At 32.4% G+C, this 72089-nt stretch overlaps 1 long non-coding RNA gene across 1 annotated transcript; it reads right to left on the reverse strand.

The window, feature by feature from the left end:
- Positions 1-10302: 10302 nt before the first annotated feature.
- On the reverse strand, positions 10303-29251 carry LOC131179333 (uncharacterized). Its single transcript, XR_009148359.1, has 2 exons — positions 28089-29251; positions 10303-10531 (listed from the first exon to the last, which is right to left on the reverse strand). It is a non-coding gene; the product is annotated as an uncharacterized LOC131179333 (long non-coding RNA).
- Between the last annotated feature and the right edge of the window lie 42838 nt (positions 29252-72089).

Below are 72089 nucleotides of genomic sequence, written 5' to 3' on the forward strand. Positions count from 1 at the left end.
GAGTATACCAGTGCGTTGTGCACTCCGAGAGCTTCGAGTATTTTTCAATGCCAAAAAATTTTTGAGACCTACGAGCTTGCTAGTGAGATTTCGAGTCTTTAAAGTCACCTTTTAGGTTAAATAAAATTTTTTTCTAACTCCTTATATTGTGGGCTTCATGTAGGGACTTCCGTTTTAGAGAAATTCTACTGGTGCCCGGGACAGTAGTTTTGGCCTAGACGCATAGGTTCTAAGACACATCTAAGAAGTAAGTCGATATTATAGTCGTTCCTACTATTTTCATATGCCCCAGACACGTTCCAAGTGTCAGAATTAGCATAGATAACCCCGAATGCAAATTCACTCCTTTTGCCTTAAGTTGAATTATAGTTCAATAATTAATAAAATATTCATGAGTGTATGAAATATAGTAATTTTAACTATAATATTAAGATAATATTATTAAGGACCTCCAGGGATATTTATGGAATTTTCGCAATTGAATTGGATATATTTAAACAATAGTGAATTTTAGGCCCTTAAGTTGAAATTGAGCAATAACACTAGTTAATTGGTTTTGGCAAGCCCTGAATGGCATTGTATTGTGTTCTATTGTGAGCTTGAGGCCTTTGGATTGTTGAGATATAAATTATGTTTTCTTATAGGGAGGTTAAGTCCTAAGTATAGGGAAAACTCTGTTAAATTTTTGACACAAAACTAGGAAGTCTTTTGTTTCTTTAATTTAATTATTATTAGTTTATTCTTGATAGTTCTTTGGTATATTTGCTTAGGTGATCCAAATCAACCATTTTCTTCTTCTCAGCAAAATCAATAAGCTTTAAGTTGCACTGTGAGTTAGATATTGATTATTTTTATAATTTCAATATTATTTATATTCTTAGCATGCTATATATATATATATATATATATATATATATATATATATATATATATATATATATATATATATATATATTCAAACTTAGTTAAATAAATTGGAAGCATTCTTATTGTTATACATTTAATTGTTGTTAATTGTTTGTGATTGCCGTGTTGAGGATAATTTAGAGTTGTGTATGTGTTATATAGGTATGGTATATGATGGATATGGATTGGACGGGTAGTCGTGACTTGAGCTAGTCTCACTAGAACCCAGTCCTTATAGATATGGAAAGTTAGAGTGAGGCACGGCTTTAATTTGATCTCACTTGGGACCGCATTTAGATTTGAGCAAAAGTCTAACTTGAGTTGAGCTTGCTGGCTGGTCTTAGATTAAGAGAACTAGATAGGGGATCAACTCCCATAGTTATGTGTGAAAATGCTATTCTGGGTGCTGTGTAGCTCCAAATTATCTTCTTGTGTGAGAATTGGATGAATTGCTTAATATAAGTGCTCAGTGTGCATTTTATACTTAGGAACGCATCAGTCTTAGATAGCTATAGAAATTATAACTATAATCAATATCTAAACTCTCCGAGTTGAACACTCACCCCTATTCAATTATTTTTTCCCAGGTGATAGGTGGATATTATTTTGGAGTTAACATGTTTTCTTTCTCACAGGAAACTTGAAATGGTTAATGTATTAATTGTTAATTTTATTATTCAAATCTAGAACTCTGCAGTGACTATAATGGTATTCTTGTATTATAAAATTAATGTACTTGACTTATAGTGCTTATGTGTTATTGCATTCAGGGTGAGCTAACCTCCCCATTTTGATATTGGATGTTGATTTGGTTTGTGATAGTGAGCTGAGCTCCTCAATTGTGGTTTTGTTTGTAATACAGGTTGAGTGAAATTTCTCCTCGTTGGATTGTCCATTTTATGGCCGAATTCTGTCCATTTGTTTTCTTGATATTGGGCTTTCTTTTTTTGTTTTTTTGGTTTTGTTATTGGGTGATAAACTATTTAGGCTTACTATGGGCTTTGAAGGCCTTATGCTGACCCAAGTCCTAGTGTCGATTTGACTCGTGAGATGGGTCGTGACACCATTTATAAAGCATTAAAGTCTAACTAAATAAAATAAAATCTCATATAAATCTCAACCACTTAGTCAAGATTAGATCACTATCTTAAAAATTGAAATGTAACAACCTTAAAAACTATTATCTTTAAAATCTTGTGGGATACTGATGAATAATAATCAACCATATTTGAATTAGGTGTTAACATTCTCTCTCTTAATTCAAACATGGACTCAAAATAGTTTTTTTTTTTTTTTATTGTGATTGGAGCACTTCTCTCCAAAAGACAGGTTGATAGGTTGGAGCACTTCTCTCCAACTAACAATTTTGGTGCACTTCTCACTAATTTTTGATCATTTTGGAGCACTTCTCTCCAATCTCTTCATTATTGATGCATTTCTTTGACCTTTTTAAGCCTTTTTTATCAAAACTTTTATTAGAGCACTTCTCTCCAACAACCTATGATAAATTTGTGTTTAAAGATTTCTCACATGTGCCTATAGGATCATTGAGGCTCTGATACTACTGTTGGAACAAAAATAATTTACAAAAATAAAGAATAGAAAGAAACACTCTGTACAACTCCATTGACACAAAGATTAATTAATTGTGCTATTTATATAGTATTAATGTCTAACTAAATAAAATAAAATCACATATAAATCTCAACTACTTAGTCAAGATTAGATCACTATTTTAAAAATTGAAATGCAACAACCTACAAAACTATTATCACTAAAATCTTGTAGGATACTGATGAATACTAAATCAACCATGTTTGAATTAGGTTCTAACAAATAGCTATTTTGAATCTGGTATTTGCGGTTCACATAATGTTAGTGGTTCTCATTGTTATGGTTACATACACTATTATGGCTAGGACTATTGTGATCAGAAGAATGGAGTCGTACAAGGCTTTGCCTACTACCGCTTCTAATTCTAATCGTATTCAGATGAAGGCCTTAACTAGCACTCAAGTTTTATATTTTGGACTTTACTGGTGGTGCATTTTACCCTTAAGCTTCCTCTCTTTTGTGCTTAAATTTTAGGGTTTATTTTTCTCTGTTCGATTTAATTTCATCTCAAATTAATGATTTGTTTGTAGCCTATTTAAATAATAAAACTCATCTACATTAATCTATAACTGATGTGCTCATGATGTAGAACATAGGAAAGAATCAAAAGCAAAGAAAAAAAAAATCAAGGACCAATCATTGAAGAAAAGAGAACTAATTTTCAAAGTTTATTGATCTCATAAAATTGTCATCACAAAAACTGCTAACAATGAAAAACGTAGGCCTTATTTATAAGATTAGGAATCCCAATTTCATTAGGATTTTAGAACCTTAATTCAATCATAATTAGGAATTGAAGAATCTTAATTTAATTAGGAATCTAATCTATTTAAGATATACAATCATCAAAAAACTAAAATTCTTATTTTTTATATTTTTTTCCTAAAATAAGTACTCTCAAAATCTTTAGGAGTATATTCTGCATCATTCCCCCTTGGTTAAATAGAACACCACTCCGTAGAGTTGACTTGCAAATGACCATCCAAGAGAGATCGATCTAGGCTCTAGAATTCCTTGTGTGATCCAAATAGCAATGGAATCAAGATGGCCTTACCACTTGACAAGAAATCTGCGAAATCCACATTGTGAGGAAGAAACGAGCTCATCACCGAGCACAGTGTTAATGATATCTCTAGGCTGAGGAAGTGCTAGTAACTTTGGCACAAGCTGATCTATATAAACTAGAAGATAAAATAGGAGGCTCAAAAGTGCCTCAATAAGTGACAAGTCCTTCACATTGAAAATAAGACCAATATTCATATCTTTAGGTAAGTCAAGTAAATATGCATTAGATCCAAGTTTTTGCAAAATGGAGAAAGGGCCAATAGCTCGAGCATGAAGTTTTTCTAGAGAATTTTTAAGAAATCTTTCAAGACGAATACGAATAATGACATAATCACCAATATTGAATTCTTTATTCCTACGATGCACATTAGCAGCAAGTTTGTAATTTTCATTATTTAAAGCAATCTTTCTCCTAATCTCAGCATGCAAATCATGAATATATTGAGCAAAAGATTAAGTAGGTTAGGAAACATGAATATCAGGTGGAAGAGGAACAAGGTCAATTAGGGTACGGGAAGAATAGCCATGAACAATCTCAAAAGGGCTTTTACCTGTGGAACAATTTACTGAATTATTATAGGTAAACTCTATAATAGAAAGAACCATATCCCAATTACCTTGCTTCTTTCCTACAAGACACCTAAGAAAATCACCCAAGCTATGATTTATAACTTTAGTTTGACCATCTCTTTGAGGGTGAAAAGCCAAAGAAAATTTCAATGTAGTGCTAAACAACTTCCAAAGTTTCTTCCAAAAGTAATTAACAAACTTAACATCCCTATCAGACGCTATAGAAGAAGGTAAACCATGCAATTTGACAACTTCTATAAAGAACAATGCAGTTACATATGAAGCATCATATGTCTTGTTACATGGAATGAAATGAGCCATTTTTGAAAACCTATCCGCTACTACTAAAATAGAATCATGCCCTCGAGCTATTTTAGGTAACCCAAGAACAAAATCCATACTTACATATTTCCAAGGGGTATGTGGAATAGGAAGAGGAGTGTACAAACTAGTGTTATGTTTCTTAGCCTTAGCTAACTATTAAGTGCGGGCACTGTGAGACAATCCTAACAACATCTCTCTTCAATGAAGGCCAATAGAACCTATCCTCAACAAGTGCAATGGTCTTATCTTTTCCAAGATATCCTGCTAGCCCACCTACATGTAATTCCCATACTAAGAATTCTCTAAGTGAAGTGCAAGGAATGCATAATTTGGTGGCCTTAAATAAATAACCATCACAAATAACAAAATCACAACGATTACCTATATTCACCTCTTGAAAAATAAGACCAAAATCAGGACAAGTATTATAATCATCTTTCATTCTTTCAAATCCAATGACATGCGCACTCATTTCATGAAGAACAAATGCTATATGGAACAAATGCTATATGATTAAGTGATCAGCTGCTTATTCTCAACACTAGAACGATGTTTAAGAATAAAGGAATACTCATTAAGAAACTCAACCCACCTAGCATGTCTAGAATTCAATTTCTTTTGTGAGTTCATGTAACACCTCTCACCCGTCTACAGTGTAGCCGAGCAAGGTATGCCACATTTGGTGCCGGAGCACCCTATCTTATCTTGTCATGTACATTAATAATTTAATGTCCTTTGTTTTTATTATCCCACATATAAATTTTTTTTTATCACATTTCATTCTTATGAAGACTCAGACAGAGTCTCCTCTGTTTTATTAGTGCATGGTAGGTTTCACTATTTACCTATTAAAATTTTTATATCATAAGTTCAATCCATATCAATTTACCTCTTGTCATATCCATCTCATTAGTTTCCATGTATCACATCATATCATCAATTCATATCATATGTCATATAGTTAATTCATGTAAAACACATTTACTTTTATTAATAGAATCCATATACAATAATTTACAATTTGTATTATAGTCTCAAAATAAATTACATCTTTAACTTATGTACAGAAATCAAAAATGCAAAATCTAAATACACATGAGCCCTACAAAAAATACTCTGCTGAGGTGACTCCCACACTAGTGCAGATCTGCTCAGAATCTCTGTCTAGACTCTACTGATCAATCTCTCCAATACCTACGCAAGGAAACAATCCATCGCGCTAAGCATATTACTTAGTGGTGCATAATTTAAAATAAAAATAATTGAATAATCAAGGATAATTATTTTATGTATAATTTCATATAGAGATTCATATTTTATGGACTTTGAGTCAATTACATGTTTACTGAGCTTTAGAAGCAATTAAACATGTCGAGATCCTTTCTAATAATTTATCCATTTTAAGTCTTCTTAATTACATATCGGTGGTCTCTTCATATAATTATTTAATTTTTAAAGCTTATTACTTATGAGTCATTTCATAACTTTAGCTGCTCCATAGGAGCATATTAATTTACTAAGATCTCTTCATATAATCAATTGATTTTTACACCTATTACTCATATCTGTGATCTTTTTGGTATTTAATTAAATTTAAGACTCATTACTCATATTTGTGCCCAAGTTGCCTATGACAGACTATAAAGACTGGATATATAGGAGTATACAAGTTAGACATTTGTATGCCTATCATGTATACATCTGTCATGTCAGGCACAAGGCCAGCGGGCAGGCATAAAGCCAGAAATCATATCAGGCACAATGGCCAACGGGCAGGTATAAAGCCAGTAGAACAATCATATCAGACATATATTGTCTATCAATGATTATTCCTGTGGGTAGTACTGAAATCTATAGTCCCTAATTGGTATATCAATCGATCCAAGCTATATACATAAGTTTAGGTATACTTTGGGCAAATTAGTATAATTAAGCACTTATAGTTTTATTATTTTATACTATGTACTATTAAGGGTTCATAACATATTGTTATTTCACTTTATTTACTATTTATGCTTTATACCATTTTCATGTCATTATAATGGGAACATAGGTCCCAAGTACATATTCATATAACTTATGAATTTATCACTCTCATTATTTTATGTCACGTACTATACATATTTATAGTATTGTTATTTCATATATGATGGAAACATAGGTTCCAAGCGTATTTTCATATAACAAACCATTTAGGTAATTTACATTTTATGTATCAAATGATTCATGTCACCTTGTAGTGGGAAAGTGGATCCCACATACCTATTTCATGCAATTCAGTGTTTAGTAACACATTAGGGTCATTAGGGTTAAAACCCTACCATAAGATAAGTTGTCTTATGAACGTTTCTTTAGGTTCGGTTTTAATGTCTTAACTTTACCTATCAATTTGATAACTTTGTGGCCACTGTTTGGCCATGCTTCCTTCATGGAAGTTTTTCTTCTATGTCTTTTCTTATTTTTCCTTTTTGAATCATGTCATTTGGATTTCTGAAACTCAAGTTATGGTCAAATAACCATAACTGGTTCATTTCCTAATTCTGGATCCTTAGTTAGGCAAATTTTGGGGTTATAATTTACCAATTAAACTGGACATATTGTAGTCACTTTTAGGCTTAGTATTCTCCACATAATTTGTTGCCCCATGTCATATGGTCACTCAAAATTTTGGATTGCAATTTTTCAAGTCTTGTAGAATTACTTATAGCCAAATCACTGGCCTGGACTCAAGTACCCTGTGCCAACAGGATCCTAGTTTAGGTAAGTAGTTTTTACTCAACTTTTGGGATTCTTACATTTATAATTTGAGGAAAGTGTCTAAAACAAAGTTGTAGATCTATTTCTTAGGTTTCCATAACAATATGGCTCATCCCAATTGGAGTTTCCAAGTGAGAGATATAACTAAAAGACTATTCTGGAGTCAAATGGTCACTTAGGCAATTTCCATAATTTGCATACTAACTTGATCTTGTCAATTGACCTAGTTCTCTTGATTTGTTGGTTTTGATCAAAATACCAATATTGTAGATTGATGTCTTGTGAACATTTTGCCACTAGTTTCATTGCATTTGGATTTCTGTAGAACAAGTGATGGCCTTTTTACCAAAACTGGTCAAGTAGCCTTTATCTAGCAATTCTGGGCAGTTTTGGTATTGGACAGTTTTGGTAACCCAAATTGGGCAAGCAATTTGGCTCTGTTAGAGGCATTTCTAGGCTCTGTGATCTTTATGAAAGTTGAAGTCCTATGTCTAAGCTTTCCAATGGTATAAATTTCAGGTCATTTGGATCTGTCTGGAGTAAGTTATGACCAAATGAATGTACACTGTTCATTTGGTCATTTTCTGGGTTTACTATTTAGTAATCCGGATTAGGGCAGAATTTAGGTCACTTTTCGGACAGAATTTAGGCATGGTTTCTTCATGAAAAATGGTGCATTTTAGGTCTAGTTTTACCTCCAATTAGCCTCATATCAATTGGAGCCACACAATTTTGGTTATGGCTCAAAACACACTGAATTTTAATAATTCTCAACCTGCACAAAAGAACACTCCCAAATTTTTATTTCTCCAACTCCCAAACTTCAAATTGGCATTCAGGGCAGTTCTAATATCATCAATTCATTTCAACACAATCAATTTCCAACAATTACATTAAGTCTCTAATATTTAGTTCAAAACCCTAATTCACATTGTCAAGGTCAATCACAATATACACATGAATTCAAATTTCTATCACATGTAACTTCATCAATCAACATATAGCCCTCATCTACTTATTCATCAATAGCATTAATCAACATTTACATGCATGAAATTATCAATCTCCTAAGTTCCTCAAGCCTACCGAATTGAGACATTTACACAAAGTCCTCAATAATGTTTTCAAACCCTAATTCAAATTGTCAACCTCAAACATACACATGCAATTAAATTCCGGTACATGTAATTAGCTTAATCAACATCACTAATCATCATTTACATGTAAGAATTAATCAAATTCCCATACTTCTCAAGGCTGCCGAAACTTAACACTTCTCCTAACTTACCATTTCTTTTGATTTCAAGCATAATTCACTTCATCTTAACTTCAATTCAATTTTTAATGAAGAAAGGAAAAGGGTATAAGCACTAACCTTGTTTCAAGAATCTCTCAACCTTGTAAAACTTCAAAATTTCTCTTTCTTGTTGCTGCCTATATACTTCCCAAGGTGTGAGGACTAATTTTTGTGAAGTGAACTTGTGATTTTAAGTGGAAAATGAGAGGGATATTAAGCTTGCATGAAAGAACTTCCATGGAAGAAGAAATGGAGATGGAATTCAGCTAAGGTTGAGAGGAAGAAGAAGAAATGAAGTTAGTGGTTGAACTTTTGTCTTCTAATGCCTTATATATTCCCACTAGCAATTTGTTTAATTCATTATAATAATTTAAAGTTTTCATATTTACAATAATTCCCTTTAATTTCCTTTAATTACATTACACATATAGTTTCATAATTTCATGGGATTTTTAAAATTATAATGCCACTTATTTTAATGGATATTTAGGTCAAAAGTCAACTCTAGGTGCCAAATGACCAAAATACCATTCTTTAGGTTATAGTCACACTTTTTCGGTAATACTGATTAAATCCCTGATCCGACGGTTCCTTTAATTTCATTTTCATCTATACCAATTAACTAAATTTTCTTTAACATTTTTAATGTCATTTGTACCTCAGTAAATCTTTAATTAAGTTTCAAAAATTATTTTCTAGGGTTTATCGCAGGTCTGGGGTCGTCAACTGTCTACGCAGTGACTTCCCAGTACGGTCACCCATCGCTAGAATCGCAGCTCATTTAACCTAGTTATATTTCATCTCTTTTATTTTTCCTTAATTTTTCTTGTATTTTCTTATCATTTATTCCATCATTTTATGTCTCCTCACTATCATTTAAGTATAGTTCCAAGCATTCTGACTGTCGGAACAGTAGAACGTACGGACTACCTATGGTGAGGGAATTACAATTCTTCCCCTCTAAGTAAAATTTCATCCTCGAAATTTATCCAGTGTAAATAATCGAGGAACCGCTATCTCCTTGGTTTTCCGCTTTTTTGTGTTATAATACTTCACTCTCTCTTTAGTCTGTCTTACTAGACTTAGCTCTAAAATCTTATCCTCATCTCGATTTACTATCAGAATACGTAGCTCTACACAATAGTTCTAAGTCGGTACTGTAATCTGCAGCTTACAGCACAAACATCGAGAACATTACATAGTTACCACGGTATATCCTAATAGATCAGATTTTTCCTATACTTATCCTTTTTGAATATATGACTTTCTGTGGACCAAGATCCATATCTTAACCTAAAATAATTAGAGAAAACAGATCTGTATTAGTGTCACCTCGACTCCTATATAAAGGCTCATGCATGTTATACACACTATATTTTTCTGTCTATCTAGGTCTAGAACCACCTAAACCTTTGCTTTGATACCAATAAATGTAACACCCCTTACCCGTCTACAGTGTAGCTGAGCAAAGTATGCCACATTCGGTGCTGGAGCACCCTATCTTATCTTGTCATGTACATTATTAATTTAATGTCTATTTATTTTTATTATCCCACGTATAAATTTTTTTTTTATTATATTTCATTCTTATGAAGACTCAGACAGAGTCTCATCTGTTTTATTATTGCATGGCGAGTTCTTCTATTTATCTGTTAAAATTTTCATATCATAAGTTCAATCCATATCAATTTATCGCTTGTCATATCCATCTCATTAGTTTCCATGTATCACATCATATCATCAGTTCATATCATATGTCATATAATCAATTCATGTAAAACACATTTACTTTTATTAATAGAATTCATATACAATAATTTACAATTTATATTACAGTCTCAAAATGAATTACATCTTTGACTTATGTACAGAAATAAAAAATACAAAATCTAAATACACATGGATCCTACAAAAAATACTCTGCTGAGGTGACTCCCACATTAGTGCAGATCTGCTCAGAATCTCTGTCTGGACTCTACTGGTCAATCTCTCCAATACCTATATGAGGAAACTGTTATTAGTATGCCCTAGAGCATATCATTTAGTATGTTTCTTGTACATGATTTTATTAATAAAAGGCATTTTCACTTTTCCGTTTACATAAGATATTTATGTGTAATAGAAAAGGTCTATTGATATTTTGTTAGAAATTCTATTCTTAAGTTGTTAAGAATATGAGTGATAGTATTTCTAGTACAAAGTATCGTAAATAGGTTCACAATCGAGGATACTTCATAATAAGGACATGACTTATCCAGAAAGATTGTATTCATATTTGTTCACAAGTTATTTATATGAGATATAAATAAGATGGAATGGTGAGTCTCATGCCATATGACAAACATGATAAGCACTTATAAATGATAAGTAGGCCGAACCAGTGACACTTATGACAAGCACATGGAGTTTACTCTTGTCAATGTTTTGTCATAAATCATATCAGTGCATATAATCTTTAGACCTGAGATAGCACAGTTATCTTGTATATAGATGGTTTGAGTTTGATACTGCTTTCATACTTGTACTATGTATGGGTATATGGGCATGTGTTGGCTCCTACTAGTTATATATGAAGGTAAGTGTTGATCAAGATGGAATTTGTTCCTCTAAGTAAATAGATATAAAATCCTATGTTCATTTAATTGTTCTTGATGTTTCAAGTTCCTGACCAGGACAGATAGATTTATTTAGAAAAGCATTTCTGATGAGAAAATCTTTTTAATCAAGAACTGGAATTAAAAGAGAACATAATATTCATAGCAAATGGAGTTTGACATAAACCATGACTCCAGCTTGAGTTGGGATTTTGTAACAGAGAGATTCCAGTGCATGGTAACATATGATTATAGGTTCATTTAAGGTAAACCTTATTACTGATTGGGTGGCCATGGCATGCTATGCTAGGTGTTAACCATGGTCTATGAGGTGTATAAAATGATTTAGAGAAATCATTTATGGTAAGAAAGAGTTCTGATGATATTAAGAGTTGATATCATGTCTCATTACCAATTAGTGATGAGCCTAGTAAGTCACACACATACACAAGTTATCACCTAATTAAATATGATTTAATTAATTAATTAAAGAGTTTAATCGATTAATTAAATAGATTTGGTTTGCAATTAGATTGCAAAGTCCCTAGGATGACTTGAAACCAAATCTAGATTATTGGATGTATAGTATAAGTTAAATTTATATTTAAAGTGCTTAAATATGAATTTAATTAATGAGAAATTAATTAATTGATTTATATTTGATATAAATTGATTAGAAGAAGAGAAATAATTATTTTGGGTTGAGAACTCAAAATTAAGACACAGGGGCATTTTGGTCATTTCACAAGGTGACATGTGACACCATGTGATAGTGACACATGGCATTACACATAAACTTGCCAAATCTCTTTTAATCATGTAAGGTGATTAAAATTAAGATTAAATATATGTTTGACACTTGGCACAATGTGATTGGGTCAATTAAACCTAGAAACAATCAAAGGGTGACATGTGGCAAGGGTTTAATGTATTGACCCAGCTATATAAGTGTTGTTATGATAAGAAAATAACACAACCAACTGCTGCTCTCATTGGTGCCGCCACCCAAGGCTCTCCCCTCTCTTCTTCTTCATCTTTTATCAATTCAAAGGGATTAGCCATCAATCTCTTGAATTAAAAATACTAGAAATCATTTCTAGTGTCCTGTTTACATTTTTAATCTCTTAAAAGGCAGAACTTGATTTTCTAAATAATAGAAAAAGCTTTAGAAGCTATTCAATGGCTGCCATAGGTGAACTTGGTGTGGACAAGTTAGAGGGACAACATCTAGTGTCCTGAAGATGAATCTCAAAGGCGCAAATATATTTCAGTGCATCAAGAGGTTAGTGTGTTTGTTCTTGATTTAATCTAGGGTTCTAAAATTAATCTAATTAATTTTAAAATCTTAAATGGAAAATACAGATCCAAAAACATATTAAAAGAGTTTTAATATGTTGTTTATCATTGAAATCAAATAGATAAAAATAAATCTTGCATGATACATGTGACCCTAGGTGAAAATTTTTGAATTCAATGGTATAAACTTGTGTTTTTCAAGCTTCCGCTCCTTCAATTGGTATCAGAGCCACTATATTTGCCATTTAGATTGTTGATTATATGATTTAATTGTGTGTTTTGATCATGAGATGATTTATCCATTGCTGGTTGCAATGGATGTGTGGCGGCATGCAAGAGATCACCATCAATGGTGCGTATGGTTTGGCTTCATGGGTGGTGCAAAGATTTGACTTTTTAATTTGCAATTATTGTATGATCTAAAAACTCATCTTATGTCTAATTAAATTGTTTAATTAGAATTTTAATCACACAATTAAATTTTGATTCAAATCAGAATTTTAAAAATTATTTGAATGTTATTCAAATTTGAATTTTAAAAGTTGTTTGAATGTGATTCAAATCTGAATTTTTAAAGTTGTTTGAATCATATTTAAATCTGATTTTTTAAAGTTGTTTGAATAATATTCAGATCTGAATTTTTAAAAATTGTTTGAATGTGATTCAAATCTGATTTTTTAAAAATTGTTTGAATGTGATTCAAATCTGAATTTTTAAGGTTGTTTGAATGTTATTCAAATTTGAATTTTTAAATTTGTTTGAATGATATTCAAATCTAAATTTTTAAATTTATTTGAATCATATTCAAATCTGGATTTTTAAGTTGAATATGAGATATTCAATTTAATTTAAGTATGTATGTTTTATTTAATTGTTAAATAATGATATGCCTGATGGATGATCATGGACTATAAAAGACTAATGTAATTGGATTTATTTTTTTTTTATGTTTCTTTGGGATTATAAATTAATTAATTTATTTTAATTTATTTTGGGCATGTATTATTAAGTTTGTAATAATTTTTGGGTTGTAATTTCATTTATTTACTTCTTGTAAATTCGCCTTGGTATGCTAAGGATTACTATGTAATATTAGATTGCAAGAAGTTCAAGGAGGTCAAGAGCATTGGTGGGACCAGTGGGGGAATTCAAGATCAAGTGTTGATTATGTACTCTTTCGGCAACTCTTGTAAAATGAATAAATGAAATGCACCTAGGAATGCCCTGATTCAATTCTTAGTGGCTCAGAATTGAATCCCTTAGAAAGTCCATGATCATACCATATTTACTACTTATCCATGAATGCATGAGATGTATGGAAATGTATGCAATTATATGATATATGCATGCTAAATGGGTAATGTGCAAAGTGAGACCTTAATAGTAATTAGGATGACTATAAAATCTTCCAAACAAATTATTAAGTTGGAAATGCTATAATTAAAGTAATTATAACATGGACCCTCCAATGGGGCAATTATTTTAAGAAATTTTAAATAGTTATATAAGATGCAATTAATTTAAGAGATTTTCTTAAGAATAATTGTTAAGAATGAGATGTTATAAATATGTAAATAGTTTGGTGGCCAATATTGGATGTACCTGAGGACATTAAAATTATTTGCATAATTACTGGCTCAATGGGATCAACTTAACTAATGCAAGATAAGTCAATAATTGATGTACCTGAGATTTTGAGCATTAGGGGTTAGGTAAAGGATTGAACCTCACATGAGATGTGATGGGCAGAGAGTTGCTCACTTATAGTTTATTGTAATTCCAATAACGGATGTACCTGAGGATGATCAATAGAATTATAAGAATTCAATCACTCACTAGAAATCCATCCAACTAGGATTTCCGTTTTCTACTTTGGAAGTGTAGGATTCGCTAAGTTAGTGAGAGGACCAATTTGATTAAAAGACCATAATCATTTTGGTTAATTACTTGATATATTTACTAATTAATCTGGTTATTTTTTGCAGTTAATTTTCTGATAATAATGAGCACAGAACAACCACCACCATCCAATATCATTGCAACCATACTTGATCGTAATAGGTTGACAGGACCTAATCTCTCTGATTGGCTAAGAAATTTAAAACTTGTCCTGAACCTTGAACATATAGGATATGTTCTAGATTCAAATGTTACTGGTCCCTTACCTCCAGAGGCCACTCAAGAGAAACATGAAACTTTGGACAAGTGGAAGGAGCATAATATGAGAGCTAAGTGTTACATGCTTGCTTCCATGAGTAATAAGTTACAGAAGCAGCATGAAAAGATGCAGAGTGCAAGTGAGATCCTCCTTCACCTACAAGAGTTGTATGGTGAGCACAGTAGGAATGCTAGGTATGAGATATCTAGGCAGCTGTTCCGCATGAGGATTTCTGAGGGACAAAATGTTAGGGATCATGTCCACAAGATGATTCGGCTGATTGAGCAGTTGGAACATCTTGACTTCAACATGGATTTCCAACTACAGACGAATTTGATCCTTCAGTCCCTTCCTGAGTCTTTTGGGAATTTTGTGACAAATTTCCATATGACTAAACAGGAATACACCTTAGCTGATTTACTTAACATGCTGGTTATTGCCTAAAAGAATATGTCGGGCAATAAAGGAAAAAAGGTAGCTTTGATTGCATCTTCTTCTGGAAAGTCCAACAAGAAGAAGGTCAATAAGAAAAAGAAATCTTAGATTATTGGTCCTTCTAAGAAAATAGCTAAACAGAAAGGGAAGACTAAAGCTAATGGAGGCAAAGGAAGGCAAATAGAGTTAGAATTGGAGAATTCTGACCAACTAACAGATCAGATGGATATAGATCCATCTAGTCAACCTACACCCGTTGATGAAACATCTACAGCTGTTCCTAGTAGAACAACCAGGGTATCTCACCCACTAATGAGATATGGTTTCCTTCATGAAGAAGAACAAGAGTTGTCTACTCATGAAGAAGTAGATCATGGAGATGATCCACTTACCTATGAAGAAGCTATATTAGATATAGACTCTTCAAAATGGATTGATGCTATGAAATCTGAAATTGATTCCATGTATAAGAATCAAGTTTGGGATCTTGTTGACCCACCTGAAGGTATTGTACCTATAGGGAAGAAATGGGTTTTCAAGAAGAAAATTGGTTCGGATGGAAAGGTAGAGTCCTATAAGGCAAGACTAGTAGCGAAAGGGTTTCACCAAAGGCAAGGAATCGACTATGAGTAGACTTTCTCGCCTGTTGCCATGCTTAAATCAATTAGGATTCTATTAGCAATAGCTGCATACTATGATTATGAGATTTGGCAGATGGATGTCAAAACAGCTTTTCTCAATGGATACATTGAAGAAAACATTTTCATGGAACAATCTAGGGGTTTTGAATCCCAATATGGTTCCAAGGTATGCAAGCTAAAGCGATCCATTTATGGGTTGAAACAAGCTTCGAGAAGTTGGAACATCCGTTTTGATGAAGCCATTAAATCCTTTGGATTTATAAAAAATGAGGATGAGCCATGTGTATATAAGAAAGTTAGTGACAGTGCTATCACTTTCCTTGTCTTATATGTGGATGACATACTGTTGATGGGTAATGACACAGGTATGTTGACAACTGTAAAAGTATGGTTGTCAAATACATTCTCCATGAAAGACTTAGGGGAGGCAACCTATATTCTTGGGATTCGCATTTATAGAGATAGAGCGAAAAGAATAATTGGTTTATCCCAAAGTCTATACTTGGAAAAGGTGTTAAAGAGGTTTAACATGCTTGATTCCAAGAGAGGATTGTTACCAGTGAGACATGGTATCCATCTTTCTAAAGAGATGTCTCCAAAGACACCTGAAGAAAGAGATAAGATGGCCAGGATTCCATACGCTTCGGCTATTGGAAGTTTAATGTATGCAATGTTGTGTACTAGGCCGGATATCGCATATGCTGTTAGTTTGACTAGCAGGCATCAATCCAATCCAAATTTGGAACACTGGATAGCTGTCAAGAATATCCTTAAGTACTTGAGAAGAACTAAGGATTTATTCTTGATCTATGGAGGTGGAGACTTGCAATTGGATGGTTATAGTGATTCTGATTTCCAATCAGATATCGATGATAGAAAGTCTACCTCTGGATATGTGTTCATTTGTAATGGAGGTGCAGTCAGTTGGAAGAGTTCCAAACAGAGCACGACTGCAGATTCCACTACCAAGGCCGAGTACATTGCTGCATCAAATGCTACAAAAGAAGCTGTTTGGATATAAGGAACCCCGGTCTCACTAGAAATCCAAACACATAGAAAGGCGCTACCATATTATCAGAAAAATAGTTGGGCAAGGCGATGTAGCCATGCAGAAAATAGCATCAGCTGAAAATCCAGCTGATTCATTCACTAAGCCTTTGTCACAAGCTCAGTTAGACTAACATCTTAAGAAGATGAGTCTAAGATATTGTAATGAATGGCTCTAGTGCTAGTGGGAGATTGTTAGTAGTATGCCCTAGAGTATATCATTTAATATGTATCTTGTTCATGATTTTATTAATAAAAGGCATTTTCACTTTTCCGTTTACATAAGATATTTATGTGTAATAGAAAAGGTCCATTGATATTTTGTTAGAAATTCTATTCTTAAGCTGTTAAGAATACGAGTGACAGTATTTCTGGTACAAAGTATCATAAATAGGTTCACAATCGATGATACTTCATAATAAGGATATGACTTATCCAGAAAGATTGTATTCATGTTTGTTCCCAAGTTATTTATATGAGATATAAATAAGATAGAATGGTGAGTCTCATACCATATGACAAACATGATGAGCACTTATAAATGATAAGTAGGCCGAACCAGTAACACTTATGACAAGCACATGGAGTTTACTCTTGTCAATGTTTTGTCATAAATCATATCAGTGCATATAATCTTTAGACCTGAGATAGCACAGTTATCTTGTATATAGGTGGTTTGAGTTTGATACTGCTTTCATACTTGTACTATGTATGGGTATATGGGCATGTGTTGGCTCCTACTAGTTATATATGAAGGTAAGTGTTGATCAAGATGGAATCTATTCCTCTAAGTAAATAGAGATAAAATCCTATATTCATTTAATTATTCTTGATGTTTCAAGTTTCTCGCCAGGACAAATAGATTTATTCAGAAAAGATTTCTGATGAGAAAATCTTTTTAATGAAGAACTGGAATTAAAAGAGAACATAATATTCATAGCAAATGAAGTTTGACATAAACCATGACTCCAGCTTGAGTTGGGATTTTGTAAAAGAGATATTCCAGTGCATGGTAACATATGATTATAGGTTCATTTAAGGTAAACCTTATTACTGATTGGGTGGCCATGGCATGCTATGCTAGGTGTTAACCATGGTCTATGAGGTGCATAAAATGATTTAGAGAAATCATTTATGTAAAGAAAGAGTTCTGATGATATTAAGAGTTGATATCATGTCTCATTACCAATTAGTGATGAGCCTAGTAAGTCACACACATACACAAGTTATCACCTAATTAAGTATGATTTAATTAATTAATTAAAGAGTTTAATCGATTAATTAAATAGGTTTGGTTTGCAATTAGATTGCAAAGTCCCTAGCATGACTTGAAACCAAATCTAGATTATTGGATGTATAGTATAAGTTAAATTTATATTTAAAGTGTTTAAATATGAATTTAATTAATGAGAAATTAATTAATAAAAATTAATTAATTGATTTATATTTGATATAAATTGATTAGAAGATGAGAAATAATTATTTTGGGTTGAGAACTCAAAATTAAGACACAGGGGCATTTTGGTCATTTCACAGGGTGACATGTGGCACCATGTGATAGTGACACATGACATTACACATAAGCTTGCCAAATGTCTTTTAATCATGTAAGATAATTAAAATTAAGATTAAATATAGGTTTGGCACTTGGCACAATGTGATTGGGTCAATTAAACCTAGAACCAATCAAAGTGTGACATGTGGCAAGGGTTTAATGTGTTGACCTAGCTATATAAGTGTTGTTATGATAAGAAAATAACACAACCAGCTACTGCTCTCATTGGTGCCGCCACCCAAGGCTCTCCCCTCTCTTCTTCTTCATCTCTCATCAATTCAAAGGGATTAGCCATCAATCTCTTGAATTAAAAATACTAGAAATCGTTTCTAGTGTCCTGTTTACATCTTTAATCTCTTAAAAGGTAAAACTTGATTTTCTAAATAATAGAAAAAGCTTTAGAAGCTGTTCAAGGGCTGTCATAGGTGAACTTGGCGCGGACAAGCTAGAGCGACAACATCTAGTATCCTGAAAACGAATCTCAAAGGCGCAAATACACTACAGTGCATCAAAAGGTTAGTGTGTTTGTTCTTGATTTAATCTAGGGTTCTAAAATTAATCTGATTAATTTTAAAATCTTAAATGGCAAATACATATCCAAAAACATATTAAAAGAGTTTTAATATGTTGTTTATCATTGAAATCAAATAGATAAAAATAAATCTTGCATGATGCATGTGACCCTAGGTGAAAATTTTTGAATTCAATGGTATAAACTTGTATTTTTCACGCTTCCGTTCCTTCAGAAATAATCCATCGCGCTAAGCATATTGCTTAGTATAATTTAAAATAAAAATAACTGAATAATCATGGATAATTATTTCATGTATAATTTCATATAGAGATTCATATTTCATGGACTCTGAGTCAATTACATGTTTACTGAACTTTAGAAGCAATTAAACTTGTCGGGATCCTTTCTAATAATTTATTCCATTTTCAATCTTCTTAATTTCATATCAGCTGTCTCTTCACGTAATTATTTAATTTTTAAAGCTTATTACTCATGAGTCGTTTCATAACTTTAGCTGCTCCACAGGAGCATATTAATTTACTGAGATTTCTTCATATAATCAATTGATTTTTACACCTATTACTTATATATGTGATATTTTCGGTATTTAATTAAATTTAAGACTCATTACTCATATTTATGCCCAAGTAACCTATGACAGACTATAAAAATTGGATACACAGGAGTATACAAGTTAGACATCTGTATGCCTATCATGTATACATCTGTCATGTCAGACATAAGGCCAGTGGGCAGGCATAAAACCAGAAATCATATCAGGCACAATGACCAACGGGCAGGCATAAAGCCAATAGAACAATCATATCGGACATATATTGTCTATCAATGATTATTCCTTTGTGCAGTACTGAAATCTGTAGTCCCTAATTTGTATATCAATCGATCCAAGTATATACATAAGTCTAGGTATACTTTAGACAAATTAGTATTATTAAGCACTTATAGTTTATTATTTCATGCTATGTACTATTAAGAGTTCATAACATATTGTTATTTCACTTCATGTACTATCTATGCTGTATACCATTTTCATGTCATTATAATTGGAACACAGGTCCCAAGTACATATTCATATAACTTATGAATTTATCACTCTCATTATTTTATGTCATATACTCTACATATTTATAGTATTATTATTTCATATATGATGAAAACATAGATTCCAAGTATATTTTCATATAACTTATGTATTTAGCAAACCATTTAGGTAATTTATATTTTATGTATTAAATGATTTCATGTCACCTTGTAGTAGAAAAGTGGGTTCCAGATACCTATTTCATGTAATTCAGTGTTTAGTAACACATTAGGGTCATTAGGGTTAAAACCCTACCATAAGATAAGTTGTCTTATGAACCTTTCTTTAGGTTCAGTTTTAATGTCTTAAATTTACCTATCAATTTGATCACTTTGTGGCCACTGTTTGGCCATGCTTCCTTCATGAAAGCTGTTCTTCTATGTCTTTTCTTATTTTCTCTTTTTCAATCATGTCATTTGAATTTTTGAAACTCAAGTTATGGTCAAATAACCATAACTGGTTCATTTCCTAATTCTAGATCCTTAGCTAGGTAGATTTTGGAGTTATACTTTACCAATTTAATTGGACATGTTGCAGTCACTTTTAGGCTTAGTGTTCTTCACATAATTTGTTGTCCTATGTCATATGGTCACTCAAAATTTTGGATTGCAAATTTTCAAGTATTTTAGAATTACTTATAGCCAAATCACTAGCCTGGACTCAAGTACCCTGTGCCCACAGGATCCCAGTTCAGGTCAGTAGCTTTGACTCAACTTTTGGGATTCTTACATTTATAATTTGAGGAAAGTGTCTAAAACAAAGTTGTATCTCTATTTCTCAGGTTTACAGAACAATATGGCTCATCCAAATTGGAGTTTCCAAGTGAGAGATATAACTAAAAGACTATTCTGGAGTCAAATGGACACTTAGGCAATTTCTAGAATTTGCATACTAAATTGATCTAGTCAATTAACATAGTTCCCTTGCTTTCTGGGTTTTTATCAAAATACTAATATTGTAGATTGATGTCTTGTGAACATTTTTCCACTGGTTTCATTGCATTTGGATTTCTGTAGACCAAGTTATGGCCTTTTTGCCAAAACTGGTCAAGTAGCCTTTGTCTAGCAATTCTGGGCAGTTTTGATACTGGACAGTTTTGGTAACCTAAATTAGGTAAGCAATTTGATTTGGTTAGAAGCATTTCTAGGCTCTGTGATCTTCATGAAAGTTGAATTCCTATGTCTAAGCTTTCCAATGGTATAAATTTCAGGTCATTTGGATCTGTCTGGAGTAAGTTATAACCAAATGAATGTACACTGTTCATTTGGTCATTTTCTGAGTTCACTATTTGGTAATCCGGATTAGGGCAGAATTTAGGTCACTTTTTGGACAGAATTTGGGCATTGTTTTTTCATGAAAAATGGTATATTTCAGGTCTAGTTTTACATCTAATTGGCCTCATATCAATTAGAGCCACGCAATTTCGGTTATGGCTCAAAACACACACTAAATTTCAATAATTCTCAACCTGCACAAAAGAACACTCTCAAATTTTCATTTCTTCAACTCCCAAACTTCAAATTGGCATTCAGGGCACTTCTAATATCGTCAATTCATTTCAATACAATCAATTTCCAGTAATTACATCAAGTCTCCAATATTTAGTTCAAAACCCTAATTCACATTGTCAAGGTTAATCACAATATACACAATTCAAATTTCTATCACAAGTAACTTCATCAATCAACATATAGCCCTCATCTACTTATTCATCAACACCATTAATCAACATTTATATACATGAAATTATTAATCTCCCAAGTTCCTCAAGGCTGCCGAATTGAGACATTTACACAAAGTCCTCAATAATTTGTTCAAACCCTAATTCAAATTGTCAACCTTAAACATACACATGTAAATAAATTCTAGTGCATGCAACTACCTTAATCAACATCACCAATCATCATTTACGTGTAAGAATTAATCAAATTCCCATATTTCTCAAGGCTGCTGAAACTTAACACTTCTCCTAACTTACCATTTCTTTTGATTTCAAGCATAATTCACTTCATCTTAACTTCAATTCAATTTTTAATAAAGAAAGGAAAAAGGATATAAGCACTAACCTTGTTTCAAGAATCTCTCAACCTTGTAAAACTTCAAAATTTCTCTTTCCTTTTGCTACCTATATACTTCCCAAGGTGTGAGGACTAATTTTTGCGAAGTGAACTTGTGATTTTATATGGAAAATGAGAGGGATATTAAGCTTGCATGAAAGAACTTCCATGGAAGAAGAAATGGAGATGGAATTTGGCCATGGTTGAGAGGAAGAAGAAGAAATGAAGTTAGGTTGAACTCTTGTCTTTTAATGCCTTATATATTCCACTAGCAATTTGTTTAATTCATTATAATAATTTAAAGTTTTCATATTTGCAATAATTCTCTTTAATTTCCTTTAATTACATTACACATATAGTTTCATATTTTCATGGGATTTTCAAAATTATAATGTCACTTATTTTAATGGACATTTAGGTCAAAAGTCAACTCTATGTGCCAAATGACCAAAATGCCCTTCTTCGGTTTATAATCATACTTTTTCAGTAATACCTATTAAATCTCTGATCCGACGGTTCCTTTAATTTCATTTTCATTTGTACCGATTAACTACATTTTCTTTGACATTTTTAATATTATTTGTACCTTATTAAATCTTTAATTAAGTCCTGAAAATTATTTTCTAAGGTTCCTCGCAGGTCTGGGGTCGTCAACTATCTACGCAGTGACTTTCTGATACGGTCACCCATCGCTAGAACCGCAGCTCATTTAACCTAGTTACATTTCATATCTTTTATTTTTCCTTAATTTTTCTTGTATTTTCTTATTATTTATTCCATCATTTTATGTCTCTTTACTATCATTTAAGTATAATTCCAAGCATTTTAACTGTCAGAACAGTGGAACATACGGACTACCTATGGTGAGAGTGTTATAGTTCAAATACCTCAATGCTTGGTGGTTAGAAAACAAATGAAACTATTGTGGTAATAAATAATATCTCCAATGATGAAGAGACTAGACTATAGCATAAAACTCCCTATCATAAATGGAATACCTTTATTTTTCCTCATTGAGTTTTCACTAAAGAATGCTATAGGATGACCTTCTTAACTCAAGACACCTCCAATGCTATTACTTGAAGCATCATAAGCAACTTCTAAAACTTTGTCAAAATTAGGATGCCCTAAAATAGGTACTTCAGTTTTTTAACTTAATTTCACCAAAGGCTTTAGCAGCAACTTTAGCCCAATTAAACTCACCTTTCTTAAGATAATTAGTAATAGGAGCCATGATTGAACTAAATCCCCTAACGAACCTTCTATAGAAAAAGTAGCTAATCCTTGAAAACTACATACCTCAGAAATTATTTTGGGTGTACACTACTCTTTAATGACTCTTACCTTTTCAGGATCAGCTACTACACCTTGCATAAACACAACAAAACCTAAGAAAAGCATTTTAGATTGCATAAAAGAACACTTCTTAAGGTTAACATATAATTTTACTTCCGTAAAAGTATCAAAAACTTATCAAGATGATCTAAATTCTTTTCTTTTGATTTACTATAGATCAAAATATCATCAAAATAAACTACCAAAAACTTATCAATGAAAGATTGTAAAACATGATTCATGACACGCATAAAAGTACTAAGTGCATTAGACAATCCAAAAAACATATTAACCATTCATACAATCCTTCTTGGGTTTTAAAAGTAGTTTTCTATTCATCACCTGGTTTAATCTTGATTTGATGATACGCACTACGCAAGTTAATTTTAGAGAGCACACAAGATCCTATAAACAAGTCCAACATATCGTCAAGTTTAGGAATTGGGAACCTATATTTAATAGTGATGTTTATGGCTTTACTATTCATACACATTCTCTAGGAACTATCTTTCTTAGGTGTTAAGAGTGCAGGAACAACACATGGGCTAAAACTATGCCTAACAAATCCCTTTGTGACAAGTTCTTCAACTTGCCTATTTAACACAGCTCACTCCATAGGGTTCATCCTATAATGAGGAAGATTAGGTAACTGTGATCCAGGCACTAAGTCAATAGCATGTTGAATATCTGTCATTGATGGTAACTCATTAGACAACTCATTAGGCATAATGACAGATAACGCTTCTAATAAGTGTTTTACCTCAGAGGCGGTGTCAGGTCTAGATTCCCCTAAGGAACCTATTTAGCTATAACAGCTAAGCAATACTTACTTTCGCTTCCTACCTTTTCAAAAGCCATATGATTCAAAATAGTAATTTTCTTTTCAGCTTTAAGTGAAGACTTAGGCTTTGGTTTTGAAGATGAGGAGTTCTTTTGGGAAGGTTTGGCAGATATCAAAATGATTTTCTTTCCATGAAACTTAAACACATAGGTGTTTTCCTTACCATGGTTAAGCACATAATGATCATAAAAGCCAAGGGCAACCTAAAAGAATACGAGCAACATTCATAGGTAAATTATCATAATAAATTTCATCTTTATAATGACCCATTTGGATGGGAACAAGATATCTTTCAGTTACAGGCAAAGTTGTATTATTTGCCCAAGTAACCCTAAAAGGTTTATTATGACAATGAAAGCGTTTTATGGAAAAGCTATTAGCTCGAGACTCACTAGATGCAACAACAGAATGAGAATTAGCAAAAATAATAGCTTTACCTATGCTTTTTCCTATGCTATCTTTAAGATTGAAAGATGATTTTGACATAGTTTTAGTCTGGCTTACACTCACAGATTGTGGAGAAGACTTAGGTTGATATGATCTAACTGACTGTGAAGTAAACCTACAGGAGGTGGGGAATTGGTAATAACTCTCAATCTTTAAAGCCTTGTGATAAGCTTCCTCTATTGTTTCAAGAGAATATAATTTGAGTTCCTTTTGAATGTTAAGTCTCAATCCATTAATAAACTGATGAAGTACAAGGAAAGGGTTCTCAACTGAATCACAACATAAATCACATCTATGCAAAGTTTCCTCAAAATTTTCCATGTATTCAGTAACACTAGAGGTTGATTGCTTAAAATTCATCATCTCAGGTACTTTATTGTTCCTATAATATCTAGGTACATACTTCTCCTTCAACTTACTTTTCATGATAGCCCATTGAGTAATAGGAGGCTCATTCAAGCGCTCCATATTGTGTTGAACACTTTGCCAATATTTTATGGCAGCTCAAGTCAATTTTATTTTGGCAAAACAAACACGCTCCAAATCAATCATGTGATAAAAATCACAATACTCCTCTATCCCATCTAAACAATCAATGAAAGTATCAGGGTCCAATTTTCCATCATATTTAGGAGCATTTAGTTTGACCTTTCTAGTAATATCAACATGTTCATTATTAGCATATCTAAGAGATTGCCTATGGTCTCTATTAAAGAGTCTACCATGAGGATCAAGTTGCCTATAGTTTCTATCAAAGGCCCTACCATGATGATCATAATGGTCAAAATGAGGATCTTGTCTAAAATGAGTGTTTGGTGTTACATCAAGAACATGATCATCATAACCAATATGTGTCCTTTCTTCAAAGTGCAAAGGCATATTACTAACATGATTAAACCTCACTTGTTTTGTTGCTACATTACTACCCCTATGCGATGCATTTTGTGCAACTGGTGTATAAATTGCAGCAGGTACAGACTCAACAGAATGAGATGACCCTAAGTGTAGCTTAACAAACTTTTCTTCCATTATGGTTTGCTTGCCCATAGCTTTCAGACGTTTAACAATTTGTTCCACTTGTCTCTTTAATTCAACAAAGTCAAGTTGATCATGTAATGTGGAATTTGGGGGTGGGTGTGAGCTAGAGGCATGGTGCTTATCTTTAGTAATAATGAATGCTAAGTAAACTAAAATTACTAAAATGAATGCAAACAACAAACTTAATGCAAACACACACCAATAAGAATATTAATTCCAATTTTAATGATTTACGTCAAGGTTATGGGTGATTGGATTGGATATATGATTGGTATATAAGTAGAAAGACAAAATTAAAGGAATGAAATTGAGTAAGGTTAATGTTGAATGGGTAAAGTGAATTATGAAGCAAATTCTTGGATCTAAAATACCTTACAAAACTACCCAATTTATGAATAATAATCAAGTTTCAAGTAGGGAAGCGTACCTCACCGAAAACACAAAATTTAGTTTCTTGGAGTCATTTTCTAAAAAAATGGATGTCAAAGTCGAACTCAAAACGTCAAAATTAGTCAAGCAGGACACTTAAAATTTTTTTACTGACTTGGCAATAATGACATGGCACTGGATGGCTGATGCGGCAATGACATGTTGATTGCATGGCAGTAATGACGTGGCTGTGATGATGTGGCAGTGGATGGCTAACGTGTTGATGAGATTGCAGGATGACATAGCAGTGAAAGAGACAGATCAAGTGAAATGAGGCTCACAGAACCTGTTGGTGAGCTCACCTTCTTTACCCGATGATCTATTGACCCGACCCGTCAAGTTCTTGCTCCATGGGTGTTGAAATTAATTTTTGACGATAGAGAGGCATAGATCAATGGTCAGAGAAGCTTGGGGAGGGTCTAGAAGCTTGAAATGCTTGATTCTCAAGTGGGTGACTTTTCGGGTGATGATCTAACCCGGTCAAATCTTGGAATCCGGCAAATTTTAGGCTATCGAAAAAGTATCTGCAGACTTGCAATAGGCCGACGAGTTAGCTGGTGGTGGCAACGTGGTTGGGGAATGGCCGCTAGTGGTGGATCTTGTGTGAAAATGGTGGGCAACGGCTTCTGGGTTCTAGTTCTCAAAAGCTTTTTTTATATATAAACAGTAAACTACAGGCAAAAATTTAATGAAGAAAGCTTGGGACAATAGTGGAAGGATGGGATTTTAAAAGGCAAGAACACATATTTGAAAGCTTAAAAGTTTGCGGAAGCTAAAGAAATTAGGATTGATCTTGGCTTTGATACCAAAATTGATGTAGAACAAAGGAAAGAATCAAAAGCAAAGGAAAAAAAAATCAATGACCAAACCTTGAAGAAAAGAGAACTAATTCTCAAAGTTTATTGATCTCATAAAATTGTCATCACAAAAACTACTAACAATGAAAAACCTAGATCTTATTTATAGGATTAGGAATCCCAATCTCATTATAATTTTAAAACCCTAATTCAATCATAACTAGGAATTGAAAAATCTCAATTTAATTAGGAATCTAATCTATTTAGGATACACAATTATTCAAAAAACTAAAATTCTTATTTTCTATATTTTTTTCCTAAAATATGTACTCCTAAAATCTTTAGGAGTCTATTCTACATCAGTTAAGGTGGACAGATTTTATTATTCCTTTGTTTTGGATCCCAATCTTCACCGTCGTCAAGTTATTGGGAGTAGTAGTACTATTCATATATTTGTAGTCTTAAAAGAAAGGGTTATTATCTACCATGCTTAATTTAATTAAAACATAGAACCTACCCCAGTAAACATAATTTATTTGATTAAAAAAAAAAAGTTTGGTATCTATTAGAAACATCCAACCATTACTAATTCTAAAAGCTGTAAAACGGAGTTAAATTAATTTTCATCCAAATATCTCAATTGTATGAAAAAAATAATCCGAACAATAACTTAATAATTTAGAATTACTGCTAGTTCATGAGATCAACAAAGGCCAAGCTCCGCCAAAGTAGCCTAGCTGGCAGCTTAATTATTTACTATTAATATCATTAATTTGCATCATGCTGTGAAGTAAGAACTAAAAGTAGATTTTAGCCAATTTCAGGGGACTGAGAACAAATTTTCTATTTTCTTTTTGAAAATAAAAGTTTTGCGTCCATATTCAGCAACAGGCAATGGACAATTATCTGATCGATTAGAAAAAAGCTAGTTCAGTGGAAGAGTTTCAAAAGCAAAAAATCTGAACAGTTAGGACAGCTATCCAGTATCCACCATGCAATTTCTATATGCTTTTCTGAAATTCATTTTGTCATCTTTCACTAGGCATGACAAAGCAGTGAAAAAATAAGATTCTTGCAGTGATTGGGGGGAAAAAATCCTAGGAGTAAGTAAATTATTCATTACAAACGCAAAGTCCCTAGTAACCCAAAGCCACTAAATTCTAATGGTTGGCCTTGCCACAAGAAGTTGAAATTCATACAGCAAATCTCCATCTGAAGCCACATGGAAATTTAGACAGAGTATTAGACAAAGCTATGTTAGGAACATACCAGCTAAAGCATCATAAACTCCATAAGCTGAGTATTTGGGCCAATTTTGCTGACTCCAGAGAGAAGTTTACCTGTTCAAAGAGGTCTAGAATTCAAACATTTAGTTCTACCATGGTCCTACAATAGATGCTAAAAATTACAAATATTCATGTGAAATAAGCTAAGGAGGACAAATCCAATTAAAAATACAAACATGCATGAGATAAGCTAGAAAGGACTGAAACTTGAGCAACAGGAAAGGTCATAATTCAAATATAACCACAATGTCAAAAACTAATATAGTAGCTCAAATTGAGACCTTAATATTTCACAATACTTCACAACAGATGCAAAGAAAATGGATATGCAATGATGAAAATAGAATTGATTTGCACTAGTGTTTTTAATTTAATTAATTAATTTCCAGTTCCAATTTTAATTAACCTAAGTAGCCAAAGATGAAAACCAAAAAAGGTTATCAGAACACAGTATCAGAAGTGATTAGAGGAGTAAAGAAAATCTAATGACAAAAAAGGAGTATAAAGTTATTTTGTGGCTGCTTCCAATAAAATCCCTGCAAGACATGTAAATTGACATTGTTATAATAATTAAAAAGTATGCTTCAATATGAGATGAATCCAACCAGAATGTAGATTCCAGCAAATAGAATGCCAACAGCACAAGCACAAGTAACTGAATGAAAGAAATTAATCATAAATTAAACCTAAATTAATTCTTAATTAATACAAAAACCCATAAATTTGTAAGCTTTAATTTGTGTACCGTAATACAAAATCCATTTCTGCATGCAATTTTCTTAGTTCAACTCATTGTTTGTTATTGGTATCAATAAACCTCTTTAACAGAACGAAATCCCAGATGTTGACATCAAGCAAGCCTCTCAAGAGTGCCTAAATCAAGCCAAGGACGAAGACACAACCACAAACCCCTCTATCCACAGCGAGATCGAGGGATGGGGATTCTGTGCACAGGCGAGATGGGGGAAGATGACAAGTGAAGATTTGGGGAAAATAGTGAGTGAATCGAGAGAAAGGATAAGGATTCAGTATGTTTAAATTTAAATTTTAATTATTTTAACGAAAAACTAGTTACAACAAAGGCAACCTTTTTTCCAAACAACAGAAGTCACTTGACTTTACAGTACGTTTGCTTCAAAGCATAGTTACCACTAAGGCGTGGTCCCGGTGCGTGGTAGGTAACACCACCACTAAATGAAATATAGGATACGCAGGGCGCTAATTCGATTCGCGATTCACCTAGCTGATATGTAAGTTTAATTTGGGTATGTAAATTATATTTATCTAATAAATAAATTATTTTTAATTTTATTTAATATAATATATTTATAAATTTAAAATATTAATTCAATATGATAATTTTCTAGTATAATATAATATAATATAATATAATTTTTTTATAAAATTCAAAGTTATTTAATTATTGTTTTAAGGAAAATTATTTAATTATTGTTTTAAGGAAAATTATTTAATTATTATTATTATATTAAAATAATATGATTTTAAATAATTAAAAATATAATTAATAGTTAATAATGATTATATTTTCTAAAAAATTTTAATTTTCTCTGGATAAACTATTTATTTGCACTCCCAATACCAAGATTACGCTGTCACCTAACCCACCCAATCCACTAACAAGCCTGTTCATCTACCCCACTTTTAGTGATTTAGTCTTTCAAAATGTACTTTCTTCTTTCTTCTTCTTATTTTATTTTATTTTATTTTTACTACTTATCTTTTTATTCCTGTGTCTGTTGTTGTACACATGTGTATGCCTTTTGATCTTTCTTCTTTTTATCTTTCTCATTTCTTTCCTTTCTTTTTTTCATTATCGCCAAAACCTTTATTTTAAAGACCCAGACCACGGTTCCGAGGAGGTTTAAGTGAATCTGGTAGCCATGCTTTAAACATGCACTTAAATTTTACTAATGACTTAACTTGAACTCAGTAATACACATAAGCTCACTTTTATGATAAGCCAACTTTGTTAATAGAGAAATTTAAAAACATTTGATAACTCCAACACCTTGACTAATGATAAAAAATTTACCATCAATCAACTTATTATAGCCTCTAAAGTCCATAAAACTACTCCAACCCTAACAAGTGCATTACCATTGTGAAAGCATGGAAAAACTACAGCTTATTTTTTGGCACTTCTTAATTTGGGCACTTACTGAAATGCATAACATGTGTCACTACGCTTGTTTGGTCCATAGTTACTAGATTCATCATCTTCCCCTAAGTTTCTCGTTCCAGATCGTGAGTCCCAGATCGCGGGATATTTGCATCCCAAAACATTGTGGGATACATTCTGAAATGTCAAATCTGGCAAACTCATTCACTCAACACTAAGTGTCACTATGAACGTAAAATCAAAGGGGAAAATGGAAGTAAGGAGAAGAAATACAAAGAATTTGAAGAAGTATAATTCAAATATTGATTTATCCTGTTTTTCTTCTTAGTAGTGAGCTTTAATTTTTATGGGTGCCGATGCTTATGCCAGAATCATAACCAACAGAATCACCTTTGTTGAAGAATCTGCCTCTACCATTGTTGGGACTTGGGAGCTTGCGACGAGTGACAGAATCATATTTTAATTAATAAACTTTTTAATTTAACAAGTACTACTAGTATATTATCGAATGGGATTATCGATACTTTTTTTAAAATAAGGAATTGGGGGAGTGAGACTTGAACTTAGCTTTGCAAAGTGAGTGATATACCTTTAATCACCGGATCAAATTATATTAGGCATTATTGATACTCTTTTCACTTTTACAATAATATAATAAAAATATGGCAATTATAATTAAATAGGAGTACAAGGTATATTAGAGATTTCTCATATCCCAATCAAATTAAATCGCCAGATAATTAGATATTAACTTTACAGAACTTAGCTCGTATATTAAAAGAATAGATAAATTAATATTCAATATCATAAAATCACATTAGACAACCTAATACTTTTACTCCGAGTGGAGAATCACAAATTTTTAATTTAATATAATTCAGATTACAATTTCTAACGGTGATAGTTCAAGCATCATCACCAAACAAAGATTATTTTATAATTTTGCCTAAAAAGTAACTATATAGAAGAATTTATGAATTAGTATTAAGTCGCTTATAGATATAGACACAATAGTATAATACTATAATATCATATGCATGTCATTCATGTAGTTAAAATATATAACATAATACAATCACAATAATAAAGGATTATAATTTAAGTCATGAAGTATTAGAGTAAATACTTACTAAAATAGCTTAATAATTAATATAAATCATTTTAATTACTTAACATTAAATTACCTAATTACTTGATGAAACAACTTGAATTATAATAAAAGGACTATTTAAGTTAAGGCTGTATTTTATAATTAAATAACTTTTATAATTTAAGACATTAATTTAGTAACTATTCTCCATGTTTTTGGGTAATTAAATGTAAATAAAATTAATTGAAAATTAAAATTATATCAAAGGAAAAAGACCCACAAAATAGGAATGTGACACGAAAAGTCATTATATCTATATAATTGAAATTATATTAAAGAAATAATAGGAAATAGAGTAGGAATGTATATGAAAATTGAAATTATTAAAGAAACATGCCAAACAAAATAGGAATCATTGATCTTTACCAATTAAAGCAAATCAGGTAGGATAGAAAAAGAGTAGGATATGAAAAAAAAAATACCAAAAAAGAGTATGATACGAAAATCAGGTACTGTTACTCCTATAACCATTAAAGCCGATTTTAAAGTGCAATTTTCTGATATAAAGCAAGCTGCACGCCATTCACTCTTTGAAGGGAATAAAATTTCATCCTCTTTTTTATATAAACATGGTGTTTGGGAAAAATAGATCAGAGCAGAAAAAAATTTCATTGAAATACATGAAGATTCAAGTGATTAGAATGAAGATGTAGAATCAACTGAGAAACCAAATCTCAAAATTGAAAAAGCATCAATGCAGAAATAACAAGATTTAACAACAAAACCACTATTGAGTGAAATCAATTTAATTGGAGCATTAAAAGGGAAGAATCTAGGAGGAACAAAGTGTTGGTCATGCAAGCATTGCAATAATCAATTCAACAGCTTATATACAAGAATTCACTATCACTTTTTTGGAGCTCCACTAAGGAAGAAAGCAGAAATTCAACGTTGCCCGGCACTCATGAAAGATAGAGTTAAATATAACAAGGTGAGAAAAATAGTTGAAAAGGCAGAGAAATCAAGTGTGTCTTCATCTCTAAAAAATTCCACTATTAGCACAAAGCTTAAACCAATTGTTGCTAAAGCTAATCCTATAGCTATGGGATCCTCGAACCTAGTTTAGCATTGTAACACCCCTCACCCGTCTACAGTGTAGCCGAGCAAGGCGTGTCACACGGACTGCCGGAGCACCTGATCTTATCTGATTTCATTAAAGTTCTTGATTTACTTGTTCAAAAACTTCATCTAAGGTTTAGGTTATTTTTACTGTTTATCAAAAATCTGACTAATTTGAAAATTTAAAAAAAATTTAACAACAATCCAGCAGAGTGCTGACTGTAATTTGGACTAACAGTTCTTCTGAACCTGCCAAAAACAATTTCAATATATACTCAGATTCACAACTCAGAATCAGTCTCAAATTTTCTCATACTCAATCTCAATCAGAATCATCATGATCAAATACTTAACTCACATATCAGAATTCTTACATTTCATTAACTTACATAATTTGCCAACTAATTAAATAAGTTTGTCAAGTACAGGATATACAAATAATTTACAATATACTTAGAATGAACAAAATGCATAACATGTGTAATATGAGCCCTATCTACATGCATTGCTGAGGAGGTGACAACCTTGAATTCTTCTGATACTTCTGCAGATCTGGACTCCAAAATCTCAGTCGAAGTACCTGCGAGAGGAAAATAGTTCTATCGCGCTAAGCATTTTTGCTTAATGGTGCAATAGTATAACAAGAAATAATATATACAAATAAAGAAAGAAATAAATTATAATTCGGATACTCATGAATCAATTTAATTTGGTATTGTATTTCTAGTATCAACTATCTTATATACTAGTTTGTTCCTCTTTGGAAGTACTAAGTTATAACCTTTCAGTAATAATACCTAGTATACAAATTATTCTAACTGTATTGTATTTTAAGTCTCTACGGTTCTGCAAATTGTATTTTTGTTATGTTTCTATTGCTAATCTCTTTCACTCATTTCATTCAATACTTAATTTAATTGTACTGAAATTTCATTATACTTAACTTAACTTAACTGCCTGAATGAAATAATATTTTAATTGACTGCCCGTGTAGCCTATACACTGACCAGACTGGATAAACGGTTAAAATAGCACTGGGTACCTAGTACCTCGGGCCGTCACACCATCGATCACAAAGTATCTCTCGGTGTGCAAACAATGTGGCTAAAAAGCCATATAATCAATCAGTAAGACAATAAACTAAGTATAATAACATAATCCATATAGCCATAGGCTATTAAAATTACAGTGTGGCATAATAAGCCATAAAACACAATATGGCGTAAAGCCATTTACAGAACATCTGTTAGAACCTATTGGCATGCCAACCTATCCAAACTAGCCAACTAGGAAATACTAGGGCATTTACAAACTTAAATATTTAATTCTTTATTTTTAGGGTTTATAGGTCATCATGCCTTTCACTGGTCCACAAAATTGTTGACCTTTTTATGCATCATGGATAGGTTGATTCTAGTATCAACGTGTCACAATTATTCGGTAGATCATCAGACAGATCACATTTCATATCAATTGCTCTAAAGTACCATTGTGCTCAAAGCATTTTTGCTGTCTCTGATAATAAGGACTAATGTCCCATTCATACATTCATGTGATTTATCAAGTCATTATGTTTCTTATTCACATTACTAGTCAAACATAAACGTTGACTTTTCCACACTGAACAGATATGTTGGTTCTAGTTGCACTAGGATTCCTCATTTTGAGTTTATACTCATTGGCATTGATTTCCAAACTTAATTCAAGGCTAATTATATGTGATTCCAAATTTTTCAGATTTCATGGCCAATGGTTACTATTCCATTGGGTCAGGCTATAGGGTGAAATTAGCAAAATTCTCTTCATCAAATTATTTCTTATTGTGTCTTCTTTAATTCCCTTTTTGAATTACTCCATTTTGAGTTGTATAACTCAAGTTATGGTCAATTAATCATAACTAGGTCAAATCTGAATTTTAGTTCCCTTAGTAGTCATTTTGATTCTGGAATTTACTAATTTATTTAGACTGCTTATAATGACATTTAGGCCTAGTGTGCTTCATAGGATTTGTTGCCCTATGTCTTATAGTCATTTAGAAATTTTACTTGTAATTTGTCAAGTCTTATAGAATTATTTATAGTCAAATTGTTGACTTGGACTCAAAGGTCCTATATTGGCATGGTCCTCAATTAGGTCAATGGCTTTGACCTTAAATTCTGGCCTTATACATTTATAATTTGAGGAAGTTGCCTAAAACAAAGTTTTAGGTCTCTTTCTCAGCTTTCCAGATTGGTGTGGCTCATTACATTTGGAGACTTCTTGTGGGAGATATGCCTATTTGAATTTCTGGACTTAATGCTCAATTGTACCAATTCCAGATTTAGTGTGTCAACTTAATCAACTTAATTAGCCTAGTTCCCTTGATTTTTGGGTTCTGGTCAAAATTTCAATATTATAAGTTTATGTCTTATTGAACTTTTGGCACTGATTTTAGGTCATTTGGAGTTATGTAGACCAAGATATGGTCATTTTACTATGGCTGGTCAAGTTGCACTTATATTGCACAATTAGGTCATTTTTAAGTCAAAGTCAATTCGGCCAATTTTTATAATCCAACTTGGGCAATCAATTTGACTTGCTTAATGGTATATACTTCTGGGCTTGGTGGTCTCTACCAAAGTTTTAGTCCTATGTCTAAGCTTTCCAATGATATAAATTTCAGGTCATTTGGACCTGTTTTGAGTGAGTTATGGCCAAAATACTGGCTACTATTCATATGGTCAAAAATTCTGGGTTTCAAGTTACCAATCCGGATTAGGTCACTAAATTGATCATTTTCTGGACAGAATTTTGGCAAACTTTCTACATGAAAGTTGGTCCAATTTAGGTCTAGTTTTACATCCAATTGGCCTCATACCAATTGGGGTCACACAAATCAGATTATAAGCTCAATTGTATACTGCCCTTATACACATCATCAAATACACAACCATTACACATCCTACTTGCTTCACCTTAACTTTCCTTATCAAATTTATGGATTTATAAGGCACAAACATCATTTATCACATCTCAACATGGTCATTTTGGACAGTTTATACAATTTCTCAATACACTAATTACATCCTTAATTACATCAACACAATATACACAAAATACCTAACATTTAAGAATAATTTACATACACTTCCATTAATCCCTTAGTACCAGAATTCATCAAAATTTTGCCACATCCTCCAATTCCCTAATTCAATACCCAAACACATCAAAAACAAGAAATGTACTCACTAATACATCAATTTACTTCAATTAACCTTAATTCCCATCAAATTCACATAAAAATAAATCAAGCACCTTACACTTCCATGATTGCCAAAAAATTGTACACATCAATAACTCATCAAAACCTTCAAATTTCTTCACCATTCAACTCATCTCCACCTTAATACAAACTTTAATGAAGTGAGGTTAGGAAAACAAGCACTAACCTCAACTTGAGCTTCACAAATCCATAGAATTTCCTCTCCTTTTTGCTGTCTATATGTTGCCCAAGTTGTGTAGACCAACTTTGATGAAGGAACTTAGGAAGAAATTGGCTTGGAAGTGGATGGGTGGAGCTTGAACATGGGACGTCAATGGTGGAATTTGGGAGGAGGTTTCATTCGGCCAAAGTGAGTGATAGAAGATGAAGATGATGAAAACTGGCAATTTCTTGTCCTTAAGTGTCTTATATAGTGCCACTTAATGTCCACTAACTTAATATATATATATATATATATATATATATATATATATATATATATATATATATATATATATATTAATATAATTAAACTTTTAATTATCCTAAGTTTACCCCCTTAATTTTCTCTTAATGACATTTTATACATAGTTTCATTTTTTTCATGTGATTTTCACAATTTAATTACCACTTATTTTTAATGGACATTTAGGTCAAAAGTCAACTCTAGGTTTCAATTGACCAAAATGTCCCTCTTCGGGTTACATTTCGAATTTTTCAATGCTACCGATTTACTCCTTATACCGCCAATTCCTTAAATTTTCATTTTTGTTTATACTGACTTACTGAATTTTCTTTGACATTTCCAATGTCAATTACACCTCAGTAGACCTTTAATTATGTCCCGAAAATATTTTCTAGAGTTCCCCGCAGTCCAGGGCTAGGCAACGGTCCTTGCCGTAATTTCCCGGTGCGGTCACCCATCGCTACGAGTTCAGCTCGTTTAACTTAGTCACATTTTATCTCTTTTATTTTTCCTTAATTTTTCTCATCACATATTTTATTATTTTATACTTCCTCACTGTCATTACAGTGTAGTTTCAGACATTCCGACTTTCTAGGGCAGACATTAGCTGTCAGAACAGTAGGACGTACGGATTACGAAAATGAGGGTGTTACAAGCATCATTTTCCTATAACACTACCACGATACTTAGATATTAATGCCACAAAGACGGACGAAAGGAGTTGTCACCTAAGTAATAATCGGGAGAAATTCATAAGAAGGGATGTGGGTGGCAACTTGCCCCTTATTTTATCATGAGCCCAATGGTCTAGGTTTGAGATTGTGAGTACAAGAGAAGGAAGGTGCCTGGACTTATCTTAGAACAAGAGCTAGCCTTTATTAATGATTCTTGAAGTTTTTCTTATTGTTTATGTCACACCTTACCCCTCTGTAAGGCATAACATGATCCCGTAAAATACCTAATGAACTATCAAACTTCACCTACTAATAACTCATTAAGTACCCTACAAGGGATTTTAAAATAATTTTCTTACTTTTTATAAGTGGTGTATTTTCTAATAGGTATTAAAACATTTAATTAGAGTTTGAAAACTAGTTAAAATTTTTGTCCCATTTTATTTTTCCACAAATTTTATAAAAATTTCGACAGAGTGTCATTTGTATTTTGAGAAAACAGTTCTTCAAATACCTGTAAAAAGCACTCCCAAAGTTTTATCTCAACCACTTCATCAATTCAACAACCATCCTAACCAATTTCAACATCATTTCTCAATTTCCAAAATTCAACAATCATCCAAATACTATTAATCAATTTCATTCAAATCAAAACAAAATATTTCCATTCATATTTCATTAAAGATAAATCAATTTATATACATCATTATAAAAATTTACACTAAGAAAAATCCAAACCAAAATTTATTACAAGCTTTATACAACTGCTCATAAACAATTTTACATGTCCATACATTTACATACATCAAAATAGTTTTTACAATCAGGGTATAAAATATACCCGATAGACTTCAAGGCAGGTAGCTCCTCAATCCTTAGCAGCTTACTCTGCTGCTCTTCTAGTCTCTATATCTGCGACAGCAATAACAGCCATCGCTGAGTACTAGGACTCAGTGGTGCACAATATACTAAAATAATCTTTATGCGGAATTTAAATCATATTTATTCAAAATTTAAATTGAACATGAGCAATACATTCAAAACATGACTTATAAAATTTTAATCCAAACAATTTCCTTTCAAAAGTCTTAAAACAAATTTCATAAAACACACAGTTATATCATGCCATTCAAAACAAATATCATCTCAATAGCCAGAGGCTAAGGAGAAGTCACAACACAAGGCTAGCTAGCTCAAATATATGGGAACCCATTCTTTTTCTTCTTCTACTGGCACACACCTCAACACTTCAGCCAGAGAAGGAATTAAAATTCGAAACTGATTTCCCCCACTAGTCATGCTAGTGAGGTGTTCAAATATATGGTCATGACACTGTGGTTTCAAAACTTATCTTAACAATTTACTAAACATTTATTGCCATTTCAAACATACACAAATAAACTTTCAACAATTCAAAGCAAAAGCATAATACACATTTCATGCACTTTGTAATTGAATTTTAAAGCATATTGATGTTATGCACAAACCTTATACGAGTCGCCTCTTGGCCTTGACTCGATCCCTCGGGTTCTTTCCCGGTATTCTTTTCCACTGAAACACATAATTTCACAGTGTTTCAGTATCATAACTCATTATAAATCAAAAAATAAATTCAAATTCACTTATACCTAGCTTTAATACGCTAAACTTGGCGTTCTTTAAATTTTGAATTTCAGGGTTACTATTCACGATACTATTCAAGTCAATTTGTTGACTTTCTAAGGCTTAATAGGTATGGAAATTCCAACTTCACCCACATACCACATTTTGGTTACTAAATTTGTTGGTTTTGGTTGTTTACTCAAATTCTAAGTCTTTTAGGCAAATTTGTAAATTTTCAGTTTTGGTGTCTTATGTTGCACTGTTTCATTGGTCATGTTCCTGTTAGAATTAGGCTAAGTTTTCTTCATAGAAATTGTTCCTTATTGTCTTAACTTTATTCTCCGTTTTGAATCACTCCATTTGGAGTTTTGTAGCTCAAGTTATAGCCATTTGAATCATGGCTGCCGGATTGGACTTAACCCAGATTTTTTGGGCAAATTCTAGTTCTGGCAGTTTTAGGTTACCAATTTTGGGTGGCTAAATAACTTGGTTAAGGGCATAATTTGGGTTTGTGTTCTTCATGAAAGTTTTAGGTATATATCTCAGTTTTCCACTGGTAAAATTTTAGGTCATTTAGACCTGCCTAGACCAAGTTATGGCCAAATGAACAAATACTGTTCATTTGGTCATTTTTGGTACAGGTCAGATTGCCTAATCCGGATTTGGTCAATTTGTTCACTAGGTTTTAGTCACTTTTTGGGCATGATTCCTGAATGAAAAATGTGTCATTTTGTGTCTAGTTTCATTCCTAATTGGCCTCACACCAATTGGGCTTGTAAATTTTCAGTTTTGTTCCCTGAAAGGGACCTTGGTCATGCTACCTGCATACTGCCCACATCCAATCCGAGTCTAAACCTAATTCTAACACTTCCAACACACATCAATTGGTCACAAATGACCATTTTTCATCTCCAACAAAGTCAAACACATCATTTAACAAAATTTCACATTTTTGTCTTCCAAACCCTAGCTGCCAAAACCCTAACTACACTAATTGTTACATTTAACCAAATCTAAGCATATCAACATCACCTCCACATTCATACAAGCTTGCCTACACTTTTAATCCAATCAAATTCATGCATTACCATAGCAAACCCTAGCTGACCAAAATCCATGATTAGTCCTCCACACTTGTTTTTATTTCATTTTAAGTTAAAATCTAAGTTAATTAGACTAAACATAAACACTAGGCTACAAATTCCAAGTTTAAATGACTAACCTCAATCTTTGATGTCCAACTCTTCAATTCTCTTCTTTTTTCTTTTTCTTTGCTTCTTCAATCTTCTTCTCAAAGCCCAAACACAAGGTTTTATGAAGTGGTTATGGGAGAAATTAGGGTTTAGTAGAGGTTTAAAAGCTTGAAGCAAGCTTTAATGGAGTTTTGTGGAGAGGGAGAGGTGAGAGAGTGAGGGACGGCTAAGGGATGACGATGATGTTTTTTTTTTCTTTTCTTTTCTTTTATGTTTTTCTATCTTTATGGAAGACCACAATTTCATTTGAATAAAATTATTAATTATAATAATTATTGCATCATGCAGGAGGTCATGCATGATGTCATTCACCTTTGACCTTTTTTTTTCTATTTATTTTTTCATTAGTTCTTTAATTTGATTCCTGATTCCGAATTTTTCTTTTCTCCAATTTTATTTGGCAGTTAGGTCAAGAGTCAGCTCTCGGGGTCAATTGACCAAATTGCCCCTCACCGATTTGACCCGGGTTGCAAATAATTCAATATTTCTTTTGGATCCCTGACCTAATTATTTGACCGGCTTAACAGTTCTTTTTCATGATTTTATCTTTTCCACTATGTTCGCAATAGTCCTAAGGACCGCAGCGTCACATTTTACGGTTCGAAATTTGAGTTTAAATCAACTTCGTAATCCTTCCCGAGAAGGTCACCCATCGCTGTGACTCTCGGCTCGTTTAACTTCTTATGTTCTGTTTTTCTTATTTATACTTAACTAATTGACAATTACTAATTATTTGTATTCAAGGCTTATCTAGTTGTCTTAAGTGTGGTTCTAATCCCCTAAATTATCCGGACCGACACCGGTCACCGGAATAGTAAAATATACCAGGCTATACAAATAGGGGTGTTACAGTTTCTTTTATTTTATTCCTTGTTCATATATTTATGCAAGATCAACGGTACACACACAATTAATTTAAACAAATCAACCATGTACATGCACAGTAATTTCTAATATGCCAAGTTGCTAATTTAGTAATGTTACTCTTTTACCACCTTGCCCTATATACATATTTATTAATTTAATTTCATATAAACTTATTTATAATAATAAAACAAGTAGAGAGAATTAACTAACCTAAGTCTAGCATGCACATTATCTTTTTTAATTTACCAAGTTATCCTATATGCATCTTTACTAAGTCTAATTATTTAAGTCCAAATTATTTAAGTCCATTTCAACATGATTAAAATAATTAAAAGCTAAAAGTAAAATAAATAAAACCTACAACTAAAGAAAGGGGAGGAGAAAAGAGAATGAAAGTAAAAATGGCCTTCCAAGTCCAATAAAAATCCTATAACTATTACATGGCTTTTACCCCATGCAAGGAGTCCTGAATTCTAATTTAGCACATTTTGTTTTAATTTTCAGCTTACGTCTTAAAGTTCCATTCCATTTTTTTCTTTTGATCATGTTTGATCTCTTTTTGTTTGCTTTGGTTCATTTTGAAATTTCTTTGGATCCATTCATTCCTTATTATACTTAAAAGAACAAAATATTAAACAAAAAATAACAATAATAAAAATTAAAGCTCAAAATTAATAAAACTTATTTAAAATCTTTGATCTCAAGTTTAGGAATTCAATCTCAATTTCTTCCATTCAATCTTCTAATATTCTCAAAAAAAAAAGACAAACATCAAACTCATGCACAACAAAATAAACAAAGTTATTATGAAATCAAAATAAGAAAAAATTAAATATAATAAAATATTAGGAAAAAAATAGAAATCATAATGTATGAGCTACCACTTTGTGTTTACATCTAAAATTATCAAAAATAAGGAAGCAAATCAATAAAAAACATGCATGGGTTTATGTACAATGAGACACAAAAATAAATAAATAAATAAAAGATGACACTATCAAGAAATTAATTGGGCCAATAAGATAAATCAAATGAAAGTGACATGCCATGTATAGTACATAGGCGAAAACTAGCCCATCAACCAAATTGAATTTATGTACATAAATGAGGAATAATTATCTCTCTAACTATGAATAATTATCTCTCTAACTATCTAGTTAGAGGGATAATTATCCTCAAATAATTTCAAAATTCTATTTAAAATAAATAAATAGATAAATGGAGGATAATTATTCCTCTAACCAACTGGTTATGAGGGATAATCATCCCTCAGATAATTATAAAACTCTATCTAAAATAAATGAATAGATAAATGGAGGATAATTATTCCTCTAATCAACTAGTTATGAGGGATTATTATCCCTCAGATAATTTCAAAATAATAATAAATAAATAGATAAATGAGGGATATTTATCTCTCTAACCAACTGGTTATGGAGGATAATTATCCCTCAAATATATTTTTTTGTTCTCTTTTATTTATTTGTTTATTTCTTCATTTTATCCCAAAAAAAATAAATTTTAAAAGGCTTTAAAATATAATTAAGCCAAAAAGTCCATTAAAAGTCACTTTTACATTAGAAAATTTTAATAAATTTAATGCGCTTGGATATTTAATTAAACTCATTTAATTATTTTCTAGGCCCACGTGAAACCATGAAAATATTAAATTAAGCATAATTAAATAATTTGATATTTTAGGCTCTTACAGTAAAAAAAAAAAACTTTTTATGCTTCTAATTAGTGAACCAAAATAAGAAAAATATATATTCATGTCATTCTAAAGTCTTCTGAGTGCTTTAAGATTCCTCACTATCCAATGGTATTTCATCACAGGGCTCCTTACTGCTTTTACAAATAATGCATTATAGAGGTCAAAAAATAAATGTTTACAAAAGCAAGTGCTTTTAACATGATGGAAAGGGATGTGGTGGACTTAAAAGTGATGAGAGGGCTATGTGCTAATGGAATTCCTTTTAATGTTCTAGGAAATCCTCAATTTTGTGAGATGATTGCAATAATTAACAATGCCCTCAAAGGATATAAAACATCCTCTTATGAAAAGCCAAAAACAATATTGTTAGATGAATGTAAAAGAGATGTAGAAAAAGATTTGGCTCTAATCAAGGATACTTGGTATACTCTAGGGGTGTCTATTGTTTCTAATGGGTAGTCCAATGTTAAACAGTGAACTTTGATTAATGTTATCATAGCTAACAATCGAGGAGCTATGTTCATGTATGTTGATGACTTTTCAGGCATCTAATAAACAAGTTATATTTCTTCGAATGCCAATTATTTTGTATAAAATTGAGCATTAAATTATAGTGAAATTGTTCTAAAACATTTTTTTTCAGGTCATGCTATAGTAGAATACTTACTCAAGGCTATTGAAGAAGTAGGGCCTTCTAATGTTCTTCAAGTAATTACTGATAATGCATCAAATTGCAAAACTGTAGGAAAAGAGAGAAAAGGTGTATAAACACATTTTTTTGTCTCCTTGTGTTGCTCATACTCTTAACCTAATTTTCAAGGATTTTGCTTAAAAGTTTGATTAGTTAAATGATACTTATAAAATAGGGAAATACATTATCAATCACACATAAGCATTATCCAACGTTAGAACACAATCAAAGTTGGAATTGCTAAAAGTAGCAAAAAATATATTTGCTTCACATTACATCTTATTGAAAAGGTTGTTAGTTTGTAGAGAGGCTCTTGCAACCATTATTGTTCTTAAATCATGGAAGGAGTGGACAAAAACTAGAGATGAGAAAATAAGGACAATTGCCGCATTAGTTGCCGAAACATAAGCTTTTGTGTGAACAATTTGCAATTTTTCACATGAAGAAAGGGAGATACAGCATGCCAGCAACTCAAATTGATGTTGTAACAATATATTCAATTGATTACTTGTCAACATATGGGTTTGAAATTCCAAAACTAATAGAGGTAGCAAAAAAGGTATTATCTCAGCCAATTAGTAGCTCTTCAGCTGAAAGGAATTGGAGTACATACTCTAATATACACAGTGTTAAGAGAAACAGGTTAAACTGTACAAAGGAAAACAAATTAGTATTTATTTCACTCAAACATTTGCCTTCAAATTTGGTTTTTTGAGAGTTATGTAACAGAACCTTATAAATGATGGATATGGATCTAGAAAATTCATATTTGGAGGATTCAACTATAAAAACTGGAGGACTTGGGATAGAGATCATTAGATGATGATGATTTTGATGTCACAAAGACCATTGAAGAAGATGAAGATAATTACACCAAATACAAAGGAAAAAAGCAAAGGAAAAACTGAAATTGATTCAAAGTAGCCTTTTTTTTTTTCCCTACATTATTGATTTATGAACTTTTCCAAATTTCAATTGTGTTTTAGTGCCTTAATATATGTTGCATTTGGAATTATATTTTGTGTTATGAAATGCAATTATATTTGAAGTTTAAATTTTATTTTGTTTTCTATTTTTATTTGATATTTAATAGTTTTTCTTTATATTATTTCAATATTAATATGATAACTATTGAATTTCTAAAACTAACAAAACTAAATAAAAAATTGCACAAGATAAAAGATTGGTAATAACAAAATGTTTAAAAAAGATCATCATTTTACACCCAACAAACCCAAAATAGTATTGAAATGTACAATATACCGAAAGAGCAAACCAACTAAGCCCACCCCTAAAGTACCTAAAAATTAACTAAGTAGCGTATCGCGTTCCTATTCCCATACCACGACCCGCTGCATACCACATTCCAAGTAACTATGGTTTGGTCTACCTTGAAAACCACTATCAGTTGCTTGCCTCTGAAGCAAAGAAAAATAACAAGGAAAATCTCAAGTAGGATTAAAGGAAATTCTTGGAAGACAGTAGAGAATAACGGAGGCCATGCTTTGATTAGCATTTAGTCATTTAAGAGGCACAATTTACATTTAGAAGAGCAACAAGTGCCCCAATTTTTATGTAGTAGCTGCTGCATGCATCTATTTGTTCTAAGATCTTAAGCTTGATGAATTTGACAAACACAGAAATTGTGTACTCCAGAAATCTAAACTTTAAGGCTTTCATAAGATGTCAATGTATAAGTACCTTAAGTTATCTAAAGTTTAACATTTTCTCTATGCGACACTGGAAATGGTAGTTGATATCATTCAGGAAATATTTAAAATTGCAATTTATCTTACAAAGATCCACCTTTAGAATTGATAGCATGTGCTATTCTATTGACAGAGAACTAAATAGTTGGAGTTGTCTCATGAGCTTAGCAAATCTCAATAAGCATTTTTTCAGTTCAAAAGTATTGTATATATATATATAGTTTACACAATTAAACTTTATTATCAATCAATACTATCTACCCATTGCATTATGCTGCAATCTCAAAAATTAGTTGCATATACATATCAAAAATCCATAGCCAACTTCAACTTCTATAAGCAAATTAACCAAAATCCATCACTAAAATCATGGGAAAAAAAAGAAAATTGAAAAAAACCTGACCTTATCTTCAGCGAGCAAGGGAAGATGGAGAAGGATCTTAAGGGGCTCAATATCGGCAGCCATCACTATCAACTCATATATCCCTATTAAGGGTCTTAGTAACTGAAACCCAACATTATTATATACTAAAAAGAACATAAAAATCAAATAGAAAAACACATATTGAAAACACAAGAATAGAAGTAGAATCTGTAGAGCTCACCTTCATTAGCTCCTTTTTTGAGTTGTTTGTAGTTGGCTGCTTGTTAAACAAGATCGAGTTTGCTATGGTGAGCTAGGCAATTGCAAACGGGTATGATTTTGGGTTCATTGCCTCCCCTGTCCACAAGAACAAGCACATATGAAATAAACCCAGAAGCTAACAATCATATAATGAATGTTTGATTGGGAAGAGAGAGTTTGATTGGGAAGAGAGAGTACTATTTTGGCCAACATAATAAGAGGAGGCTAGGGTTTTTGCTAGAGATAAAAAACATTTATAAGTCACAGTATTGACATTTACAAATAACAATAAAATCTTAGCTATTCTCCACATGAAAATTTTGTTTTAAATCTGGAAAAGGTGATCTTTGGCCCCACCAGAACAGAGGATGGAGTAGCCGAGAATGATCCTGTGATTTTGCGATTTTGGATGGAGTAGAATGGCTCAACAGGTAGAGATCAAAGACAGACTAAACGAAATTCTATTATGCTATTCTAGATAGATATGGACAACTAGAGGCAGAAAGAAGGTGCCACTAAAAAGTAAGGAGGAAGAAAGCAATTTTTGTGGGCACTGAGAAGTTGGAAGGAAGAAAGATAATTTTTGGGTTACTATTTTCTTTTTTCCCTTGCAAAATTTGATCGCGCTCAATCCCCCCTTTTTATGTTTTTCTTCTTCTTCTTTGTTCTTTTATTGAGGCAAAAGTTTGTTTTGGTTCCAAATAACATCAATTTTCAAGCGAGATGCTAGTTCGCCACAATATATGGTAATCATAATGATTTTAGTGGCAAAAATAAATTCTCCACTAAAATTGTAATTTCTTGTGGTGAATTTAAGTATTCATTAGATCATTAAGTTTAAGTGTGCAATAAGCAAAAATCAAATAATATATATGCATAATTATGTATTTATCAGTTAATTATTATATTTATATCAAATATTATTATTTTTAAACAGTTATCGGCTTTCTTTTACTTTTTATTTTTTCTTTTGGTTTTTTTTATTTTCTTATTAGATTATTATTATTATTATTATTAAATTAACTTTAAAAGCCTTTATATTTATTATACTATAACAATAAAAATGAAAAGAGTTGGCACACTTTTTTTCTCCTCAAAACTCTAATTAATTTGTTATTGTAGTATAATTTTTATTACTATTAATTTTTCTGTTGTATGCTTATTTTAGTTTAGATTATTTTTATTTTAATTTTTTTTAATTAATTCAGCTATGATTATGATTCAAATTTAAAACCTTATAATTTTATATAAAACTCCAATACTATTAAGATAAATCTTATTAATTTTTCTGATGTTAAGTTTAATAATATTTTATTATTAAACTTATTCAATATTTACATAAAAGAATAATATGATTTAAATATTTTCATAAAATTCAAATAACATATAATTAAATTATAAATTAAATGTAAAAACCTTTTTATTTTTTCATAAACAAATACTTTAACAATGAATTTAGAAAATAAAATATCTTAATTTATAATAAATTAAATATATATATATATATATAAACTTAGAGTTATTATTCCAACAATAATATTGTAACACTTTTATTAATTTTTATTTTAATTAATTGGGTCTCTCAATTTTTAAATATCTAATTTTAAAATATTATCTCATTTTAATTATTTTTACTATTAAATAATTATATTAATTGTTCCCCATTAATTTATTAAATCATAGTACCATAATTATTTTTTCTGCTTGACTATTTATGGATATATGTTATGTGCGTGCTAACTGTAAATAGTTAAATAACGTTTTCAATAAACTATAAACGATAATATGGTTTAAAATATCTACATATAATATTAAAAAATATTAGCTTGTAATTTTCCGATAGAGGCAGGTGATGCGTGGCCGCTGATCGGTTGATTGCGAGAATAGCTGTGGGCTTTGGACCGTTGATCTCGATGACATTTTGCTTAGTTTTGGGTCTAGGTTTCTCATCCAGAGTACAAAAGTTGGATGCTGGTTTTCGTCAAACTGATTGACGAAATGCGCATATCATAACGGACAACTCATTATTCACTCAAACTTTTGACTTCAAAAATAAAATTCTCCCAGAATTATAACTTTTAAAGCTAAAAATTTAGTTCTCAAAATATGGGTACACCGTTCAACATATAAAAAGATATCTCAAATTTTTTGATACCATTCTTGATGGTAAGGTATTCTTTGTAAACTGTATAATAATGTTTTTTAAATTCTTTAAATTCTTCACTGACATGATCACAAATTTATCACTTTCCTGTAAGCTTTTCTAAGAGTACAACACCCCTATAATATTTATTACTAGTATCAGTATCAGCCTGTAAAATCTTTTTTCCTGTATATTATTCTTTATTAGACCTTATCGTTTGAGGTTACATCAGTAAAATAAAAGAATATATATATATATATATATATATTATATGCATACAAAATTAATATTTTCATCCATGTTAAAAATTACCTATTGTTTAGTATTATTATTGAAATTATTATTAAAAAATTTACTTTTAAAAATATTATTTAGAGATATTGGAAATTAAAAAGAGAATGATAAGAAGGATATTTTGTTTTTTAAAAAATAGTATAAGGTTGCCCTCTTTTAATAATACTAGCAAATTTTATATATAAATTGCATGTTATTTATATTTGTTTTACTTATTCTTTATTTAATTTTCTTTATATGCTAATTAATTAATAAACCTTGAAACTAAGAGAAATATTTTTAGATGTAAATTTAATAATACCATGAAAACTAAGAAAGGTAATGTAAATATATAAATTAATACTATGCAAACATCTATAGATGAGCTTCTCATTGCTAAATGTATTAGTAACGTATTTGCTGTCATTGACAAATCATCTATTGCTAAATACATTTGCAACGAAAAATTTGTAGCTAAAATTGTTAGTGATGTGTTAGCATGTACTAGTGACAAATTGATTGTCGCTAAAAAGTCTTATTAGTGACAAACTGTCATTAAAAAATTTTCAATAGTATCTTTATAAATAGTATAAACAATGAAGGGTATTTTTTCTAACCCAGTAATATATATATATATATATATATATATATATATATATTAGTTACAGCCTATGCAAGAGGACAGGACAGAAAAAGGCTAAATACATCATTATACATTAGTACTATTCAATTTTTATCTATCACACGCATAAACTAAATTTCAGACCTATTACACACCTTCAAAAAAAAAAAATTACACTTAAACACAAAATTGAAATGACACAGGAATGTGAGATACACGGGCGATGACGTGTCAATTAACTACCAAATGAGTAAGGAAAATATGACTTGACACATTCAAGCTGTGGGAACATATTTGTATTTGTGTTGCATATTTCCTACCAACAAGCGGATTTACATCCTCGCCATTTCCACCTAAAACAAAAGCTGGGTCTCTCTGCCATTTGTGACCCTCTGGTAATCCACTTCTAGCAACATTTTTCATGTTCTAATCCAATCTACCTTTAAGCCATGTCAAAGAAGACAGAGAACCGAATGAAGAGAATGTCACCCTTAGGCATGCCATAAGAGAACGAGAAAATGTTTTCAGCGTTGCCCATATCATTACCTCTTTTAATGGTACATTCATTTAAACATGGTGATATGAGGATTGTAGCACGCCTAATGTTAAAGATGGTTGAAGTTGCCATGACTACCCAAGTACACATAAGGCCAGCTCTCTTTCTGTCTCTTGCCCTGTGTGTTTCCATTTCAACTAAAATTTGAGAAAGAATGTAAAGGAAGCAAAGCAACAAACCCATATAAAGTATGGAGCATGGAAGCTTATTACTGCTGATTCTACTTCTTCTTCTTCTTTTTCTTCTTCTTTTAATTGAATAATTGGTAGAAAACTGTTTCTTGTAAGCAAAATTTATGGAAATAAAAAAGAGAGTAGCATGTGGTATGAACTTGCTTCTAGTAAGAGTTACTTCCGCCAAGGTGATCTTGGACAGGCTCTAAAGAAATTTTTAGCTATGGAGGAGCACTATGTTGATATTAATGAGGATCAATTTGATTCCCATTCTTATTGCTTAAGGAAAATGACATTATGTGCCTATGTGGGAATGCTTCAATTTCAAGATTCACAAGCATATTTTCATAAAGCAGCTGTCGGAGCTATTAGATGTTACATAAAATTGCATGATTCTCCTCAAAGTTGATAAATAAAGAAGATGATGAAATGTCAAAGTCGCATCCTTCTCATAAAAAGAAAATGAGACAAAAATAGAAAAAGGCAGAAGCTCAGCTAAGAGAAAGCAGATGTAAAGAATGAAGAATTAAGTGCTAGTGGTGTCTCTATGTGAGGAAAGCAACATGTCAAACTTTTAGATCTAGATCCAAATGGAGAAAAGTTATTACAAGCTGAAGATCCATTATTGGAAGCTACAAAGTACTTGAAACTGCTTTAGAAGAGCTCACCTGACTCTTTGAGACTCACTTGTTTTCATTTAAAGTAAATAAGAGAAAGTAGAAAATTTTGCTTGCTTTATAGTATTCTTTTTATCCAAAGTTTTTATAACCTATAACTCATGCCACTTTGCTATGTTGACTTTTTTTGCTTTGGCATCTGCATTGAAGTGTAGGAATAATCTCTATAGCCCTATGGTGTAAGGTAGATAGTTTATGAAATGATAAATAAACAAGAGGATAAGATACTGAGGCTCTATTTATTCCAAAAAAAAAAAGCAAAAACATGATATTTTTCTTGGATGTCTCTTTGTTCTGTTGGAAGCACGCCTTGCCTGCATTCTTCTAGGTATTATTTTTTAATAGTATTTAGAAGAATTTTTTACAAAAAAAAGAAAAGATTTCAATCTTATTGTTAAGTAATTCACAGTAGGACATGATCCAGTAGAAGTGAGTTTGAACCACTTGGTTGATAGGGTGTCTTTTGGATAAATCTGAACTTTGAATTTGTTTTCTCCTTGGAGTAAGAAAAGTTCTATAACATACTTTACTTATATAGTGCAAACTCTTCCAAAGAGTTACTTCCTTTAGCCTTCTTCAATGATATTAGAAAATAGATTTATCATTTCCATTTTCAACATTCTTATATTGTCCTTGCACATCTCATCAACCTATATATACATATACAACTATGCAAGTTTTATGTGCATGAGACTACAATACTTCAATGAGAATATAATCCTTTCCTTGTCTCTGTTTTCTTTTCTCTAAGACCCATTATCTCACCTTCAAGAAACTCCAATTACAGAATCTACTGTAGCAAGTTTGGAAGCTTTCTTGACGTGAAACTCGAATCAAAACCTAACTTTTTATATTTTGATCTCTCCTGGTTTGATCTGCCTGCTAGATCCTACTTTGATGTCATCATTTTGGTAACTGACCAACTAACCTTTGCCTCACTAGGCAAGGGTCCTGCTATGGAATTAAGGCATGTTTGATCCTTCATTGTTATGAACTGACTGTTCCAACTTGTTTAAAATAAGTGGAAAAAGAAAATTGATTTCAATGGTTATTGGGTTTTGATGGAGAACAAGGTGAAAAAGAAAATGGGTACCATGCACCAGATAAGAGGACGAAGAGTTGTCTTCAAGAAGAAGAAGGAAGAAAAAAAGATGGTTTAATTGTAACCATTAGATTTGCCATATAGATTTTTTTTTTCTAATTCACTTACTTTCATGCGCTCAACTTCACCTTTCCTGCTGACTGGACAATTTTGTGTTTAAATATAATATATATATATATATATATATATATATATATATATATATATATATATATATATATATATATATATATATATATAAATTAAGGTGTCTAACAGGTTCGAAATTTAGTTCAGGTGTGTGATAAGGCAAAAAACTAAATAGTTCAGGTGTGTGATGAATTATTTGGCCGAAAGGAAAATGAGACCATCTATTTGATATTTGTTTTTATAATCAATAACATGGATAATTGGTATATATCAAACTTATGGCTATACATTTGATGAAACTAATGTATTAGAGAGAAATCTCTGTGTTTTTCATATATGAAATTCTTCGTACTTGCTTCTATTTATATATAAGTGATTTATCCTAACAAGGAAGCTAAGATAAATAGGAAATAATATTTCAATAGGAAAGAATAATCAAATAAGATTATAATAATCTGTTACTACAACAAATTAGGGATTCCAACACTCCTCCTCAAGTTGGTTCATGTATATTACACATGCTCAACTTGCAAATTAGAGTATAAAACAAATTGCTGCTTAAACTCTTAGTAAACACATCGGCCAACTATTATTTTGAATAAAAATGAGAGACACTCAAAGTTCCATCAATTATTTTCTCCTTTATGAAGTGTAAATTGATCTTTATATGCTTGGTCCGATCATGTTGGACTAGGTTGTGTACTATGTTGATGGTAGCCTTGTTATTACATAATAAGTATAAATTATTGATCTCTAATAGCTTCATTTCTTCCATCAATTTTTGTAACCATAATAGCTCATAGATTCCCTGTGCCATGGCCTTGTATTCTGTTTTTGCACTAGATCTAGCTGTCACATTTTACTTTTTACTTCTCCTAGTGATTAGGTTACCATCAATAAAGGTATAATAACCTGTTATAGATCTCTTGTCATTAAGTGATCTAGTCCAATCTACATCTATAAAGAAATTTATCTAGAGATGACCATGCCTCGAAAAAAGAAATCCTTTTCTAATGCAGATTTCAGATATCTCAAAATACAGAAAACAACTTCTATGTGAGGTTCTCTAAGATTATGCATATACTGGCTTACTAAACTCACTACATAAGCCATTTCAAGTCTACTAAGAGGATAATGACATTTGTAGCCATTTTGAGTACCAGAATAACCTACAAACACACATTTAAGAGCTTTAGGTTTTAATTTCCCAACATTTGTTTTATGGATAAAATAGACACATTCAAAAATTTTTGGAGGAATAATATAAGGATTATGGTCCTGTAAAACCTCTAAAGGGCTCTTAAAATTCAAAGTTCTCAGAGGCATTCTATTGATAAGATATGTTGCAGCAAAAACTACATCCCCCAATAATGTGAGTCATAGTAAACATAAGAGATTGAGCCACCACTAATAAATGTTTATTTTTCCTTTCAGATACCCCATTTTATTCACTAGTCTTGACATAACTAGTTTGGTAAATAAGCAAAAAAAAAAAAAAAAAAAAACACCATTAACATACTCTGTGCTATTATGAATTCTTAAAATTTTAACATTAGCATTAAACTGTGTGCAAATCATTTTGTGAAACTGTTGAAAGCAAGGAAAAACTTCATTTTTTGCCTCATCAAATAAACCCATGCTAGCATAGTGCAATAGTTAATAAAAGTGAAAAACCATTTATACCCAACAAAGAAGTAGTTTGGTAGGTCCCCATACATCAGAATGAATAGTCATAAAATGGATTAAACTTCTATTATATGTTGAAGAATAAGATTGTCTTGTGTATTTAACAAATTCACAAGCATCACAAACTAGTAATTTTGAGTTGCAACTTCTAAACAAATTAGGATATAACCTTTTTAAAGTAGGAAGAAATGGATGTCCTAATCTCCTATGCCACTAGATAATCTCTTCATTAGTACTCATAGACTGTCATAACATAGCCTAGTTTGCTTCAAGTCTTCATTAGTACTCATAGACTGTCATAACATATCCTAGTTTGCTTCAAGATTTGAGGAACTACAACTGTGATCTTTAAAATACAGACCATCTTGCAATTTACTACTGTGGGACCCTCGAATCTGGTTTAGCATCATCTTCCCATAACATTGCAAAGATGCTAGGATATTAACGCCATAAAGGTGGAGGAATAGAGTTACCACCCGAGTAGTAATCGAGATAAATTCATAAGAAGGGATGTGAGTGGCAACTAAACCCTTGCAGAGGTCCATTACCTTTCTTTTACCATAAGCCGAATGGCCTAGGTTCGGGATAGTGGGTACGAGAGAGGAAAGGTGTTAGGCACCCTCTCCACCTAAACTTACCTTAGAACAAGGGCCAATTTATACTACTGATTCTTAAAGCTTGTCTTATTATTTCTTTTATTAAGTTCCATAACACATATTTATGCAAGTCTAAGGCTACACACATTTGAATTCAACCATTCAAGAAAATAACAAGTAAGTACAAGCACTTAGAAAGTCTTATCATGTGATGTTTCTAAGTTAAAAGAATTACCTTATTTTCCATCTTACCTTATATGTATATTTAATTAAGTTAAATACATGCCTAGTCATTTATAAGTTATACATGGTAAACAGAAGAAAGAGTCAGAGGCATTTCAATTTAAAGTTTATGCATAAGAGGAAGAGTAGGGTCCTAATCATGTCAATGTTTCTAGGTTATGTACTTAAACTCATTAATTACCATGTTCCCCAACATGTGATGCCCCTTACCCGTCTACTGTGTAGCCAAGCAAAAAGTGCCACATTCGGTACCGGAGCATCCGATCTTGTCTTATCATGTCCATTATAAATTTTTAATATCATTTAAAAATAAGTAATCCATGTGTAGAATTTTTTTTTTTTCACAACTCGTTTCTGTGGATACCCGGACAGAGCCTCTTCTGTTTTGTTAGCATCTGGCGGGTTCCACTAATTACCTGTTAACATGTTCATATTCATTTCACACTTTTCCATATCATATTCAATTTATATCATATCATTCACAATTATTTATGAGATCTCAAAAGGGTATCGTCTATTGCATTCATATAGAAATTCATAGACAATAATTTACAAGTTTATGTACAATCTCAAAATTTAAGTACAATCCAAAATGAAATACATCATGGGTTTATGTACAATAAACAAAAAGACAAAATCTAGACATACATGGGCCCTACTAATAAAATTACAACTGTTGAGGTGACTAGTAGACATTGGCAAATCTGATTGGCCTCTGTATGAGCACTACTGCTGCTGCTGCTACTGCTGCTGGGACTGGTCTCTAATACCTACGCAATGGAAAAATCAACGTGCTAAGCATAACGCTTAGTGGTGCATAATTTAAAATAACAATAATTAAATAATTAAAAAAAATAATAATTCTATATGATAATTCATAATATCTAGGTCGTTTACATTTTTATTTCACTTTGGAAACAATTGATTTTATCGGGATCTTTTCTGTTTACTTATTGTATATTCAGTCTTAATTAATCATTATCAGTGCCCAAGAAACCTATAATAGATTATAAAAGCTGGATACACGGGAGTATACTAGTTAGACAGCCATATGTCTATCCAGTATATGTCGGTCATGTCAGGCATGAGACCTGCAGGCGGACATTTAAGCCATATATAATATTAGGCACAATAGCCAACGGGCAGGCATAAGGCCTATAGAACAATCATGTCAGACAGATTTTATCTGTTAATGATTATTCTTATGGGCAGTACTGCTATTTGTAGTCCCTAATTGGTATACCAATTGATCCAAATTAAATAAATAAGTTTAGGTATACTATAGGCAATTAAACATTATTACTTATTTATTAGAAATGTTCATGTCACTTTATAGTGGGAAAATCGATTCCACATACCTCTTTCATGTGATTTAGTGTTTAATGGCTTATTAGGATTAAATTCCTACCATAAGATAATTTATCTCATGAACCTTTCTTTAGGTTTAGTTTCTGTGTCTTACTTTTACCTATCCATTTGATCAGTTTGTAGTCACTTTTTGGCCACACTTCCTTCATGGAAGTTGTTCCTTTATGTCTTGTCTTTATTTTCCCTTTTGAATCATATCAATTAGGTTTTTACAACTCAAGTTATGGTCAGATAACCATAACTGATTCATTTCCTAATTCTGGTTTCTTAACTAGGCAGCTTTTGGACGTAGAGTTTACCTAATTAATGGAACATGTTGCAGTCACCTTTAGGCATAGTGATCTTCATAGAAATTGTTTCCCTATGTCTTGTGGTCACTTAGAATCTTTAATCACAAATTTTCAAGTTTTGTGGAATTATTTATGGCCAATTAACTTACCTGGATTCCTATACCCTGTGTCAACAGGATTTCAATTCAGGTCAGTAGATTTGACTCAAAATTTAGGGTTTTTGAATTCACAATTTGAGGATAGAGTCTAAAATAAAGTTGGAACCCTATTTCTTAGGTTTCTGGAAAGGTATGGCTCATCCCAATTGGAGTTTTCTAGTTGAAGATATGACTAAAGGACTGTTCTGGGGTCAAGTAGTCACTTAGGCAATTTCCAGAATTTGTGTGTTAAGTTAACCTAGCCAAATAACCTAATTTCTTTGATTTCTGGGTTTTGATCAAAAAACTAATATTATATATCTATGTCTTATTGAATTTTTTCCACTGGTTTCATTGCATTTGGATTTTTTTAGTCCAAGTTATGGCCTTATTACCAATACTGGTTGGGTAAGCTCATGTCCAGCAATTTCTGGACAACATGGTTCTAGACAGATTTGTGTCTCAATTTTGGCCAGCAATTTGGTTTGGTTAGAGGCATTTCTGGGCTCTGTGTTCTTCATAAGAGTTGTAGACCTATGTCTAAGCTTTCCTATGGTATAAAATTTAGGTCATTTTGACCAGTATAGAGGGAGTTATGACCAAATGAATGTGTACTGTTCATTGGTCATTTTCTAGGTTCTGTGCATGGTCATCCGGATTGGGACAGTGTTTAGGTCAAGTTTTGGATAGAATTTGGGCATGGTTTCTTCATGGAAAATGGAGTGTTTTGGGTCTGGTTTCACCTCCTATTGGCCTCATACCAATTGGAGCAACACAAATTCAGTTATGGCTCAAAACTCAAGCTGGACTCAATGGGTCCCAAACCTGTAGAGAAAAGCACTCCCAATTTTTCAATTTCCTCCAACTCCCTTACTTCAATTGGCATACATAGCACTTCTATAAGCAATAATTTCATCTCAATTAGGTCAATTTCAAGTATAAGACAAAATCCCCAATTCATGATCACAAACCCTAATTTCAATTATCCAATTTATACAAACTCAACTCATTCAAACTTCTATTCATATCAACTTATCAAATATCCTCATGAAACCAATTTTCATCATTTTAAAGCATCAAACCCCAAGGAGTTTCATGGCTGCCAAAATTAGGGTTCTTAAATTTCTTATCATTTGTTTTCAATTTCATATTATACTCACTCATTTCATCATGCTTATAAGATTTAAAGAAGAGAGAGAGTGGTATCTTGCACTAACCTCTTGTGACCCAACTTTAAACTTCCCAAAACTTCAAATTTCCTTCTTCTTATGGCTACTTAGAGCTTCCTTATGGTGTGGGGATGATTTTTAGTGAAGAGAGTTTAAGATTTTATGGGGAGGAAGCTTAGGAAATCAAGCTTTGAGAAAGAAAAAAAATGGAGGGAGAGAGAGAGCTTGAGATTTTTGGCCATGGAGGAGAGAGAAGAAGAAGATGGCTTTGGGTAGGTGGATTTTGTCTCTTGTGTCTATTTATATATATATAATTATTGTACTTAATTTTTTTTTTGATGTCACAATTTCATTTTATTTTTTTTTCTCTTCTTCTTTCTTTTCTCATTTTCATAAATCAATTTATACTTTTAATTTATGTTAATTATTTTAATTTCTCTCTTTTTTAATTGACATTTAGGTCAAAATTCATCTCTGGGAGTAAAATGACCAAAATGCCCTTTGTTGTGCTTATCGGGTCATTTTTGTCTGTACTGATTAATAAATTCTCTTAAATTTTCTTTAACATCTTTAATGTCATTTTTACCTAAATAAACCTTTAATTAAGTCTCAAAATTATTTTCTATATTTTCTTAACATTTATTCCATCAATTATGTCTCCTTACTATAGTTTAAGTGTAGTTTCAGACATTCTGACTGTCCGAATAGACATTAGTCGTCGGAACAGTAAAATGTACGGACTACCTATGGTGAGGGCGTATACTACATGCATCTATACTAAGTTCAATTATATGCTAAAAATATTATAACACCCTCACCGTAGGTAGTCAGTACATTCTACTGTTCCGATAACTAATGTCTGTCAGATAGTTAGAATGTCTGGAACTACACTTAAACTATAGTGAGGAGACATAAATTGATGGAATAAATGTTAAGAAAATATAGGAAAAATTTAGAGAAAATAAAATAAAAATTTAGATAATTTATTAATTGGTATAAAATAATAAAAATAACCCGATATGCACCATGAAGGGCATTTTGGTCATTTTCATCTGCAGAGGTGAATTTTGACCTGAATGTCAAATTAAAAATTTGAGAGAATAAAATAATTAACATAAATTAAAAACTTTATGAATTGAAAAAGAAGAAGAAAAGAAGAAGAAAAGAAAAGAAAAGAAAAGAAAAGAAAAGAAAAGAAAAGAAAAAGGCTTAGGAAAAATTTAAAAATTTAAAGTACAAAAAAATAGAATATATATATAAGGCATAAAAGACAAACCCCATCAACCTTTCTTCTCCACTCCACTCCCTCTTCTCTCTCTCTCCTTGGCCAGTTGGTTGCTCTCCTTTTTCCACCATTGTTGTCAAGTTAAAGCTTGATTTCTTCTTCATTTACCCATCAAAACCTTTAGCACCTTTCATTAAAAATCCTCCCCACTTCATAAGGAAGCCATTGATAGTAATAAAAAGAGGTAGAAGGGAAGTTTAGCAAGACACCCAAAAAGGTTAGTGCTCTAACTACTGTTATTTCTTCTATAAATATAAGAAGCATGTTAAACTAAGTATAAATTTCATGAAAATCAAAAGAAAAACTTGAGAAAAGGGAGACATAATTTTCGGCAGCCATGGAACCCTTGAGGTTTGATGCTTTTAAATGATGAAAAATGGTTCCATGAGAATGTTGAAGGAGCAGAAGCATGTTGATTAGTTTATTAGAGCATTGAATTTCAAAATTTTTCTTTTAGGGTTACATGCATCATGCCATATCTCTTATGTGCCTAATTAATTTCAATGCTCAATTGCATATTAAAACACTTCTAATATGTATTAGGATCTGTAACACCCTCCCTGTAGCAACTCCGTACATTCTACTATTCCGGTGACCAGTGTCGGTCCGGACAGCTAGAACGTCTGGAAAAATATTTAAAATAAAGTGAGAAACCATAAATAACTCAAATAATAATAATAATAAGAATTTAGGAAGAATTTTAGAAATAAAATACAACCAAGTTAAATGAGCCGGTGCCCTAGCGATGGGTAATCCACTGGGAAGTTGCGGTCTTCGCAACTAGGACCCCAGACCCAAGAAAAAATTCATGAAATAATTTTTGGCACTCCAGAGAAGAGTCATTGAGGTTTCTATGGCATTAGAATGCCAAGAAAAGACTTAGAAAAATTTTTAGATCGGTACAGACAATTTTAGTCTGTTAAGCCAAACAGAGGGCATTTTGGTCATTTCGCCTTCAGAGACGATTTTTGGCCGACTTGTCCAGTTAATTAAATAATTATTATGACATAAAATGTGAATAAATATTGCTAAAAATTGAATTGGAAATGAGTAGAAAAGAAAAGGAAAGAAAAATGAAAGAAATTAGGAATTATGACATCATATGATGTCATTAAACACTCCCCACCCAATCACAACTTGACAAGCATTTAAAGAAGATAAAAACTAAATAAATAGGGATAAAAATAAAAAGAAATCAAATTGTCTTCTTCAATTTTCCGGCAGCCTCCCTTTCCTCACCTCCATTGAAGAAGCTTTCATCTCTCTCTTTTCCAAACCTTGATTTTTCACCACTAAACCCTAAGTTCTTTTCATTAAAAATTGTCCCTACCTCTTGGGAAGGTGTTTGGCAGCCAAGAAAATTTAGAAAATTGAAGTTTAAGCTTGGGAAAAATTTTGCTCAAAGAGGTTAGTGCTATATCTCTCCATTTTTCCCTCTAAATTTGAAGTTAGGTGTATGGAATTAGTAAGAAATTCATGAAATTAAAAGCAAATCTCCATGTATGGACCAACTAAAATTTTTGGCATCTTTATGGGAGGAAGTAGTTCTGATTATTTTGATGGATTAAAGTGGATTAGAGGTGGTGTTTGAAGTGTATATGTAGAGTGATAATGAATTAACATGTTTAATTGATGTATGTGCATGAATGGACACTTTAGAAATTAGGGTTTGTGAAAAATTAGAGTTTTGCTTATATAATGGTATGTTAACCTTGTAATGGTCAATTAGTGACCATTTGAATATGTGTGAGGAGGAATTGAAGTGAGTAAGGATAATGGAATTGAGTTTAGGCATGCTGCCCTTGGTGACCTGCAGGACTGGTTGTGAGTCCAGCAAGTTTGGGCAGCCATAAATAGAGTTGTATGGGTTCAATTGGTGCAAGGCTAATTGGACATGAAACTAGACACAAAATGGCACAACTTTGGTGAAGAAACCCTACCCAGAAAACCAAACCAAGCTGACCTAAAAATTGTCCTAATCTGGGTGACTTACATTCTGCCTGGGCAAAATAACCAAATGAACAATGTTTATTCATTTGGTCATAAATCAGTGTAGAAAGTTTCAATTGACCTGAAATTTTACCTGTAGAAAGATGAGACATATACCTAAAACTTTTGTGAATAACAAAAATTCAAATTCTGATCATAACCTAGTCAAATTTCCAACCAAACGTAGGTCACCAAATCTGGCAGAACCAAATTGCCCAGAAATTTTGGGTATAGGTCAATCCGGCCAGTTATGGTAAAATGACCATAACTTGAGCTACAAAACTTCAAATGGAGTGATTCAAAAAAAGAAATGTAACTAGACACAATAAGGAACAACTTTCATGAAGATAAGTTTGTCAAATTCCTACTGTACAAATGACCAATGGAGCAGTAAACCTAGGGTATAAAATCTAAAAATTTTGAATAACATAAGATAAGCTTTGAAATGGTATTGGAAATCAATACCAACAAAAATAAAATGCAAAATGTGGTATCTTGGTGAACTTAGGTTTAATAAATTTATTATATATTAAAAAGTCAACAATTTGAGTGAATAGTAATGTGAATAGTAATACAAAGACACAAAGTATAAGAACTATATTGTTAAAGGGAAATTAAGGCCATAAATTTGAAATCCATGAAATATTCATGAATTGCTTGAAACATGAAAAGTAAGCCACCTAGTTGATGTGAATAGGTAGTTAGGGCTTATATGCCCATCACAAATAGAATTCATAAAATGTATATGTAACACCCTAGGCAAATCCCACATTGGCAAAACAAGGGAGAGATGCTGGGTTTATAAGTTGGTGGTTCGTAACTCCTAGCAGCGCGTTTTAAAACCGTGAGGGCTTCAGCCCAAAGTGGACAATATCACTAGTGGACCGAGCAGTTACATTTGTGGTATCAAAGCTGCTCCGCGTGCAACCTTGAGCGATGGTGGGGCAAACCTCAGCGAGGACGCTGAGTCCCATAAGGGGAGGTGGATTGTAACACCCTAGGCAAATCCCACATCGGCAAAACACGGGAGAGATGCTGGGTTTATAAGTTGGCGGTTCGTAACCCCTAGTGACGTCTTTTAAAACCGTGAGGGCTTCGGCCCAGAGCGGACAATATCACTAGTGGGCCGGGCTGTTACATTTGTGGTATCAGAGCCGCTCCGCGTGCAACCTTGAGCGATGGTGGGGCAAACCTCAACGAGGACGCTGAGTCCCATAAGGGGGTTGGATTATAACACCCTAGGCAAATCCCACATCGGCAAAACACGGGAGAGATGTTGGGTTTATAAGTTGGTGGTTCGTAACTCATAGCGACGTATTTTAAAACCGTGAGGGCTTCGGCCCAGAGTGGACAATATCACTAGTGGGCCGGGTCGTTACAGTATAAATGAGAAAGGAAAAATGTTTTGAATACAATGGTACATGTGAACCATTGTTTTGAATTATGATCAATATGAATAACATAATGAATGAATAAATGAACCATATTAATGTATGAATGAGACATTAGTTCTCATTATTGTAGAAAGGAAAAGTACTTGAGTACAATGGTATAAAAGGATAATTGATGTGAATTGTGATCATATAAATGATCAAATGAATGTATAAATTATAATTGAATTTTTTCATGAAATAATGAAGTGATAAAACACAATATATTAACACTTAATGGTACTAATATGCCCATGTATTGCCTAGACACGTGTGTCAGATTGGATAGATTGGCATGCCAATAAGGTATTATTTTAGCAGTATTGCGAAAGGCTTTATGCCTGTACTCATGGCTTTATGCCCGCACTCATGGCTATTATGCTCGATCATTTGTTATCATGGCCTTTTAGCCATTCTGATTGCATACGTGGTTGACGTTCCGCGTCCCATGGTATGATGGCCCGAGGCACTGCGATGTCCAGTGCCAACGACCCATTATCCAGTTTAGTCAGCCTGTCATAGGTTACTTGGGCAGTCTAATTTATTAAAATAAGTTACGAATATTAGCAATTAAAAATGCTAGAAAATAAATAAACGAGAAAAAGTTCTGAAATAAATTAGATTAGCTCCAAAAATTTATTCCTTAGAATGATCTGAAGTAAATTAAACTAGTTCTAAAAATTTTAAATATTACGAAATGATTGTAAACAACTTAGAAAATATCAATGAAGTGATAAAAAGACTAGTAGAAGAATTATAACTTAAATAAAATACAAATGCGACTTTCATAAGAATATAAGTATAAATTTTAGATTTATTTGTACATGATATAAATGATTATTGTAAATTATGAAAGAAGTGATTCTAGAGAGCAACATAAAGGACAAAATATATATTGTATGGAAAATTTCATATGAACCCAGTAAAATTCTTGAGTATAGAAAATATGGTCCAATTATTTTTACTTGTTATATTATTTCCTTGTTATATTATCGCACCACTAATCAGTAATGCACAAATCCATTGCGCAGGTACTGAAGGTAAAAACCCAATGGACATTAGACTGGAGAATTTAGAGTCCAGATCTACGGAAGTGTCAGAAGTGTACAAGTTTATCACCTCCTTAGCAATGCATGTAGATAGGGCCCATATAAGTTATTTTATGTATTTTGTACATTATGTAAATTATGAACATGTGTAATTAGTTTATAAATCATGTAAATTTACGTAATTTGAACATTTTTACATATGAATTGAGTATGAATGGAAATGTATGGAAATGATTATGAAATTGAAATGTATGGATGAGATTTGAAATATGAGAAAATTATGAGAATGATTGATGAGATAATTATGATTAGCATGGATAAGATTTTATTTTGAAAATATTGTTGAATTTCAAACAGGTGAATATTGAAATACGCCAAATGATAATAAAATAGGGAAAACTCCGCTAGTTTCTCCATAGAAAGATAATTGATATTAAAAGATAATAACTTGAAAATAATTAAAGAAATAAAGTAAGATAAGTTAGGGTGCTCCGGCACCGAGTGTGACATGCCTTGCTCGGCTACACTATAGACGGGTGAGGGGTGTTACATTTATTGGTATCAGAGCCACTCACGTGTCCTCTTGGGCTATGGTGGGGCAAACCTCAGTGAGGATGCTGAGTCCCGAGAGAGGGGGAGAAAGGTCCCTTAGGCAAATCCCACATCGGCAAAGCATGAAGATGGTCTTGGGTTCAAAAAGTAATGATATATAAAATAAGGGAACTAATCACTAGAGGCACCTTTTGGTGGAATGGCCTGAAGAGTTGGAAGAACTCCAGGGTTAAGCGTGCTCGCTTAAGAGAAATCCTAGGATGGTTAACCTCCTGGGAAGTTCTCCATTCTACCTATGGGACAAAACCGTGAGGCTTATGGCCAAAGCGGACAATTCCTCTAGTGGTTGGAGCCCGATCGTTACAATTGGTATCAGAGCCACTCGCGTGTCCTCTTGGGCGATGATGGGGCAAACCTCAACGAGGATGCTGAGTCCCGAAAGGGGGGGAGAAAGGTCCCTTAGGCAAATCCCACATCAGCAAAGCACAGAGATGGTCTTGGGTTCAAAAAGTAATGATTTATAAAATGAGGGAACTAATCACTAGAGGCGCCTTTTGGTGGAATGGCCTGGAGAGTTGGAAGAACTCCAAGGTTAAGTGTGCTCGCTTGAGAGAAATCCTAGGATGGGTGACCTCCTGGGAAGTTCTCCATTCCACCTATGGGACAAAACCGTGAGGCTTATGGCCAAAGCAGACAATTCCTCTAGTGGTTGGAGCCCGATCGTTACAGGATCTATGTTTACCACTCAAGATTGTAAATTAACAAATTAATTCATTTAAACCCTAGTTTAAAAGAGGAGTTGGAGCACTAATCTCTTTGATGCACTATGGATGTAATTGACACCTTTAGGAAGCACCTAGGACCCCAAGTGTTGTCCCTCTAGCTTGTCCACACCAAGATCACCAATGGGCAGCCCCCAATTTTCTTCTCAAGCCTTTGCCAACCAATTATAAATTAGGTTTTTGCCTTTAGAGAGGTAGTATGTATGTATACGACACTAGAAACAATTTCTAGCAATTTTAATTCAAAGGATTTTGGGCAATTCCCTTTGAATTGATGAGACAAGATGAAGAGGAGAGGGAGAGAGGTGTGCCACCACACTTGAGAAAAAATAAGAGTGTGTTATGTTTCATCTTTTCTTTTCCCCTTTTATATAATTAGGTCATTAAGTCACTTAGACTCTATGCCACATGTCACCACCTCATTGCATCTTATTTTTAATTGACTTAATCACATTAAGCTAAGTGTCAAAGCTAGACTTAGTCTTGACTTTGATCATCTTACATGATAGGAAGACAAATGGCAAGGTTATATAATGCCATGTGTCACCATCTCATGGTGCCACATGTCATCATGTGAAATGACCAAATTACCCTTATGTTGTAATTTTGAGTTTTCAACCCAAAATCATTATTTCTCCTCTTCAAATCAATTTATATCAAATATAAATTAATTAATTAATCTCTATTAATTAATTTCTCACAATTAAATTCATATTTAAGCACTTTAAATATAAATTTAACTTATACTTAACATCCAATAACCCAGATTTGGTTTCAAGTCATGCTAGGGACTTTACAATCTTATTGTAAACCAACCCTATTTAATTAATCAATTAAACTCTTTAATTAATCAATTAAATCACATTTTACTTGGTGATTATCTTGTGTATATGTGTAACTCACTAGGCTCCTCACTAATTGGCAATGAGATATGATATTAACTCTTAATATCATCAAAACTCTTTCTTACCATAAATGATTTCTCTAAATCATTTTAGGCATCTCATAGACCATGGTTGACACCTAGCATAACGTACCATGGCCAACCAATCAGTAATAAAGAATACCTTAAATGAACCTTTAATCATATGTTACCATGCACTAGAATCTCTCTGTTACAAAATCCCAATTCGAGTTGGAGTCATGGTTTATGTCAAACCCCATTTGTTATGAATATTATGTTCTCTTTTAATTCTAGTTCTTGATTAATTAGATTTTCCTGTCAGAAACTCTTTTCTGACTAAATCTATCTGTCCTGGTTAGGAACTTGAAACATCAAGAATAATTAAATGAACATAGGATTTTATCCCTATTTACTTAGGGTAACAGATTCCATCTTGATCAAAACCTATCTCTATGTATAACTAGTAGGAGCCAACACATGCCCATATACCCATACACAGTACAAGTATAAAAGCAGTATCAAACTCAAACCACCTATATACAAGATAACTGTGTTATCTCAAGTCTAAAGATTATATGCACTGATATGATATATGACAATGCATTGACAAGAGTAAAATCCATGTGCTTGTCATATGCGTCACTGGTTAGGCCTACTTATCATGTATAAGTGCCTATCATATTTGTTATATGGCATGAGACTCACCATTCCATCTTATTTATATCTCATATAAGTATCTTGGGAACAAACATGAATACAATCTTTCAGGATAAGTCATGTCCTGTGTGAAGTATCCTCGATTGTGAACCAATTTATGATATTTTATGCTAGAAATACTGTCACTCATATTCTTAACAACTTAAGAATAGAATTTTTAGTAAAATATCAATGGACCTTTTCTATTACACATAAATACATTATGTAAATGGAAAAGTGAAATTGTCTTTTATTAATAAAATATGTACAAGATACAAACTAAATCATATGCTCTAGGGCATACCACTAACAATCTCCCACTAGCATTAGAGCCATTCATTACAATATCTTAGACCCATCTCTCAAGATGTCAGTCTAACTGAGCTTATGACATAGGCTTTCTGAATGGATCAGTTGGATTTTCAGCTGATGCTGTTTTCTGCATGGCTACATCGCCTCTGTTAGTAGTATGCCCTAGAACATATCATTTAGTGCGTATTTTGTACATGTTTTTATTAATAAAAGGCATTTTCACTTTTCCATTTACATAATATATTTATGTATAATGGAAAAGGTCCATTGATATTTTGTTAGAAATTCTATTCTTAAGTTGTTAAGAATATGAGTGACAGTATTTCTAGCACAAGGTATCATAAATAGGTTCACAATTGAGGATACTTCACAATAAGGACATGACTTATCCAGAAAGATTATAATCATGTTTGTTCCCAAGTTATTTATATGAGATGTAAATAAGATGGAATGGTGAGTCTCATGCCATATGACAAACATGATAGGCACTTATACATGATAAGTAGGCCGAACCAGTGACATTTATGATAAGCACATGGAGTTTAATCTTGTCAATGTATTGTCATAAATCATATCAGTGCATATAATCTTTAGACCTGAGATAGCACAGTTATCTTGTATATAAGTGGTTTGAGTTTGATACTGCTTTCATACTTGTACAGTGTATGGGTATATGGGCATGTGTTGGCTCCTACTAGTTATATATGGAGGTAGGTGTTGATCAAGATGGAATCTGTTTCTCTAAGTAACTAGGGATAAATTCCTATGTTTATTTAATTATTCTTGATGTTTCAAGTTCCTGGCCAGAAAAGATAGATTTAATCAGAAAAGAGTTTCTGATGAGAAAATCTTTTTAATTAAGAATTGGAATTAAAAAAGAACATAATATTCATAGCAAATGGGGTTTGACATAAACCATTACTCCATCTTGAGTTGGGATTTTGTAACAGAGAGATTCTAGTGCATGGTAACATATGATTATAGGTTCATTTAAGGTAAACCTTATTACTAGTTGGGTGGCTATGGCATGCTATGCTAGGTTTTAACCATAGTCTATGAGGTGCCTAAAATGATTTAGAGAAATATTTATGGTAAGAAAGAGTTCTGATGATATTAAGAGTTGATATCATATCTCATTGTCAAGTAGTGATGAGCCTAGTGAGTTACACACATACACATGTAATCACCAAGTTAAATGTGATTTAATTAATTAGTTAAAGAGTCTAATTGATTAATTAAATAGGTTTGCTTTGCAATTAGATTGCAAAGTCCCTAGCATGGCTTGAAACCAAATCTAGGTCATTGGATGTATAGTATAAGTTAAATTTATATTTAAAGCGTTTAAATATGAATTTAATTATGAAAAATTAATTAATAGAGATTAATTAATTAATTTATATTTGATATAAATTGATTAGAAGAAGAAAAATTATTATTTTGGGTTGAGAACTCAAAATTAAGACACAAGGGTAATTTGGTCATTTCACAGGATGACATGTGGCACCATGAGATAGTGACACATGGCACTACATATAAGCTTGCCATTTGTCTTTTAATCATGTAAGGTGATCAAAGTCAAGATTAAATCTAGGTTTCACACTTGGCACAATGTGATTGGGTCAATTAAACTAAGAGCCAATCAGGAGATGACATGTGGCAAGGGTTTTAAGTGATGACCTAGCTATATAAGGGAAAGGATGAAAGAATAAATAATATAATCTGCTATTCCTTTCATATGTGCTACCACCCAAAGAAGCTCTCCCCTCTCTTCTTCTTCATCTCTCATCAATTTAAAGAGAATTGCCAACATTCTCTTGAATTAAAATTGTTAGAAATCGTTTCTAGTGTCCTATATATATCTATAACATCTCTAAAGGCAAAACCTTAATTTCTAATTGATTGGAAAGGCTTGAGAAGCTGTTCAAGGGACTACCATTGGTGATCTTGGTGTGGACAAGCTAGATGGACAACATCTGGTGTCCTAGATGCATCCCAAAGGTGCCAAACACAACTACAGTGCATCAAAAAGGTTAGTGCACTTCTTCTTGATTTATTTTAGGGTTCTAGTGAATTAATCTATTAATTCTAAAATCTTAAATGGCAAATGTAGATCCAAAAATATATTAAAAGAGTTTTAATATGCTGTTTATCAGTAAAAATAAATCTTGCATGATGCATGTGACCCTAGATGAAAAATTTTGAATTTCAATGATCTAAACTTGTGATTTTCATGCTTTCGCTCCTTCAGCCTCGCCCAACTATTTCTCTAATAATGTGGTAGCGCCTTTCTATGTGTTTAGATTTCTGGTGAGACCGGGGTTCCTTAGCCTATATGACCGCTCCATTATTGACACAGTAGAGTGGAGCTGCTGACTCAATGGAAGGAACTACTGGAAGTTCTATCACAAACTTTTTTATCCAAACAGCTTCTTTTACAACATCTAATGCAACAATATACTCAGCCTCTATAGTGGAATCAGCAGTCGTACTCTATTTGAAACTCTTCCAACTGACTGCACCTCCATTACAAATGAATAAAAACCCAGAGGTAGACTTTCTATCATCGATATCTGATTGGAAATCAGAATCAGTATAACCATCCAATTGCAAGTCACCACCTCCATAAATCAAGAATAAATTCTTAGTTCTTCTCAAGTACTTAAGGATATTCTTGACAGCTATCCAGTGTTCCAAACCTGGATTAGATTAAAACCTGCTAGTCAAACTAACAGCATGTGCGATATCCGGCCTAGTACACATCATTGCATACATCAAACTTCCAATAGCTGAAGCATATGGAATCATGACCATTTTATCTCTTTCTTCAGGTGTCTTTGGAGACATCTCTTTAGAAAGGTGGATACCATGTCTCACTAGTAACAATCCTCTCTTGGAATCAAGCATGATAAACCTCTTTAACACCTTTTCCAAGTATAGACTTTAGGATAAACGAATTATTCTTTTCTCTCTATCTCTATTGATGTGAATTCCAAGAATATAGGTTGCCTACCCTAAGTCTTTCATGGAGAATGTACTTAACAACCATACCTTTATAGCTGTCAACATACCTATGTCATTACCTATCAATAGAATATCATCCACATATAAGACAAGGAAAGTGATAGCACTATCACTAACCTTCTTATATACACATGGTTCATTCACATTTTTGATAAAACCAAATGACTTAATGGCTTCATTAAAATGGATGTTCTAACTCCTTAAAGCTTATTTCAACCCATAAATGGACCGCTTTAGCTTGCATACCTTGGAACCATCTTGGGATTCAAAACCCCTAGGTTGTTCCATGAAAATTTTTTCTTCAATGTATCCATTGGGAAAAGTTGTTTGACATCCATCTGCTAAATCTCATAATCATAGTATGCAGTTATTGCTAATAGAATCCTAATTGACTTAAGCATGTCAACAGGCGAGAAAGTCTTCTCATAGTCGATTCCTTGCCTTTGGCAAAACCCTTTCACTACTAGCCTTGCTTTATAGGCCTCTACCTTTCCATCAGAACCAATTTTCTTCTTAAAAACCCATTTATTCCCTATAGGTACAATATCTTCAGGTGGGTCAACAAGGTCCCAAACTTGGTTCTTATGTATGGAATCAAATTCGGATTTCATAGCTTCAATCCATTTTGAAGAGTTTATATCTAATATAGCTTCTTTATAGGTGAGTGGATCATCTCCATGATCTACTTCTTTATGAGTAAACAACTCTTGTTCATCTTTATAAAGAAAACCATATCTCACTGGTGGGTGAGATATCCTGATTGATCTGCGAGGAATTATTGTAGATGTTTCATGAATAGGTGTAGGTTGACTAGATGGATCTATATCCATTTGATCTGTTGGTTGGTTAGAATTCTCCAATTCTAACTCTATTTGCCTTCCTTTGCCTCCTTCTTGAATAAACTGTTATTCAAGAAATATGGCATCTCTGCTTACCACAACCTTTTGTGATGTAGGCAAATAAAAATAATATCCAAAACTCTCTTTTGGATATCTAACAAATCAACCTTTTTCTGATTTGGTTTCCAATTTATCAGTGTTTAGCTTTTTGATATAATCTAGACAACCTTAAATCTTAACATGCTTAAGACTTGGTTTTCTTCCATGCCATATCTCATAAGGTGTGGAAGAAACTGATTTTGATGGAATCCTATTCAGAATATGCAAAGTTGATTCTAATGCAAATCCCCAAAAGGAGATTGGCATATAAGTATAGCTCATCATACTACGTACTATATCTAATAGGGTACGATTTCTCCTTTCAGATACACCATTTAGCTGTGGCATTCCTGGAGGAGTTAGCTGGGAAACAATGTCATGCTCTTTCAAGTATTCATCAAACTCAGTACTTAAGTATTCACCTCTATGATCTAATTGAAGAGTTTTAATACTTTTTCCTGTTTGATTTTCTACTTTAGATTTAAATTCTTTGAACTTTTCAAAGGATTCATGTTTGTATTTCATCAAATACAAATATCCAAACCTTGATTTATCATCAGTAAAGGTAATAAAGTAATGAAAACAACCTCTAGCCATTTCCTTAAATGGACCACATACATCACTATGTATTAGCTCCAAAATATTTTTAGCTCTTAGTCCTTGTCCAACAAAGGGTGATCTAGTCATTTTGCCTTGAAGGAAGGATTCACAAGTTGGAGCAGGCTCATAACCCAATGAGGATAAAATCCCCATTTTCTCCAGCTTTGCAATCCTATCTTTTGCAACATGGCCTAATCTTAAGTGCCAAAGATATTTTAAACTTGAGTTGATTTTCATCATGGCATTCTATGCTTTTAGATTGCTTGCATTCAATTTGTGTTTATCATTATTATCCAAATAATAAAGACCATCATGCATATAACCCGAGCCAACATATGTATTTCCAAAATAAATATTGCAAACATCATTTGTGAATTAAAATTCATAACCATTTCTAGTTAAACTAGATATCAAAATGATGTTCTTAAAAGTATTAGGTATATACAAAATATTATTCAAACACAAAACATGTCCACACATGTAAAAAGATTTAGATCCTATGGCTAAAGCTTCAACAGTTGAGCCATCGCCAATCCGGAGTCTAAGATCTCTAGCATGCTAGCTGCTACTGTTTGCTAGTTCCTACATATCATAAAAAATGTGAGAACTGGCACCAGTATCTAAAACCCAAGCTGTAGATGAACTATGAGCATTATCAGTATCTAAATAACAAGATATAGACATACCTTCTGAAAGTGTATCCTTCTTATCCTTCAAAGAAGTGAGATGCTCTGGGCAGTTCCTTTTCCAATGCCCATCCTTCTAGCAGTGGAAACGCTTTCCTTTGCCTTCATCAGCTTTGGTCTTCCCTTTTTGTTTGGCTATCTTCTTGGAAGGTCCTAGAACTTGAAGTTTCTTTTTCTTATTGCCCTTCTTCTTGTTGGACTTTTTAGCAGAAGAAGATGCAATCAAAGCTACCTCTTTTCCTTTATTGCCCAGCATATTCTTTTGGGCAATAACAAGCATGTTAAGTAAACCAGCCAAGGTGTATTCCTGCTTAGTCATATGGAAATTTGTCACAAAATTCCCAAATGACTCAGGTAGGGACTGAAGGATCAAATCCGTCTGCAGTGGAAATCCATGTTAAAGTCAAGATGTTTCAGCTACTCTATAAGCTGAATCATCTTGTGGACATGATCCCCAACATTCTGTCCCTCAGACATCCTCATTTGAAATAGCAGCCTAGATATCTCATACCTAGCATTCCTACTATGCTCACTATACAACTCTTGTAGGTGAAGGAGGATCTCACTAGCACTTTGCATATTTTCATGCTGCTTCTGTAACTCATTACTCATAGAAGCAAGCATGTAACACTTGGCTCTCATATTATGCTTTTTTCACTTGTCTAAAGTGTCATGTTCCTCTTGAGTGGCCTCTGGAGGTAAGGGACCAGGAACATTTGAGTCTAGAACATATCCAATACGTTCTAGGCTCAGGACAAGTTTTAAATTTCTTAGCCACTTAGAAAGATTAGGTCTCGTCAACCTATTGTGATCAAGTATGCTCGCAAGGATATTGGATGGTGGTGGTTGTTGTGTGCTCATTATTATCAGAAGAATAATTGCAGAAAATAACTAGATTAATTAGTAAATGTATCAAGTAATTAACCAAAATGAATATGGTCTTTTAATCAAATTGGTCCTCCCACTAACTTGGTGAATCCTACACTTCCAAAGTAAGAAACGGAAATCCTAGTTAGATGGATTTCTAGTGGGTGATTGAATTCTTATAGTCTTATTGATCATCCTCAGGCACATCTATTATTGGAATTACAATAAACTATAAGTGAGCAACTCCTTGCCCATCACATCTCATGTGAGGTTCAATCATTTATCTAGCCCCTAATGCTCAAAATCTCAGGCACATCTATTATTGATTCATCTTGCATTAGTTAAGTTGATCCCATTAAGCCAGTAAACATGCAAATAATTTGAATGTCCTCAGGCAAATCCATTATTGGCACTATTTACATATTTACAACATCTCATGCTTAACAATTATTCTTAAGAAAATCTCTTAAATTAAATACATCACATACAAATATTTAAAATTTCTTAAAATAATTGCC

This window comes from Hevea brasiliensis, chromosome 1, assembly GCF_030052815.1.
Source record: "Hevea brasiliensis isolate MT/VB/25A 57/8 chromosome 1, ASM3005281v1, whole genome shotgun sequence".
Taxonomy (NCBI): domain Eukaryota; kingdom Viridiplantae; phylum Streptophyta; class Magnoliopsida; order Malpighiales; family Euphorbiaceae; genus Hevea; species Hevea brasiliensis.